Source organism: Mangifera indica, unplaced genomic scaffold (assembly GCF_011075055.1).
Source record: "Mangifera indica cultivar Alphonso unplaced genomic scaffold, CATAS_Mindica_2.1 Un_0001, whole genome shotgun sequence".
Taxonomy (NCBI): Eukaryota; Viridiplantae; Streptophyta; class Magnoliopsida; order Sapindales; family Anacardiaceae; genus Mangifera; species Mangifera indica.
Window position 1 is genome coordinate 1,120,090 of NW_025401093.1, and position 72,089 is coordinate 1,192,178.

A 72,089-nucleotide genomic window follows, 5' to 3' on the forward strand; every position below is an offset into this window, starting at 1 on the left:
AAAATTTTTGCCTAAATTTATAATTTCCCAAAAAATAACACTCAAAATGGCAAATGGGGTTGTGAATATTTCTAAATTCTTCTAAAATTTTTATCTTGCAAATTTTGATATTTATCTATTTTGTAATGTTTAATACATTCTTCGGACATGTTAGTATTTTAATTTATGTTTTTATCATCATCAAAACACTAGGGATTCAACAAAGTCTGATTCTGAGTGAAATTAAAGTTTGCAACTAAAGCTTTATTCTTGAGCAATCTCATGATGACATGGGGACCCCTTAGTGCTTGAACGTGGTTGTATGACGTTATATTAAATTGCTTTTACCATGGTATGTTATTGAATAATATTAAGGGATTAGAGATAATTTTTGTTTAGATTCATGACACTAGGTGATTTGTATGTGTAATGAATGATGAAATATATTTAGAATCCTTAGAGACACTGTTGGTATATCGATATGTGAATGGATTACAAAAAATTGTTCAAAAATCGTTAGGATCAGCAGGTATGTGATATTCAAATTGTGATATACGGTCATGTACAGTATCATACAATCTCGTGCATCCCTTTTTATAAAATAAAAAAATTCCACAATTTTCATACGTTTGTTCTAAGGAAAAGCATACATAGTCATGTGGTATGGGACATACGTCCATGTGTGACTATCCAAAAGTGGACATCATGCTTAAAAGAGGTACACAAGGGTGCACCTTAGACACACACCTATGTGGTAAGTTAAAAGATCATTTCACCCCTAGTTCAAGCACAACAAAAGGGAAGAAGAAGAAAAAAGAAAGAATAAGAGACTTTAATAAAAAAGGCAAACCAGATAGAATTAGAAAAAGTGTCTAACTATGTGAAAAATGATATGAGACCTCGACTGAGTCAAATCAGGGTTCAAAATTAGAAAAGTTAAGGAAAGTGGTTCATATTTAGTTTGCCACCAACTATGTGCGAAAGTGGCAAGATATGTGAAAGTGATAGGGTTGGATAGTCATAAGATGCATCATACACTCGACGCTAAGGCACATAGCCACTTAATTCAGTTTAAGTGTACATGGTAAGGATAAGGGCTTTTCACAGATTTCCTCATGCGATTAGCAGGATGCATTATATATGTACCTATAGTAGGGGTCATCCTAAGATAGTTTAAATAGTAGTTCTAATTAATTTATATGATAAGAAAAGGGATTGCTATTGGATTTTTTTTCGTGTGACCAAGATATCCCAATTGGCTAGCCCAATAGGTCGTATGACATGTGCACAAGACACAGTAGATAATAACATACAAGGTGTCTTATGTTTTCACTAGAGCATCAAATATGTCGATTTCAGTTTAGGCCATAGTAACCTTTGTGGATGGCCTATGTTAAGGCATGACAATGTTGAGTTGTGACAACATTAAGATTCACAAATGCGAGGGAGCCAGTAGTCCAGCGAATAACTATGCGAGGGAGCCAGTAGTCCAGCGAATAACTACGCGAGGGCAAGGGGCATAGTTGTTATTTTCATATTTTCTTTTCATTAATGTATTTTTTATACATTTCAGTTACAATTTATAAGTTATTATGCACATTCATTACTTATATTGAGTTTCAGATAGTAACATTCATGGAATGTTAATAAATGAGGTATTTCAGATTATATTTTAAATGTAGCTTTTTGGTATGCCTTAAAGATTAAGTAATTATTATCATGCTTTCCTTTAATTTTCAAATTTGGAAGTCAAGTCGTGCATGCCTCTTTGGATCATATTTCAAATAAAGATATATATTTGGAGAAGGGTGTTATAAAACTATCACCATCTTTCGATAAAATTGCTCAACACTATGACAACTCTATTATTATTATTTGTGCCTTTTAATCATGGTAAATCAGAGTTATGGATTGTCTTAAGAATAGCTACCTAATATGAACATAGAGTTTTCACGATCAGATGTCGAACACATACCCTTGTAACGGTTCAACTACTCTTAGGACAATTATCTATTTTAGATAAAATAAAAATATTATAAATGTCATATTTATTAATTAAATCTTAAAGATTACACAGATAATAGTTGTGATGATTGGCTCCATAACATTACCTTAACAATCTCCCACTTGCACTATAGTCAATCAGACATATGTCTAATGTCATACAAGGCTATTTGTCTATCATGCTTCTACTGTAGCAGAGACTTTGTCAATGGGTCAACCATATTGTCACTGATATCTACTCTTCTTATCAGTACATCTCCATGCTGAATTTTTTCTCTAATTAGGTGGTATCTCTTAAGTATGTGTTTAGATCGTTGGTGAGACTATGGCTCTTTTGCTTATGTTATTGCATTATTGTTGTTGCAATGGAGTTTTATAAGGTTTGTTATAGATGGAACCACACCAAGTTTGGTAACAAACTTGTTAATCTAGACTACTTCTGTTATCACATCAAAAAAAAACAACGTACTAAAACTTAGTAGTAGAATCAGCTACAATACTTTGCTTAAAGTTTTCTAGCTTATTGTCCCATCATTTAGCAAAATATAAATCTTGAATGGGATTTGAAGTCATCACGATTTGTTTGGAAACAACATCATTGTATCCTTGCACAATGAGCTCAGGTTGTCCTCCATTAACTAAAAATATATCAGATAACTAAGAATGTTACCAAAGTTCTAAGAGGACGTTTGGTTTGGATAATGTTTTATTATTAAAATAAAAAGATTAGCTTGAAGATAGATTACTTTAAAAATTACTAGATATAAATGATTACTATATTTGATAAAATTTGGTAGGTATAAATAATTATTGTGTTTAGTTAAAGGTAATAAAAGATTACTAGTAAATTATTTTACTTAAATTCCCTTGAATATAATTATTTTTAAATATTTTTTATGTTATTTACCATATTAATTAAAAATAAATTTATTTTATCTCAAAAAATTAATAAATAATAATATAATTATAATAAATACCTAAGGTGAAAGTGGTAATCAGATTACCATCTATATTACCTGTCACGTCAGCATTAGTAATAGAAGATTACTGTAATCTTTTATTATTGACAAACCAAATAAGGGAATAAAAAATAGATTACCAAGGTAATCTTTAAAAACTGGAATCAAACGCTCCCTAAAGACGTTCCTTGAATGACTAAGTTAAACCAAGAATTCCATGTCATCTTTAAGAGTCCAAAGGTGTACTCAAGATAACCAAGTTCAGATGGAATAAAAGTTTTACGGGAAGGGATAAGAATTGGACGTGCAGGATTAAGTTCTCCTACTTCTTGTGTAACTTGTCACTGACTCCTTTTCCTTTATATTTTCTAAGTTCAGGTGAGGATGGTGGCTGCAGTATAGAAGAGTCAATGTCGAGTTGGGCATGTGGGCGTTTCAATCATTTCCAATTCATGTTTATTTATGAGTTTATGTATCAGACTATTGTTATGTTTTTACGTATGACATTTATTACACATGTATATTTCATTTGGATATTGAAGACATCTTTTTTTGTTTTTATTGAATGTTATAATTGAGGATGTTTAGTAAGTCGTGTGTGAAGTTGTATTGATGCTAAATAAGTTCAAGTTTTATCAGGCTAATTCAGTCAAGTTTGGTAGTACTTCTCGTTAAGGTTAGTGTCTCTGTGGAGAGTATTAGATTAAATGTGTCAGGACATAGCCAAACTATAATCGGTCCATTGAACCTACAGGTTGGCAAGATCAACCTAGGGATCATGCTCTCATATTGATGGGAATGAGATTAGAAAGACATCGATAGGCAGGTTTTACAGACATTCATACCCAAAAATAAAATTAAAAGAAACATTCATTCATTAGTCAAGGCTCATGTATCGAACACCATGTTTCGTCAAACAAAGCAAGCATATCAACAATGTGCAACAATGCATGTCATATGTTAAACGTATGCACGACAATGCATAACGTTTGTGTTGAACTCGAGTGCGATAATGCAAAGAAATTTGAAACACATAATATTGCTCTGTACAATTCGGTTGATTGGAATAGCATGTTTGGTTCCTTCTATGTCAATAAGTTGAAAAATATCAATTGTAAAAAGTCAGTTTCATCATTTTAATATTAGCATAGGAGTTTTTTTTTTTTTTTTTTTTAAATTTACCCTAAAATGTAATGAAATTTAGGCCAAAGGACTCTTTCCCACCCAACGTACGCAGTTTTCTCAAGTTTTCCCTCATTAACTTTGAAAATACCATTTACCCACCCATGGGCTTTTAAAATTAACGGAACTTTAACACCTAAAAAATTTATCTAATTTTCCCCCCTAAACCCTAAAAACTAACAATTTCCCCCAACCCAAGTTTTAAAAAACAACATTTTCCCCCCTAGGGTTTTCAATTTTTGGGAGTTAGTTTTCCGGCGCCATTTCTTCCTCTCCGGCAACCTCCAGGCGACTCTTCTTCCCCTCCGGTGTGGCCTCCTTCCTGTGGTTGTCCTAGGAGCGGTCGTCTTCGTCAAAGACGAAGACGAGGTCTTCGTCAACGAGGAGTCTTCATCTTCGACGAAGACCTCGTCTTCGTCGATGACCGCGTCCAGGACAACCGTGGAAAGGAGGTCGCATCGGAGAGGAAGAAACGTCGCCTGGAGGTCGCCGAAAAGGAAGAAACGGCGCCAGAAAACTAACTCCAAAAAATTGAAAACCCTAAAGGGGAAAATACTGTTTTTTAAAACTTAGACTAAAGGAAATTATTGGTTTTTAAGGTTTAGGGTGGAAATAAAATTAAATTTAAGTTTATTTTTAATAATACAGACAAAATAACAATTTTACCCTTGAAACTATTAATTTTAACCGGCCACGGGTGGGTAACTAGTATTTTCAAAATTAACGGGAGGAAACTTGAGAAAACAGCATACCTCGGGTGGGAAATAGTCCTTTGGCCTAAAATTTAATAACAGAATCTTAAAGGCGAAAATTTGTCACTGTTTGACTTTAGAAGTGAAAATTTATTGTGTTGGTATAGATTTAATGGGAAAGAACAGTTCTCCCAATATTTAAAACACAAATTATTCTGACATTGAACCTTCCAAAAAATATCAAAATAAAACATTGGGAAAAAATATTAAATAAATCTTTCCATATTTATGAGAGATATTTAACAAATTAAGTGAAAACAAGCAAAATTGTAACAAAAATGTAGGAGTCAAGTGCCAAAAGAATGGCACTTAAGCATCTGAAGGTGATCATTCATGTGAAAGTGAATCACTAACACAAGTAATAATCCTTGCAAGGCATGATACAATATAAAAACAAAATACCGGGAAATTCCAGTATCCTCCCATCTAAGGTTCTCCTAAAATTTTCCAAACATTCTGGCTGAAAAAAGGCTTAAATGGGCACAAGAAAATTAACATTACTATGTACCAGCATTTTCACAAGCATGATTTAAGTTGTAAGAAGAAAAGAATGTAATGAAGGAATGTCTCTAAACAGATTCAGCTTAACACAGAAGAATGGCCTACTATGGGAACTGGAATGAGCCCCCGATTTGGTTAGTACCAGACGGGGGATTGATTGCCACCCAAAGCAGGGAGATGGTGATTGCGATAAGTCCTGACCATACAAATACAATGGTAGGAGTCCTCCCTCTTCTTCCCATAAGTCCTTTCGCAAAAGGATAGAGATGTGCCAAAACCCAGAAACTGAAGAAAACTCCACCTAGTAAACGGCTCCATTGTGGTAAGACACTGTAAATTGTTCTGCTAAATCCAACTGCGATTGCTATTAAGTTAACCATCATGATTGTGATAGGTGGGATCATCAGAGACGTCCATTTGACGATGTAGAGGTCAGCAAACTCATCATCTATATCATCACCTCCTGATTTTGATGTCAAGGTGAAAGAAATTTCAATCCCTGCAATAACTTTTAGAAGCCCCTGAAGCACGGCAGCAAGGTGAGCACTAGTTCCTCCAATCAACCAAAACTGCTCATTTCTCCACCATTCCTCTAATTCAATGCCAGACCATTTAATTTCAAGCACAGCTAGCAAGCATAGAGTGACTGTGATGGTAAGGAGGTAGGCTAGGAAAGTTACATTCAGGGTCTGGACAATGAACTGGCCAGAGAAGAGAGAGAGAGCAGGGAGAAAGCAATAGACAATGAGGAAGATGGAAGTAAAGGGATAGATTCCGACATTGAGGTACGCTATCCTCTGGAGAAGCTTCATTCTAGGGCTGGCAAAAAGGGCATTGTTACGGGAAAAGAAAATCTCAACTGAACCAGTTGCCCACCGTAAGACTTGATGAAGCCTGTCAGTGAGATTGATTGGAGCAGTTCCACGGAAGGCATCACGTTTGGTCACACAATAGACTGATTTCCAGCCTCTGTTATGCATCCTATAGCCAGTGACCACATCTTCAGTAACAGACCCATAAATCCACCCAACACGAGATCCCCACTCAGTCTTGTCTTCATACCAGCAAGAAATGACACTAATAGCCTCTGCAACAGTTGAGGCATCAAGAAGTTCACGCGGGATGGTAAGAGCACCAGGTGGGCGACCATTCTTCACGGCTGGGTGATCGGCAAGGGGACGACCTTGGAACTCTGCAACTGGGATCGAGTCAATGAGGAAAGTTGAGTTACCAAACTTCTTAGGCACCAGAGAGAAGGTCATTTCTTCATCATCTGAATCACCCATTCTCAGGGCCCGATTCTCATCTGGGGTGTTACCAACGGAATGCTTCTTGTGGCGAGAAAAACAGCAGCTGCAGCAACCTGAATGGTGCTCTTTTGACCGTGGTGGATCAAACCCATATAAAGCAATCCTCCTAAAGAGACATCCAGTTCCAACATAAACGGGTCCCATAAGTCCATCTTGGGCTCTCATGTTAACATCAAAGAAGACGGTGTTGTGATTAGCATATCTATCAGAAGGATCAATACCCTCAAATCTCTGAGGGAACTGCACATAACAAATGCGGTCACCTCCTCGATCCATCATGAAGCACATGCCTTCCCTCATTGCCTGTGAGTTGTAGATGTAGTGGTCACAGTCAAGATTGAGAATGAAGGGCCCATTAGACATAATGGCAGAGGCTCGAACCAATGCATTCATGGCTCCTGCCTTCTTGTTGTGATCATAGCCAGGACGCTTCTCACGAGAAACATAAACCAGTAATGGGAGACGGATGTCAATATCAGTCAGATCAATGAGCTTGGCATCATCAGCTGTTCCAAGTAGTGGTTCATCACTGGGAGGTTTCAACATCACCTACGTAATTGTAATGAAAAACAACATCAACATAATATTTTAATATTTCTAGTCCAAATGTCAACATTGATAATAAAACCTATAAGAAGTCTTCATCTACCCTGTATATTCAAATAATCCTTTCCATTAAATAGTTTCAGGCTGATTTAATATTTTAGGAAAAAATGTTACCTGTATTATACCAGCATGGTCACCTTTAGAGTGCTCACTGGAAGGGGTCAACCAAGTTCCCGGCCAATGGGTACCATCAGCCATCCATGTGGCTTTCGGAATCTTCACACTCTCCATGGGTTCATCCTCCCTATTCTGTCTCTGCATCTTCATGGCCTTGATTTCCTCCCTAGCATGATAAGCATCAGAACGGCGACGGATAGAGTCAGGCAAGCCATTGATCCGGACCTTGAACTCATCGTACTCACGCTTAACTCGTCTACGATCCTTGACAAAATCTGACTTCACTTTGTTCTTGTAAGGATCCCGTTTCAAACTGAAGTATGATTCTGGATTTCTGGGCTCGATATCATGCTTCTGACAAAATGGAACCCAAATGTTAGCAAAGCTTGCTGCTTCAGCCATGGCCTCAAAAGTCAGAAGTGCACCACCATCATCAGACACATAACAAGCAAGCTTTTCCACAGGGTAGTCAGCAGCTAAAATTGACAAGATAGTATTTGCAGTGACAAGAGGTGGTTCTTTCTCTGGATCAGCAGTAGATACAAAGACATCTATGCCTGGAAGGTCAGATTTTCCAGTGGGATTGTTGGGGGTAGGAGTTTCAAATTTTTCTTTCAAAACATTAAGATCTGTAGCACGATTAACAGGGCAGAGCTTTGGAAGTTGATCAAGAAGCCATGAAAAACCAAACCAGATTTCACAAACCACAGACATTCCCCACAACCAAATAGCATCATTGTTTGGATGCTTTACCCTCCACATCAAAAACAATGCGAGAACAACAATCCGAATGAAGATTAGAAGCCTGTAAGAAGAAATGCAACAAAGAAGAAAAAATATTCATCAGCTTAAGAATAAGAGAACTATGAATAGGTAAAATGTGTTTCTCCATTATGTCTAAATCAAATTTTAAGTAAATGTCGCAAACAAAGGACAGCAAGCAGAAAAAATTTGCAAAATCTATGGTTGGAAAATCATTAGTGATGGACCAGTTAATTTAAAAAAGAAATAAGGGAAAATATAAAAGTCAATAAATGTGCTTTGACAAGGATCAAATGGAGTAAAGTCATTTAGAGCTTGTAAGAAAATAAAAAATATATAAAGTTAAAACAAAAAGATCTTAAACAAAAAAAATGTACATCCACTTTATATTAACAAATGAATTTTACAGTTCAGTTGACGTGATGTCAATTCCAAAGGGTCACCCTGTTGTAATATAAATGGTTATAACAATAACAATAAAATTGAGAACTGACATTAACCTATTAATCAAATTACACAATGAACAACCGACATGCGGATCTGAAAATGTCAAAGTATTTTCTTTTTAGTAAAAACTTTAAAAAATTATCAAGCCACTTATTCCTTACCATCAGTATATTACATGTGCAACATAACGAAATAAAATAAATAATAATTCTAAAAAAATTCAGATAACGAAAAGGAAACTTGAAAAGCAAATATTCATTTGATTATTTGGATAAATGAATGTTCTGTTTTACTCATTACATCAAATCTGCATATTGGTAAAATGGAAATGAGAATAAATGCTCATATTTCTTAAAATATCATATTTTCATCACAATGCCTAAATTTAGAGGAGAACAATACCATAATGATTAATCAAGAAAAGAGAATTATACCTATAAGGACTGAGAACAGCAGCGGGTATCTTTAATTTTCGTGTAAGTGGCCTCCAGGGTTTGCTCATCAACTCTTGTGGCTCTGCAACTTCATCATCCTTCCCATTCCCAAAATTCCCATCCTTTGGCCATATAGCATTACCATAACCATAAGTTCCTCTAGTCTCAAACAGCCATCGATTGTGATCAAAATCCCCAGTTTGGCTCCTCATCAGCACTGACTTTGTTGACTTCATTAAAGACAACCTTCTCTCCATTTTGGACATTCCAGCTGGTGGAGGAAGTGGAAGTGGCCGTCCATGATCCATGGCCACCTCATCCAAATCTAAACTCTTATATTGCTCCTTACATCCTGGGCAAATTCCACCTCCAGTTTTCACTGCATCAATATAGCAGTCCCTACATATTTTAAAATCACACTCACAAGGGAGAATATCCACTCCACGCTCATCACTCATAACCTTGGCATCACACCCTGGGATTGCACATGAAGACCCTTTTGCACCAGCCATCTGGGGATGGCTTGCTTCAGATTCAATCACCTTATCCATGAGATGTGCTCGTGTAACGCTATTGAAACCTCCCGTAAAGAGTGAATTCGAAACATATTGTTCCTCAACCTTCTGCGAGATAGATGGATCCATGGGTTGGTTATCAGGGGTGGGTGGTATGTGTACTGTGTAGTTCATGAAATCACCACTTCCAAGCTCACTGTCAAGATCATCCCGTGAGTAGCTGATGTAGCGGCCAGAGGAAGTTCTCCGGCCAAATGTCACTGTTGGAGGTATAGCAGGTTTGTGTGCATCATGAGCATCTGAAGATGTTGATAGGTTTGATCGGCTTCCTTTGAATGATTTGGAAGCCATATTTGAACACTATAAAAGAGTCAGCCTTGGTTCCTGAATTTTCAGAATGCAACAATATCAATCTCGATGAAAATATAGATTAAACAACACACACAAATAATTCAGCACCAAGTATGAGCCTAATATTTGATCCTCTGATTAGTTGAATTGTATAAGAAGAAAACATTTAAAAACAGTTAATTCTTATGATTTGCACTCCTTCACAACAGATCAAGAAAATAAAAAAATTTCATACAAATATATCCTATCATCTTAATGTCTCTTAGTCCCCTACATTGGTCAGCGGCCAAATATTAAAAGTCCCAGTCAGAAAACACCTTTTTGAATAGTTCAAATAAGAACATCCGTAGAAATAACAAGAAGCTTTAATTAAAAGGAACAGATCGTTCATATATGGCTTAAATCTTTGTTTGGCTGCCAAGAATATGACTCATATTTCCACTTAAAAACCTTGAATCAACTAAAAGATCAAAAAAACAAAAAACATAGTGTCTCAATTACACTTCCCTACATTAGATTTTCCCACAACATTTTCTCAGCAAGCAAACAGACCCACACAACAACAAACGAATCACACCCCCCCTTCCCTCCAAAAAAAAAAAACCCACTTTTACCTTAAGGCAAAAGAAGATCGACCCATTTCATGAACGAGAGCACAGATCCTAATATAACCATAAAAATCTTACCTTTTCTCAGTATATAAAAACTACGAAGCTTTGAAAACAGACCCTATCCTTTTCATGAAAGCTCTTGACAAAGCCTTAACGAAGAAAAGAACTAAATAGATGGCTGGCTCTAAATCTGAACGATTTAAACACTCTCCAACTGGCTTCACAAAAACTTGGGACAGAGAAAGATAAAAGAGACTTAGTCGTGAGCAAGACTAAAAGCACTACTGCTACATAATGGATTTATAAAGGGGGTTTGAATTATTTAAATAAATGGCATAAAGTTGATAGTGTGAGCAAAGAACAATGAGAAAGAGAAACTTCTTTGTATCGGGGAAGAGAAAGAACATGTAAAAGAGTTCGAGGACTGAGTGGGTTTCGTGGATCGCTGGCTAGTTAAGACCAGACCAGCTCTTCGTGATTTCTTCTGTAAGAGAATAAAAAAAGAAATAAGGGCTTTGTCCTCCTTATCCCCTGATATTTAATCGGATGATAATTCTCTGCTGAACTTTTAGATGTAAGAAAATTTCCCTGTACCGTTAAAGAGTTTATAACATCCTGGGTTAATATTAACATAATTCCTCTTTTAACTTTGGGGCCAAAAGACTTATCTCCACCAAAGGTTTATTGAAAAGTGAAACTAGTACCCGCTAAGTAAAGAAAATTCAAACTTCCACCTATAAATTGTTAAAATTAACAAATTCAATTAATCTTATAGGTAAACTCATCATTTAACTATAATATATTAAAAATAATAGAACATTTTCATTTCTCCTCTCGGTTTAGAAAACTAGTAATTTTTTTTGAATTAAACTTTAAAAAGTTATATTTTCCTCCCTAATACTTCATTTTCACCTAAACTTCTTCGATTTCTAAATCCGATAGCCATCTCTCTTTCTCGACCACCAACAATCAAACTCCAAACGGAATATCTCTCTCTCTGTGACAACATCATAACAAAGACAATCAATATTTGTCAAAGACAAAGATACTATCTTCGTTGTAATGTCACCACAGAGAGAGAGAGATTTTGTCGAGAGTTTGACCGTTAATGATAGAGGAAGAGAGATGCCCATCGGATTTCGGTGCCAAAAAAGTTTGGGTGAAAATGAAACCCTAAGAGAGAAAATATAACTTTTCAAAATTTAATCTAAAAAAAAATTGTTAATTTTATAGGCTATAAGGGAAAAATGAAAAAAAATTATTATTTTTAATATATTATAGTTAAATAGTGATTTTACCTCTACAGTTAATTAAATATATTAATTTTAACAATCCATATATAAGAATTTGGGTTTTTCATACTTAGTGGATACCAGTTAGATTTTCAATAAACCTTGGATGGAAATAAGTCTTTTACCCTTAACTTTAGATATTAAAATAGGGGGATCTCTGCTGTTTTTATAACTATGGGGACTCCTCTGTTTTTTAATCAGACGTGAGGAGAAGTTTGTGAGCGTAAAAAAGGAACAAAATAATCGAAAACTGGGAAAAAAAACAGGAGTGCTTTATTTATTTTATAATTACCAGGAGGAGAAAAAGAGGACGGATGTAATCGAGTAGAGGAGGGGTGTTTTGGGGATTACGATAGGAGTCGGACGGGTCTTGAGCAGGGTGTTTTGGGTATTTTGAAAGAATGTATGAAAAATAGTTGAAAGTTTTGAGTTAGGACAAGCTACTGTTTGACGAGTGAGGAAATTAGATGGAAAAGGTAAGAATAATTCAATTGCCTTCTTTTGATTTTAATTAAGATTGAGATGAGAAAGGGCCACTTATTAAGTGAATTAATAATTAATAATTAAATATATGAAGATTTCAAAGAATTTCATGACAAATTCAAAACAATTTTACCATGATAATTTTATCATCTCAAAGACTTTCTTTAAGACCACTGATAAAATAAATTTCAAAAAATAAAAATTACAATTTTGATTTTCTAACATCAATTTAATTCAATAGTTATTTAATTCTTAAAAATATTGCTTTATAAAAATTCCCCAGTACATTTTTATCACATTAGACTTTATAAAAGTAAAAATGAATTATAAAACTATTTAAATGTGTTTGGTTTGAATAATGTTTAATTACGAAAAATGAAAAATTATCTTAAAAAAAGATTTTTTAAAAAAATTATCGGATATAAATTATCATTATATTTGATAAAATTTAATAAAAATATATAAGTATAAATAATTATTATATTTAATTAGAAGTAATAAAATAATACTGAAATATTATTTTACTTAAATGTCCTTAAGTATAATTATTATAAAACATATTTCATGTTACATGTTATACTAATTAAAAATAAAGTTATTTTTATCCTAACAAATTAATAAACAATAAAAAATTATAATAAAATTAAGATTATATTGTTAATCTTTTAATATCTAAGATGAAAATATTTATATATTATTTATCATATCACTATTGATAATAAAATATTAAATAAATATTTTATTACTTAACAAACCAAACAAAATAATATCAGTAATAAAAAATATATTACTAAAGTAATTTTTTAATACTTGAAGCAAACATCTTCTTTGTATTTATAAATAAATAGTACTAATTTGAATATTAATTATAATGCATCAACAATTATAATATATCCTTATATGATAGAGTGATTTAAAAAAAATTAAATAATAATTTATTATATAATGACACAATATCATTCATATCTAAATTAGTTTTAATTATAAATGCACATAGCAGGCCCCAAGGATTAACAAAACTAGTGAAGGTGAAAGTCTGGATTCGAAGTTTTTGTTATGTTTATAAAATCTTAACTTATTTGATACAGCAATTATAAATTTGGTGTTTTATAAAAGGTAAAAAATGCACATAGCAAGACTCCAAAACACGTTCCATCCATTAAACTAATTTACATCCTCAATTATTCAATGACAGCAACCAATAATTTTGTTTTACTACAATGACAAAGTAATCTTACCATACTCTAATAAAATAAATGGACTTGAAATAATTAGGTGGGTCTAAAAAGTCAAAGTCCAAAGTAACTGTGCTAAATGAAAAATCGTAAAAATAGAGCTGCTGGTGTTTCGCTTTCACATTTACTTGCCACATCTAACGCCTGTATGTTTTATTCAGCTGTTGTTTGCGTGTTGACGTGTCAAAGTGCTAGTTCTTATTGGGTTGTTTCCTTTACCCATGGTAACATTATTCTTTCACAATCACAACTGATTTACTCTAGAAATGTCCTCTTCTATAGAAGGCTAAATGACTATGTTCCAACAAGGTTTAGTATAAATCTAATTTTTTATCTGTTAATTATTAAAAATTTAAATATATATCTTTTTATTAAATTTTATTATTATTATTATTAAGGATAAAATTATTATTTAATAAAAATATTTTTAAAATTAAAAATTTATTATATTTTCATCCCCAAGTTTAAAAACTAATAAAATTTTCTCTATCTAAAATTTGAAAAATTTCATTCTCCCTAAGGTTTTTATAGTAGCTGTTGGAGGTCGGAGATGAGTATCATACAATTTACAGTTTAGGGGTCTTCGACCACCGGTAGTTGCCACAAAAACCCTAAGGAAGAATATAAATTTTTCAAACTTTGAGTGGGAAAATGTAGAGTAAATTATTAGTTTTTAAATCTTTGAGGGGGAATGAATGAATTTATAATATTTTTAAATATTTTTATTAATTAACAGTTTTACCTTTAATAATAACAATAAAATTTAACAAATGAATAAATATTTAGATTTTTAATAGTTAACGATGAAAAGTTGAGTTGGCACCAAATCTTGGGTGGGATATAGTCATTTGGCCTTTATAGAAAATATCAAAACCCATGAAATATTATCCTAAAGATAGGTGATTTAGAATATTATTTGATAGAAAAAATTATAGATATAAATAATTATTATATTTAATTATATTTAACAAAAAATATTAAAATATTATTTTAATTAAATATTTTAAATATTATTCATTATAATTATTTCAAAATATTATTTATATTATTTGTTATATTAATTAAAACTTAAGATATTTTTTTAAAATTAATAAATAATAATAAAATAAAGATTACTTTATTAATTTTGTAATAATACAATGGAGATGGTAATTATTATTATTTTTTTAATGAGAAATCCTATCTAAATCATCAATGGTATTAAATAGATCAAAATATAAATTTAATGTCCAATCTTATAATTACTAAATTAAATAAATAAAAAACCTTACCAACAGCGGCCAAAGCCTGGTTAAAAAGCACAACCTAGAAGGGCACAACTAACTACTGCAACAGTTGTGCCCAGCTCATGGGTCTGCAAGGCTACGTCGCGGGTTTGGCCATACATTTTAGTCATGCCCAAACAATTAAACAAATATAATTTTTTTGGCTCTGCAGGTGCAGAGGCCAGAACGGCTTCTGCACCCACAGGAGTTGTTCTGCGCCGGGTAGTAGCCATTGGCCTAGCAAAAAAATTAATTTTTTTATTGAAAATTTTTCTATGTAAACCCCTCTCCTTCTCTCAAAATTTTATATACACTCTCAGTCTCTCAATCTTTTATTCTTCTTGATCCAGATTCTCTCATCAATCTCTCATTCTTAAACTCTCTGAATTCACAAGTAATATTTTTTTGTATTTATGATTTAGCTTTTGTTTTAACTTTATCTATCAATTATTATTTTTCATAATTTTATTTATCAAATATTGATACAAATAAATCTAGACTCAAATGAATTCAATCTATTTGAATATAATGATGTTGATGATATTATTGATAATCTATGTGAAACAAGAGCACGAGCACTAACAGATGAAAGTAGGACAAACATAGACTTGATAGGAAAAAAAAGAACACAAAAGTCTATGGTGTGGCACTTCAATCAAATGAAGAGTAATTTATCAAGTAGTGTCAAAACACTACGACTTATGTTTAACATGTGACAGTTTGGGTGGTATAGGAGATCTTCATCGACATATTATAAATTATTGTAAAAAAAAATTCACACAAGATGATTTTGGGTGGCACAGGCACAATAAATTCCCTTCGTCAGATTGCGATCCGTTGGTTTTAGTGTTAGTGTAGTAGGAGGCCTGAACAATTTTGACCTCATGGGAAAAATGTCCACTTTCACGTACAATTAAATAAAAATGTGAAACTACATGATCATATATGTTGTCGCTTCTGATCAACATTTTTCGTACATTGAAAATGAAATATTAGAATGGATGATATAGAAAGTGTTTAACTCGTATTTAAAAGAATTTTTAGGTTTACTCTTAAGTCAGACATACTTAGACTTATAGATTGCAACAAATCAAGATATAGGGTATCAATGTGCAACTATCCATTACATTGATTTTGATTGACAATTATACAAAAAAGTAATTGTATTTTGAAATTTAGAATATCCACATAATAGTCTGACAATTTATCGAGTATTAGCTAATATATTTTATAAATATAAAATTCATAATTCTATTTTTACAATTACTTTTGATAATACAAAAAATAATGATAGAGTTATTCAATTAATATTGATTCATATATCTATTCATTTAATGAAAAATTATTTTACACTAGATGTACATATCATATTATTAATTTAATAACTCACAATAGTTTAAGCAGAGCTAAATATCAAATATCAACAATTAGACATTTTATCGCATACATTTCATGGTCTTCATCATGGATTCAAACATATTATGAATTATGTAAGTCAATAAAATTAAGATTAAAAGAATTTAAAAACAGATATTAAAACTAGGTGAAATTCAATATATCTTATGTTGAAAGCATGCAAATAATATGAAGTACCTATAACACTGTTTTTCAATATCCAACTAAAAGATTCGAAAAATTCTTTTTTTGACAAATTATAATTGGGAAATTGTCATGACTCTAATGAACATATTAGAGTCATTTAAAACAACCACAAACCAATGTTCAAGTGTGTATTATCCAACTACTTATTTAATTTTATATAGTATGTTATAAATTAGTGACCTTTTTAAAGGGTATAAGTATTACAATACTTTCTAAAATATATATAGACAAATGGAACAAAAATTTTAAAAATATTAAAATAAAATTCTTTTACTTTATATCGTTGTCATCGTCTTAGATCATATGGCAAAAATATTAGGAGTACAAAATTTATTAGATGTTATTAATGATAATATATTAGTTATCAACATTAATTGCATAGACGATGTTCAAAATTTTTTAAAATGTATTGTATTTATGAAAAAAATAAATATGGAAGGAGGACACAAAGTTCAGAACTCGAGATAAGTTTTGGTAGAAGAAAGTCACGCATATGGGTGCTCTTTTACAACGGTAAGCAACCTGTGGGTCAGAACTTAAATTATGACTAATTTTATAATTATATCAATATTGATCATTATCCAAAAATAATTAAATCATATAGTGATGAGAAATTAGATGTTTTGGTATGATAAAAAACAAATCATGAAAGTTTTCCTATGTTTGTTCCCATGACCCTAGATCTACTAATGTTTTTGGTGTTTATTGTAGCATTGAAATCTACTTTTAGTGCTGGTAGATTTATGTTAGATAATAGATGATCCAATTTACACCCATACATAGTCAAGACTATCATGTATATAAAGAATTGGTGAAAACTGACTTCAAATTACAAAATTAGATCGCAGAAGATATCTTCAAAGAATTCAGAAATCTTGACATTGAGGATGAGTAGATGATGATCAATAAAATAAATAGATATTATGTAAAGAACTGATTTGTAGTATGTTAGAATATTTTTTATCATATAATTATGGTATTCCTATATTATAAGTAAGAGATTATCAATAAAATGTTTGAAATACTGTTATCGGTTTTTCATAATTGAGAAAATGACTTTTATTTACTTTTTTAATTAAAAGAATAAAAAATATTTTTAACGGGTCGACCTGTTTAAGACTTGGTACGATATGACTCTATATATATAGGATCGCGGCATAGACCAATGCTATTTTACAGGTCGACGTCTGACATAGCCTACAGACTTGGAAAGCCATGCTAAAGTTGGTCTAACACAACTCACAGACTCAATGGGTCGTGTCAAAACTGACTCAACCTGACACATTACCGTGTCTAATTATGTCCAAGGCCTCTTGGCATTGGAATGGACCATCACATGGTATTAATTTAGTAAATTGCATAATATTTGATTGTACTACATATCAATATACAAAATATTACATGATATTTGATAAAATATAAAATTGTATTATTTTTACACCTTGTAATGTTTAGTGTATAAATTGTACCGTATCAATAGACTAATGCAAGTCAAAAAAATTGGTGAATTGTTTACCTCAAAATATTGTTTTTAAAATTTGAAAATAAAAATAAATTTAACATATTTATATGACATTATAACTTAAAAATTAAAGATTATAATTTAAAATTATCTTTGGCAACAAAATATTGTGAAAATGGATATTCATTTATTATATATTTGTCGATGAAATTCCTCCACTAAATAAAGTACACAATTTGAAACCTTAGGAAACTATGTCATCTGATAGGACATAGTTGTGTAAAATCACTACATAAAGTACACTTGTGTGAAATCACACAACTGGCCTCTTTGGTGAACTTTTTAGCCCAAAAACAAGGGGTGGGTTTGAGTTGGATCGAGCTCGAACTCGTCTGAATTTAAATTTGATTTGATTTACGTAAAATTAAGTTTGAATTCAAACTTAACCCATTTCAAAAGAATTAAGCTTGAATTGAGTTTTTAATTAGTTTATTATTAAAATGACGTCGTTTTAATATATATTAGTCAAAATAATATTTTTTTATATTAAAAATTTTAATTTATCAGTTTGACAAATTTAAACACTCCAAAATTTGAGTTTAAATTTAAAAATATTAAATTTTCAAACTCAGACTTAAGTTTGAACTCATTTAAATTTAATTTATTTTAAATTTATTTAAATCAAACTTACGCTTAAATTTAAACAAATTTGATTCGAATTTTTTACCCAAAACAAAACAATCATTATTATTTCCAATATATAATTAAATTATTATTTCCTTTTCAGAAACATTGAAGACAACGTTCCTTTATCTTAACATGTGCTTCTTCACGAATAAACCAAACACGACGCCACGTTGGTTCCTGCTTTTCCTAAAACGCTTCATTTCCTAAACTGCCCTTGGAGTAAAAATAGCTGGAATGCCCAACAACCCTTGCGCATCCGTTGAAATTGCGCACTTCTCCTTTGAAATCATAACGCGGGATGGGCGGAATGATTGGCAATGCGTGTCGGTCTTTTATGTGGCTTTTCGTCTATTCGTAATCCATTTCCTTTACCTTTCCCATGTCTTTTCAGGAGCGTGTACTCCACGATCTAATCACAGTGGAGAAATGAGCATCTGCTCGACATGTGCGCCTGGAAGTTGAAGTTACATGCCACAGATTGACGTGAATCCCAGCCGTAAATTCAGGGGATATTTTCACGCGCTTGCGTCTTTGAATTAATCATTGTGCGTTTGATAAAATATTTGAGAAATTTTACGTAGAGCGAGGTCCACCCCAGTTTTGACCTGGAAACCTTTTTCACGTTTTTTAATATATAAATTACACTTTTTATCCTAAATTTAATTCTTTTAAAAAAACTAATTAATAAAGGGAAAACAAATAATTTTTTCATCTAAAAATTAAAAAAAAAAAACCTTTTTACATGATAATTGGACAATATTACATATTGGAAATATGCAAGTAAATCTCTATATTTTTAGAAACTTTAGGTGTCACCATGAATAACTACAACTCATTGTCATTGTTTCTTGAGTATTGCAAACAATTTATCAACCACAACCACACATAAAGAAAGAACCTGTTGAGAAACCCCGAAATCGACAAAATAACTAGAGTAGGTCATGAAGACACATAGTGAAGACACAAGTGAAGAAGGTAAATACAATGAGTTAAGGAATTGGGTTGCTTAAAGTGAAGACCGTGAATAAATTGTTAGTGTTTTGGTGAGAACGAAGGCTCGAAGGCCCATGAGAGCCACAACAATTCAATGACAACAATAATGGTGGTGGGGGCTGACTAAGTGTGTGATTGAGAGGTAAGAGATGGTGGGTGTAGGAGAAAGGGTGGCTGTCAGAGTTAGAAATGTGTTGTGGGTTGGTAAGGTAAATAGGGTGGCAACTTAGTGGCATAGTAGTGGTGGTGAAGAAATGAAAGGGGTTGATATAAATTTGATATTTAAATGGGTGATATAATAATTTTGTTAATTTAGGGTGATATAGTAATTTTGAAAAGTAAAATAATTAGAGATAATATAATAATATAATTTTTTGACACTATGTTAGGGTTCTTTTTTATGAACAGAGTTTGGGTTTAGTTTAAAAAAAAATATGATTTATGCATTCAAGGGGTAAACATAAATGTGTGCATAATTAAGTTTAAACTGTAAACTTATACCAAATTCTTAAAAAATTATGATTTGGTTTGATTTATAAAATAGTTTGGTTTAAATTAATAAATTCTATAAAAAAGATTTACGGTATAGATGGTTTTTAAACCAAATTAAATCGTAAATCGTATTTTTTAAAATATATATAAAGGTCAAATGACTATTTCTCACTCAAGTTTTAATGAAATAATAAATTCTCACCGTTTAAAGTTTGAAAAAACCACTTTTTTTATATGTTAAATTTTTTAATAAATTTATGAAAAAGACAAAAAAGTTTTTAAACTAAATAACATTTTTTTCTCAAAATTTAATTAAATAATTTTTTTATCCTTTATTGATATTAATTTTAATTAAAAATAATAAAAATTACTAATATAAATATAAATAAACGTGTCAATGACATAAAATTATATGTTTAAGATGAACTGCATTTTTCGAAAAAAGTTAGGATTGTTAATAAATAATTTCAAGTGTTTTTAAAAATTGAAAAAAAGTTTAAAGGTGTTTTGAAATTTACCAAATTTCAATATGCTTATGTTAGTTAAAAAAATAAAATTATACCAAACAAAAATGCACATGACACAAAATTTAATGTATTTTTGGTTTATTATATTTTTAAGCACTAATAGTGCTTATATAAAAGAAATGTGGAACTGTAAAATAATTAACATTAATGATGTATTCTTATTTACAATAGTTATTAAAATTATAAATAATGATGATTTTGAATTATGTACTATAGATAAATACAAACAAAAACATGATTAACCTAAATACGAAGAAATAATTCATGCAGAATTAACTTTCCTAACAAAACATCAAGTATTTGGCCTTGTAGTATAAATACCTAAGGACATACAATCTATTTGATATAAATAAGTATTTGTAAGAAAAAGAAATGAAAAAAATAAGATTGTTAGATATAAAATAAGACTTGTGGCTCAAGGTTTTTCCTAAATGCTAGGTACTGACTTCGATAAAACATATGCACTTGTGATAAATAGAATCACACTCGGATATTTGATCAGTTTAATAGTCATTAATATGTGTTTAATAGATGTAGTTATTACTTATTTGTATGAAAACTTTGATATTAAAATTTATATGAAACTTCCTAAAGGATTTAAAGTGTCTGAAGCAAAAATGGTAAATCTAAGAGACATATACTCAATCAAGTTACATAGATCATTATATGGGTTGAAATAATCTGGAAGAATATGATACAATCACCTTAATGAATACTTAAAAAAAGAAAGTTATGTGAATGATCTATATGTCAATGTGTCTTTATAAAAAGGTCAGAGTCGAAATTTGCTATTGTCATAGTTTATATTGATGATATGAATTTAATTAAAATTCTTGAAGAGCTTTTAGAAACTGCTGAATACCTGAAAAAAGAATTTAAGATGAAGAATTTGGGAAAAACAAAATATTATTTTGACCTGCAGATCGAGCATAATTCAAATAAAATACTTATTCATCAATCAACATATATCGATAAATTGCTAAAACGTTTTAATATGGATAAGACTTATCCTTTGAGCACTTAAATAATTGTTCAGTCTCTTGATTTGAAAAAAGACCCATTTCATCCTAAAGAAAAAAAATAAAAAGATACATAGTCTCATATGGCCTAATGCATTAGACTAGATATATTCTTTGCAATGAATTTATTTGTCCGATTTAACTTTACACCAAGTTGTTGCCATTGCAATGAAATTAAACATATACTTCGTTACCTATGTGAAATTAGAAATTTTATATTATTCCATTTTGTCAAATCTCTTTAAAATTTTAGTTTGGTTAGATATGCAGATACTAGTTATCTTTCTACCCCTCATATGACCCATTTACAGATAAGATATGTTTTTACTTATAATGACACAACAATATTATGACACTTCATCAAACAAACCTCGATTACAATATTTTCAAATCATTTAAAGATTTCAACTCTCTAAAAAAAGAGTCGAAAATACATATTATGGTTTATTATCCATCACATTTAGAATATATGCAATCTTCTTTTCACAACAGACAATCCTTCTATATTATATGAGGACACTACAAACTATATTGCTCAAATGAGAGGAGGAGACATTAAGGTAGATATAACCAAACATTTCTCATTGAAATTCTTTTATACTCATGAACTCTAATAGAGCCAAAAAATTAAAGTCAAACAGATACGATCTAATAACAATCTTGTAGATTTATTCACCAAGATACTACTAACATTAATGTTTGAAAAATTAATGTATAACATTAGTATATAATAACTCAATAATCAATCAAATTAATCCCATTATAAAGAGAGAGAGCCTTTATCAAAGAAGCAAAATTTTGAAATGTGTCATATATTAGATAAAATATACATTGTATTTTTTTTCACTAGATTTTATCCCATTGAATTTTCTTAGTAATGTTTTTTAATGAAATAGTTGAAATACATCCCATCCCACTTTATAACATATTAAATAATCAAGTTTCTCTATTTTGATTTTCATCCTATTAGATTTTTTTATAAAAATGTTAATGTAATTAATTATAAGTAGTAAAAATCTAATGTTAATGTAATTAATTATAAGGAGTAAAAATATAAGAGAGGGTGATATGTAATAGATGATTTTCCACCAAGTGAAATCAACAAATGTGTAGGAGACGCATGAGAGTAGAAAATAGGTGAGCATTTTATGTTTGTACAGCCATTTATGACCGTCGAGGCAAGACATTAATTATTTTGGGTGACTACTCTCGCATAGGCAGGAGAAAACACCATTATAAATTCGCCCATCCATTTTGTAAAATGTGCAATCATCTCTTTCTTATTTTTGTTCAAATAAACACACCTCATTTACCTTTTCTCAAAATTAAGCTAAGCAGACTCATCTTTTTTTCATCTTTTCTGTTTCTAATTATTTACATTTATAATTTACAACATTATATATGGGCTATACTTAATTAATTAAAATTTTTTATTAATATATTAATAATTATTTACTGAGAAGAGTCTAGATTTTTGCGCGTGGACACCTTCACCATCGTCCCCCAAAAGACTTTTCAACTGGCCTCAACCTTGTAAAGTTGTAATATTCCCACTAATCCCCATTGGGTGTTGGCCATTTTTTCGAAATAACTCCATCAAAGTAAAGGTGAATTCAATTGATCAATTTTCTATAAAAAGAGTAAAAATCAAAATTACATTATAAATTCAAAAGTTGAATCTTTAATAGACAGAAACTATAATATGAAGGAACAATTCGATATAGGATTCTCAAGATCTTGTTTTATTTTTTATTTTTTTAATCTTCCATTCGATCAAATTTAGATCTATTGAACAGATATAAAGAGTTAAAAAAATAGCTATTTCTTTAAAAATAATTAATAGAATAGAATATTTTAGTAGTGAAAAGAGTAATTAAAGAAATGAAAAAGGCCACAGAGAGCTCAAATATTTTTTTGTTATAATGTCAATACTTCAATATATACTTCATAAAGCAATTATGTAGCCAATCCAACTGTGAAATAATTACACGAAATGAGGAAACAAGGGAAGTAATACTTCAAAAGAGAAGCCTATGTTCGTTTTCACCAAGGTTATAAGGTTTTTTTGAAATCAAACATAATTGTCTTCAACAATTAAATAGCCTCTTGTACATCAGTGGTAGAATGCGAGGCCTCCTGTCCTAAGATATGAAAATTTGTATGATTACCAACCCAGCTCAGAAGCTGATGAGATCGTCTTTCGGATTTTGCTGCTTCTTTGAATCATGTCCACCTTCGGATGTACCCCCGCTGCCTTTCTTACCAAAAATCATTTCGTCAAGATCATCCAACATGTCGTCATTGCTTGCTCCATGGGATCCACCTTGGGAACCAGATGACTTTCTAATAAGAGCATCTTCTTTTGTATGACGAGGAGACTCATCAGCCTCGACAGCTACGGGAATCATAGCAGGTTCTGGTTCAGCAGGAGCCACTAATGGCTTCTTCAAATCCTCATACTTGGATAGAGCTTTCTGGATCTCATCATTCACATTCAATGCTTCAAAGAGCAAGGGCTCGTTATCTCCTGCAGTTTCAATGATTCTCTGGACAGTGAACTGAGATTGATGGCACTGTTGTACGAGGGTGGTGGTCAAGTCATCCTGCCAAGTGGAAAAAAAACACTTGCATATAAGATCTCTGATCAATATCCAGCACTCAAAAAGATACATAGGCAGTTGTGTAATCAAGAAGATTTTGACAAATAATATTTAATAAAACATCTAATCCAACAGTAAGACCAATCAACTGTTGAAAATGTAGAGTGCTTAAATAAAATAATCATTAACCAACTTAATCTAATATTTGAAGTATCTAACAATGTAAATGGATGGTTAAAACCGTCTTGGAGCCATCTACTTGATAATATGACCCAAGTTTCATGACTAGAAAGGCTGTAGGGTCGAAAACTAATCACCAATTAGAAATCAGGTAAATATGCCCACGGTGTATAAAACACACACACACAATAGATACACAATAATATAGGTGAGGACAATGGAGGCATTACTAACCGATCTTCAAATATCTCTATTAAAATAATATGAATTTTTAATAATGAAAAAAGAGGATATGAGCCAGGATAAGATGTCCACTTAATAAGAACAAAAAGAAAACACAAAACCTTGACAATGATATCACAAACTAAATAAAATTGGCACAGAGATCAAACTATTTGTACACTTTTGCAACCAAGAAAAAAAAAAAGACCTTGCAGCCAGAACTGCCCTATAGGAAACTAACTCAGAAAGCTTCCCAACTAAGATGAACAGATGAGAATAATATGTCCTGAAATTATTTTGCCAGTATTGTTTAGACATTCTTAGGATGTTACTTTGCACTAAACAGAAAAGAAATGGCCCACTGTAAAATAATGTCGTAACAAGGTTTTTATGTTGTATGTGATCTTTCAAAAAAGGGCTGAAATAATAATTAATTTCTCTTTAGATACAACCAACTAAATGCATTACAGGATCATAGGATAGACTGCAACAAATAACTCAAGATAAACAAAACCAGAATCTACTGTGGTCTATCTAGTGGCATATTGTTAGAAACCTAGCTCAATTTTTATTAATATTGAAAAAACCAACAAGAGGTACCAACTCCTCCCAAAAGCAAAAATAGAGGTGTCTTTCCCCTTCCAATTAGCCAAAGGCTGCCCAAATTACCCAATCATCAATATCCTCCTCCTCCTCAATCCAACCACTCATATTTATATGACCAATATTTTAAATTTCAAATCCAAATGTTATTAGTCTTACAACTAAAAATGCCTAAGAATTTTTAGTCAAACACCCTCCGGTAAGAAATTATTTAGATAATGCCACCAAGTCAGCTAACTGCTATTTGGATAAAAAGAAAATATTTCGGTTCAATAGGAAAAGATCTCCCAGCAATGAATATGATTCAAATACAAACAAATGAGATTAAAAGCAGTCACATTCATATCCAGAGAAAAATATAAATCAAATATGAAAATTACACAATACCCTAGTTGATATATAATTACCCCTAATTGCAAAACTTAAGGAATAATAATACAAATTAAAAAAAATTCTTCTTTGACTGAGACTTCGCTCTTCTTTGTTCCTTACCTTTAATCAGCTCATTGAACACCCAAATCTCAGATTTAGTTATTATTTGTTTGTTTTTCATTCAACACAAAAACAAAGACTTCCTAGTTATATTTGTAACAGCTGCAATTGGCATCACAAAATATCAGTCTCACTGAAATGTTGCTTGACTACGCCTTTGATGACTTTTGATAAGAGATTACACCTTTTAGTTTGTCACATAATTCAGCTGATATTTAGCTACAGGAGGTTTCAGCTCCATTAGTTGAAGCATAAATTCTATTCCTACGTATCTACTAGTAGACCAAATATCAGACTGGAATAACAATCTACATAATTGACTTTGATAATCATTGTCCTCAGAACGTTTCTTGACAACAACATGAGACTTCAGAAAAGTCAAATTAACAAAATAAAAAAAATTTAGAAATACTAGATAAGAGAACTCATGCATGAAGGACTGAATTTCAATCGGATCAGAAGTATGCATATAATGGTATAGAAGAGCTGATACAATGTCAGATAAATACCTGCAAAACATCTTGTTGGGGTGAAGAGGATAAAACTGTTGTAAGAAGCTCAATACTGTTTCGTGCCACATCAAATGCTTCCTTTGTTTGTTCGGCAGAAAAACTTTGTACCTGAATATCATGCCGCATTTGCCGTGCAAGAGAAGCATCCACTTCTGGTGCTGAAGGTGGAGGAGTAAAAATAGGTGCCAAACTCTCATTGTCACGTCCTGGAAATCGAATGCCTCTGGATCTTAAACTCTAAAATAGAAAGCCATAAGAAGAAAAACTCAAAGACATGAATCTGAAATTGCTTAAGAAAAATACAATTTTTTTCAGCCTAAAACAAAACCACAAATTTTGCTTGAACAAGTTTATTAGAAATATATTTAAACATATATGTAAAAATAACAAGAACGATATAATGTCTAGATTGATCTTAGAGCAGAATGTGTTTAAATATTTAATAAAACTCAAATTAATTTTAGATATTAGATGATTAATCCCTTTGTGTTAAAAGGCATAATCATTAACTGAAAGTCTGAAACTACTATCATTCAAAACAAATAATAAGACAAGGACACAAAAGGAAAAGGTAAAATGATACTTCACGGTTAAATCAGTAAATCAATTTAATTGGACATAAATCTCAAAATAACTGAGCCTCATGTAATCACTGTATACATCATCCTTTAGAATATCTAATGCAATGTTTAATGACCTTTGGCATCTTTCATTTTCCTTTCCCAGTTTGAGGAAATCAACAAATAATTTAGAAGACTCTATAAGTACCTTGTATGTTTCTTCATAAACAGGCAAGTAGCGGAGTTCCCCTGTTGACTCACCCCAAGATTCAATTAGCATCAAAGCCTTGTTCCTATTATTAACAATAGTTTGAGGATCATCAATCAGCTTGACCATTTCATCAAGAACCCTCTCTGCTGCCACCTCTGAGAAAGCCTTTTCACAGTTCTTAACACATGTTTCAAGCAACACCAAAGCCAAGTATTGAATTCTGGGGTTCTTCAGCATGATCCTCTTCTTTATGCCACGGATCAATTCAACACTGTTAATTTTCTCAGTATTCATCATGTCACAAAGATCAAGATTCATGGCCCAGTCAGGCTCCTCTAAGGTCTCTGATGTGGCATCCTCAACAAGCTTATCAACTTGGTTTGGGCCTTGCAAAAGCTCCTTCATTTTAAAGCTCATTTGGCTCATGCCTTCACTCATTTTGCGGCTCACCTCAGCCCCTCCAATCTTAAGGCGTTCGCCAAAGGCGCTAACTTTCTCCATCAAATTGTCACTCATCTTCACAAAGCCTTAAAACCCTAAAACCAAATTCTAAAAAATGTTACGCTTATTGAGATAAAAGAAACACATGCTGAAGAACCAAAAGAAATATAATAAGTAGTAGCTCAATAGACATCTGCATAAAAGAGTTCTCTCAGTAAAGCAATCCGCATTCATCAATAAAAAATTTTGCAATTGCTATCCTTTCAGATTAAAATCCTAACGACATTATAGAATAGCATCTTTTAATAACATATAACACCACATTTGGTTACCTGTTCATGCTAAATTTTAGTAATATGACGTTGAATTTCACATATACATGAACAAGATATATCAATAAAAATCACATGACCCAAAAAGAAAACAATTTATAAGTCAAACTTGAAAGATATGGTGTTGGGAAAGTCAAGGCCATTGCACAAGAAAAAAGGAATTCAAAACCAATAATCCCAAGTCTCCCAGAATAATACGTTCCTAAATCTTAGAAATTTAATCAGAAAACTTAAATCAATTAGATCAACCTATTAATTTCAAATCCCCTAAGTAATAAAAGAAGATATCATCATAACACAAACTCAAAATCATCTTCAACTAAAAAATTATTAAAACCCATGAAAACCCTAATCCCAAAATCTTCAAAACCCATTCCTATGAAGCCGGTAAAAATTGTTATGATCTATTCAAACATTAAATGTGAGCTTCACATAAGTCATAGTTCAGGTAGAATTTTCACAAATATCAAAATTAAAACCAGTTCTTTGTATTTTCTTCAGCTTTCTCAGGAACCAACCAGGCGGAAGTAAAAACCTTTTTTATATTAAAAAATATAAAAACGAAGTGGATTGATCAGATCAAATAACGAATTTGGAAATTTCGAGATTATCTCAACAAAATTAAGAGAAAATTTGTACCTTTCGAAGGACAGAATAGAGCTGGTGAGTTGAACTGAATTGAATCGAGTTTAGTTGAGATGACAACGGGTAACGTCTCAGTGAAGTTAATGAACTTCCTGTTTCCAGTCTTCCATACGCGTTAGCCAGAATTGTTTCCCACAACCCCCCAAGTTTTAGGACAGTAAAACAAACCCACGACATTTTAAACACCCAAATACCCACCCATAAACTGTGAGTTATAAGGAGAAAAATAATTATTTTATTAATAATCTTAAAATTAATAAAATTAATCTTATTTTTCCCTCTTACTTTGAAAAACTAACAGTTTTCTTTTATGATTAAGTTTTGAAATATTCATTTTCCCCCTTGGGTTTGGAAAATAAATTCGCCCAACTATCCAACGGATAACAGCCTCCCTTTTCGGTGTTTTTCTCCCGACGACATTTCTCTCCCTCTCCAGTATCCTCCTTTGTCGTCCAGACAATGAAGACATCGTCCTTCGTCATTTGGACAACACCTTCATTGTCTAGATGATGAAGGATGATGCTTTGTCATCCAGATTTGAATGACAAACATCATCCATCGTGATGGTGAGTGGTTATCCTTTGTTGTTGGATCTGGAAAATATGTGAAAAATGTATGTCATCAGCTAGAATGGTGGAGGCTGAAGAAGGGAATGAAACCTTAAAAGTAAAATGTAATTTTTTAAACTTTGAATGAGGGGTGAATTATTAGTTTTTAAAATTTGAGGGAAAAATAATATTAATTTTTAGGGTTTTAAGTTTAATAATAAAATAATGATTTTACCTATACTTATAATTGAAAATTCTAACAAAAATTAGCCCATAAGTGAGTGTTTGAGTTTTTGAGAGTGGGCCAAAACTTAGGTGGGAAATGGTCTTTTTGCTTTTTTTAATAATAAAAACAATGAATTTTGTATTTGTCTATTGGCAAAAGTTCACTTTACATCCCAATAATCTTATATTTGATCTCACAATATTTGAAACTTTCCACTCAAATCTCTCTTGTTATTTTTTGAGTAAAATAATGTATGAATGATTGTGATTGTTAAATGATACATTGAAAGGTTTGAATCAGTATACCCTTTTTATTATATGTGTTGAGACTAAGCTTAAAACAATGCATTTCTATTAAAACTTAAAATGCACAATTTCACTTTATTTTACAAAGGAAAAGGAAGCTTCTCATTGTTTCCTCATTTAATGAAGATCGGGTTCTAGGGTTGGTTTCCTTCTCTGTCGTGTGTTATTAACCATCATCTGTCTTGAAACTGTAACTAATTTTCGATCATTAGACAACTAAGATGAGTTTTTCTTCTTCTTTATTTTATGTGAGTGATAAATGGTTGTGATGAATCTTGTTAGTTAGTCTATAGTTATAATCCATAGTAACATAAATGTCTTGTACTTGTAAAGTTGAGATTAATGAAATGAGTTGAGTAATTTCCAGTAATTTTCTTGTGATTTCTTTCTATTTCATTACTAAAGTTTGAGAATTTTCATGATATTAAAGCCATTTGACTAACTTATAATGGCTAGTTCTTTCAATAATGCCTTTGTTGGCATCTCAAGGACTCTTGAGAGGCTTATGACGATGGGATTTGGTTAGTAGTCGAGTTGATCTGGTTAAAAATCGAGTCAACTTCTTGTTTTGACATTTCAAATAGTAACTCCGAAACTGATTGACGATAACTATTGTTACTGGCGTGCTTAAGCTTTGCTACTAGTAGGAACACACAATCTAGAAGAACACTTAACAGGTTTAGTTCTTTGTCCAAAGCCCTTTTTATTAGTGAAGTTTGATTATGATGTGAGTGAGGTTAAAATTACTAATAGCCAATATTCTGTATGGAAGAGGTTTGATAAGTTGCTTATGGGATCAATCTTCTATTAGGATGTAGCTCAATTGGTGAAATATGAGAGTCATTAGAAAACTATTTCATTTCTAGGTCTAAGGTCGGGATTATAAACCTTAGGAACACTCTACAAACCTTTAAGAAAGGCATTTTGACATTGCAAGAATATATGTGTAAGATGAAGGACATGTTTGACACCATGGTGTCAAGTGGTTAGTCCCTTATTGAATAAGAACTCATAAACTTCATCCTAGATGGGTTAGGTGTTGAATTTAAACCCATGGTAGTTTACATAATTGCTAGGATAAAATTCTCAACAGAGAAACTTACTTTAGCAAAGGCGAAATCTATTCTGTAGAAATATGAACAAAGACTCAATAGAACTTTAGGCTTTCCTTTTAAGTTCAATGGTGGTAACGTTAATTTGGCTAAACAAACTAGTAGGTTTGGGTTTGAATATGGAAATGCAAGACCTGGAGTGTTGGGAAAGAACAATAATACTTTTTATGTCAATGCAAACCAAGATCAGTCAGTCATAAACCTAACAGTTCATGTCATTGGATCGTATTCGGATCGTGTCAGAGACCTTTAACTCTAATCCGATTCAAATTAAAATCGTGTTTATCAATAAAACTATTCATACACAGTTTTAATATATAGATAATGTGATATCATATGATTGATTCTAAATTAAAGAGAAATTAAAACCCAATTAAATGTTGACACATCATTTGTGAACTCAAATTGTGTACCAAAAGTGTGTACACATAGTACTACTTATAATTTATCTCTAACAAATTTTTTAAAGTAACATTTTTTCAAAACATTCGAGTCAATTCATATCGTATCGGATTATTTTTGTGTGAACCTTAACACTATCTAATTTAATTTCGAATCGTGTTAAGTTGATTTAAAATAAATTTTGTATCAGAAAAATTTAACCCTTACCCTATTTTTTCACTTCATGTCGAGTCGGGTTAATGTGTCGTATAGAAAATTGCCAGCTTTAGTCAGCCATGAGTGAAAATGTAGTGTAAAAGCAATTTAAACCTTACTCACATGAGTTTAGTGGAGATTTCCAAGGCAGAGGTTGAGGTAGTTTTTCTAACAAATCACTAGTTGTTTGCCAGCTTTGTGGTAAAACAAGTTATGTTGTAATATAGTGTTATCATAGGTTTGACATTCGTTACATTGGCTCTACTCAGAATATCATTGCACCAACTCCATATACATAACCACCACCAACATTTTCATCACCATTTGACCTAAATTCTTACACGCATTAACCTTAAACATAACAACCAAACACTACTTACTACTCTTCAATATTTCTATCACCACAATACAACTGCTTGTCACAGTCATACTATAACCCCAACAAAACCTTATACACTACCCAACCACCTATTGCACATCCTTATTATTCATCAGTACTTGGTTTCAGAATAAATCTTCCATAAATAACTTAATTGCTGCTTAACTCTACTTTTTCTATTGTTGTAAGTCACAAAGGTGCACAAACTATTCAAAAGTCTAATCCTAAGACAATAGAGAATATTAGTTGGTATATGGACTCAAGAGCAATAGACCATGTCACAACTAGGGTTGATCAACTCATTGTGAAGGAAAGATTATGCAAGGAGTTAACAACCACAAGTAGGCAATGGTAAATGCCTAGGAATTTCTCATATTGGCTTTACTTTTATCCTTTATTTTTGTTTAAACAAATACCTTTAACTTAAAAACATCCTTTGTGTTCTTAGAATTATAAACAAATTGCTTAGCATTTCCAAATTTACCAAAGATAATAATGTCATAGTTGAATTCATGAGTGATTATTGTTTTGTTAAGGACAATGATACAAAAGTTATGTTACTTCAAGGGACTTTTAAAGATGGACTTTACCAACTTCAAACTCCTTTTGATTTTATGAAATCAACTGAAAAACCATAAATTTTGATCTGTTAGAACTGCCACAATAAAATTTGTAGTTGCATGAACAATTGTTTTCTTGATAGTTTTGCTTCTAACACAAATAATGAGTCAATTATAAATCCTTTAGTTTGCTCTACTTGTAATGCCTTTTACATCAATAAAATAAACATTTCAATTTGACATAAACATTTAGGTCATCCGTGTGATAAAACTCTAAAAAGTATTTTTCAAAAATTGCATTATATTGTTGATTCTAAGCATTCCCTTTCTGCAAGAACTGTCAATATGGAAAACATTATCAATATCACTTTCCTTCATTTGATTCTAGGGCTACACAACCTTTAGAGTTAATTCATAGCGATTTGTGGGGTCTAACTCCTATTGTCTTTAAGTCTAGTTTTAGATATTATGTTTAATTCTTGGATGATTTCACCAAGTTTACTTGGATTTTCCCACTGAAGACAAAATCAGAATTACTCATCTTATTTCAAAATTGGAGGATATGTACGAATAGTCATGTCATCAGCAAAATAACCATAAGGTATAGATTTTGTATTCGTAGACTTGATGATTTGCTCGACCAAATGCATGGTGCCAAGGTGTTTTCAAAGATAGATTTGAAGAGTAGGTATCAGTAAATTAGAGTTTGACCATGGGATGAATGGACAACCACATTAAAAATGAAGGATGGTTGATATGAATGGTTAGTCATGCCATTTGGACTTTCAGATGCGCCAAGTACATTTGATAAATTAGGTATTAAGACCATTCTTATCTAGCTTTGTTGTGGTTTATTTTGATGACATTTTAATTTATGGTAAGAATGATGAGAAACACCTAAATTACCTAAAGAAAGTGTTTATGGTTTTGAAGGAGAATAAACTATATGTGAATTCAAAGAAATGCATGTTATTGACAAGAAAGCTATTGTTCTTAGGCTTCATAATAAATGATGAGGGGATACATATGGATGAGGACAAGATTAAAGTGATAAGAGAATGGAAGATACCAAAAACTACAAGTGAGGTGAGGAGTTTTCATGGGTTGGCTACATACTATAGAAGTTTCATTCGTAATTTCAGTGGGATCCTAACAGCTATCACAAATTGTTTGAAGAAAGGTAAATTTCAATGGAGAGAAGATGCAGACCAAAGTTTTGAATTGATTAAGGAAAAGTTAACAGCAACTTTCGTTTTATCGTTGCTCGATTTTAATAAAGTTTTTGAGTTGGAGTGTGATACTAGTAGAATGGGGATTGGTGAAGTACTTTCACAAGAGAGAAGAACTGATCTTTCTTTAGTGAGAAGTTAAATGAAACTAGATAGAAATGATCCACCTACTAATAAGAATTATATGCAATGTTTAGATGCTTGAAGATATAAGAGCTTTATTTGTTCTAAAGGGAGTTTATCATCTATTTGGACCACCAAACCATTCAACACTTCACGACCAAAAGCATATAAACTGAATGTTAGCAAGATGGGCTCCATACCTTAAGAGATTTAGTTATGTGATTGTCTATAAATTGAGTACAACCAATAGAATGGCAAATGCATTGAGTAGAAGAGCAATGTTGTTAATCACAATTGCCCTTGAAATTTTCGAATTTGAACAACTTAAAGAGCTATATGAAAAGGATGAAGATTTATGCAAGGTGTGGATCAATTATTTACTTAATCTTCCTTTGGGTGATTTCTTTGTTTAAGATGGGTATTTGTTTAAAGGAAGTCAATTATGTATTCTAAGGAGCTTATTGAGAGACAAGTTAATTAGAGAGTTACATTCAAGTGATTTGAGTGGACATAAAGGGTAGAGATAAAACTATAATTGGATTGGAATAGAGGTACTATTAGCCTCAATTGAAGTGAGATGTGGTAAAGTTTGTCCAAAGATGTCCTATCTGCAAACTAGTAAGGGACAATAGTAAAACACAGGATTATACATGCCTACAACTTAGGATGATGTTTCCATGGATTTTGTGTTGGGATTGCCAAAAACTCAAAGGGGATATAACTTGGTGTTTATTGTAGTGGATAGATTTTCCAAAATATTCCACTTTATTCTTTGTTGGAAGACAACCGATACTCACCATGTGGCCAAGTTACTTTTTAAAAAAGGTTGTTTGTTTACATAGAGTTCCATCGCCAATTGTTTTGGATAGAGATATCAAGTTTTTGACGACATTTTTGCTTGCTTTGTAGAAAAGATTTGTCATTGAATTGAAGTTTAGTAGTACTGCATAACCACAAATCGATGGACAAATGGAAGTAGTAAACCGTTCCTTGAGAAATTTAATTCGATGTATTTGTGGGATGAAGAAAGACCAATAGAACTTTGCTTAGCACAAGTTGAATTAAAAAAATATATATAGTAAAATTATTATTTAGCCCTTGTGTTGTTAGTTTTTTTTTCACAAAGTTTGATTTTAGGTAGGAAAATGTTATTTATGTCAACTAAAGGTGAAAAAATGATTTTAAGGAAGGTGAGAAAATATTGTTTACTCTAAAAAATTATATTTGGGATATTGTATTATGACAATTAGGTGTAAATTAACCAATATAATGCAATTAGCCTTATTTGATTAAAAAATCTTGATGAGCCTTTGGATCACTACAAAGCTAGCCTAGTTGTTCTACTGGCCAAAATGATAACTATTTTACCCATTGTAATCAGAGGCAGATGGAAGCGGAAAAAAACCCACAAGTTTAGATGATATTTCTATTATACCGTATATATACGTGTGTGTGTGTGTATGTTTTAAGAGTAATGTTATATACATCAATAGAATGCACCGAAATTTGCATTGATGTGATATTACATTGAGATGGTTGATAAAAAGACAATTAATATATAAATGATAGCTTAGTGGGTGCAAATTTAGATGCATTTCATTGGTACCCATAACATTACTCATGTTTTAATTGTTAATATAACTTGTCCTTCTTTAGATTTTAATATAAACAAGTGTTTTACTCTCACTCTTTGCATTCAAAACGAAAGTTGTTGTCAACCACTCCTCTCTTCTCCGTTTCTACTAGTGCTGAGTGTTAAAAATTTCAACACACCTTTGTTAAAGATTCTAGTAGCACCTCTTACAGTACGCCCTAAAGATGAAATCACATCGAGGCTATTTTAGAAAAAGAAAGAAAAAAAGGTTAATGAAACCATGTCGTGATATTCCAACAATACACTAATCAATATTTGAATATGTTGTTTTTGTGGTTTAATGAATTTGATAAATGTTGCATTATAGTTTAGTTGTTTATAGGGGTGGATACGAACCGAACTAATCTTGAACACCCCCCTTAGCTTGAGTTTGGCTTAAATAAATAATGTCTGACTCAAGTTTGGCTCAAGTTTGTCAAACAAAAATTAAGTGTGACTTAAGTTCGATTCGAATAAAAAATAATTTGGTTTAACTTGAATTCATGACTCATATCAGTAATTCAAATTTGTGGTTCGAGTTCATGACTTATTTACAAAACGATATCGCTTTGCCTATTATTTCAGTAAACTGACATTAATTCGTCAATGAGCTATAAATTTGAATCACAAATCAACTATTAACTTAAGCCATGAATTTAAGCAAAGCTTGAGCCACAAATCCAAACTACAGATTTGAGTTACGAATTTAAGTCAAACTCAAATTGAACATCTCTAGTCGGAGTTTGGCTTGATTTTGAATTTGGCTTGAGTTCGAACTAAATGAATTAGAGCTAAGTTGACTTCTGAGACCAAGCCAGCTTGGTTCAAATCCAAACCTAGTTATTTATATAGAAAATGATGTATTTGATATAACTGATAATGAAGTCATTCTATAATACTTGCAAATATACGAAATCATGTTAAAGACAATTATAAATATGTTAGTTAATGAATGTTTTATTAATACAATTATTTATGTTTAGTTTGATTTAAAATTTATTTGTGTTATTCTAATCTTGACCCTTTAAGTGTCATTTTTGTATTCGCCACTAATCGCAGTTTACAAGCATGGTTCCTTTTTATCAATGAAAAAAAAAAAAACCTTCTTGCATAAAGATATTCAAGAAGAGGTTTAGATGAAACTTCCTTCTAAAATAAATCAAATTAAGAAACTGATGTATCTCATCTCATCTTTGAATTTCTTTTTTTAAAGATTTAAACAACTGAATTGAATAGTTTAAGAAATAGGTCAAATATTGTACAAATTGGGTCTTCATATAAGTCTAATTGATTCAACACACTTTTTCGTTAATGTATAATGTACTATTGATATTATTACAATTTTTGGGTAAACAACATCAATAGGTCATCAATTTGAACCCGGTTGAGCCTTTTAAACTATTTTACCAGGCCTAAGCGACTTTTGTGAGGTGAAGTATTGGAGACAATATTTTGTTTTGTCAAGATCTCCTTCTTAATTTCCACAAGGAAGATAAGAATAGGAAAATAAGTGCCATTAAAGTAGATCTCATGAAAGCTTATGATAAGGTGGATTGGGATTTTATCATTGCTATCCTTAATATTGTGGAGTTGCTTACTGTCTTTATGGGATGGATAAAGCAATGTATACCCACCCTAACTTTCTCGATCAACCTAATCAGAGAATTAGTTGGTTTTTTTCAAAAACTCAAGAGGATTGAGGCAAGGGGATCCCATCCCCCAATATCTCTTTTTTGTAGCTATGGAGGTGCTTTCATGCCTCCTTGAAAATTTATCCTCAAGGGAGGAATTTGCCTATCATTGGAGGTGCAAGAAAAGCAAAATCACATACCTTTGCTTTGTAGATGACCTCATTCTTTTTTGTAAGGTAGAGACAAAAGTAGTGAAGCTTGTTAAAGAGGTGTTGGATACTTTTCATAATTGGTCCAGTCTTAATGCCAATAATGCCAAAAGTAATATCTTATAGGAGTTATAAATTTTGCAGAAGGGAAACTCCCTTTTAAATACCTTGAAATTCCTATGATGTCATCAAAGCTTAATAAAGATGATTGCAAGCCTTTGTTGGAAAAAATTCTTGGGAGAATAACATTTTTGAGAAGTAAATCCCTCTCTTATGCAACTAGACTAACCCTCATATAAACCATCTCGTTTGGTATACAAGTATATTGGTTTTTACTCTTCATCCTCCTATCCAAAATCCTTCGCGAGATTGATGCAACATTAAGAGCTCTCTTTTGGGTGGATGTGGATATGAATAAACATAAGGTCAAAATCGCTTAGGATTGATTTGTTTGCCTCAAGAGGAAGGAGGCCTGGTCTTAATGGCTAGTAAAGAATGGAATAAGACAGTTATAGCAAAACATTTGTAAAACCTCTTGCAACTGCAAAGTAAGTTCACATGGGTGAATTGGGTTAAAAAGAACCAACTCAAAAGAAAGAATATTTGGGAAGGGAAGATGGGAGGGGAAAACCCTTAGCTATGGAAAAAGTTGATGAACCTCAAAAGTTAGATGGAAAGCAAAATCAAAATCATCATTGGAAATGGGACCCATACCTTTCTATGGTTTGATAATTGACATTCTAAAGGCCTTCTTTATAAGAAATATGGAGATAAGATAATTCATAATTCAAGGATTGGAAAGCATGCTAAAGTTAGTGATATTACTGAAAATGGGCAATGGAAATGACCAGTCACTAATTTTAGAGAACTTATGGAAGTCAAAGAGAATGTGGGTATAAAACCTCTTGGGGGAATTGATTGAGTGAAGTGGCTGCCTCAACCTAATGGCAAGTTCTCCATTCGATTGGTGTGGGAGCAATTTCATACAAGGAAAAACATAATGAACTGGCATGGGCCTTTGTGGCACAAGAAGTACATCCTAAGACATTAATTCTATGGCTTGTTGCAAGGGTAAAACTTAACACCAAAGATAAGTTGGTGAGATATGAAGTCATCTTTAATGCTACGTGTAACCTTTGCAACACTTGTGATGAAAATATAGACCACATTTTCTTCCAACGCGATTTTAGCACTTTTGTTTGGAGGAATGTGATTGGCCCTAACAATGTGAGCTATAGCCCACAAGATTGGGGAGACTATTCGAGGCAGATTGCTGGAGAATGGAAAGGGGACGATCTTGGCCGTGTGATTAATAAAATGTGCTTAGGAGCAAGTGTGTATGCTATTTGGAAAGAAAGAAATGACAGAAGCTTCTCAAGTAACATGAATACAAAAGAAAGAATTGTGCAAAATATTAAAAGAGTGGGTAGGGACAAAAGTGCTACGTCCAGAAATATCAAGCTCACCAATGAAAATGCCAGGATTGCACACAACTGGAGTCTGCCCCATCGTATTTTTAAATAAGAGCAGTTGGAACCTGGAGGTGATGAGGAATGGAGCTGTTGTTTTTGCTAACATGTGTGCTGTTTTGAAGGTGAACATTAGGAGTAAAGCCAACCATAGTATTCCTTTTTTTTCATAAATTGAAGGTGTGTTGTCAGAGGGCTCTAAGAACACAAGCTGTTGGATGTCAAGAATTATGCCTGATGTCAGCTTGGTGCAAAAATTTATGCCTTGTGTAAAACCTCTGCCCCCTTGAAATCTTATGCTTCTATGCTGCATTATGGAGCCTGGGAATTTTCTGCCCAGAAACTACTACATGTTGGTGGGTGGAAATGAGCTGCAGTGTCTGATCCAACTGCTGTTGCTCCAAACTGACAGGCTGATGATTTCTGGGTTCTGGAGTTGTTGCCGCTTCCCGACTCTTTGGTTAAAGTTGTGTTGCCCAGCTTGGACTAAATGCAAGCCCTGCCCAAAAAATCCTGCTCACGAGTACTATGGAATTTTTGTGTCAGCTTACTGCAAAACTGAGTTTTCGGGCTGCAATAATAGTCTGAAGCTGATCTGCCAGGTCTCGTCTGTGCAAGTAACACCCTTGCTGCTCCTCGATGGAGATGGAACTACATCTTTTCCTAGGTACTACCCGCTGCATCCTGAAAACTGGCTGGCCTCTGTCTTTAAGCTGTTGCGTCCTGGAGCTGCTGCTGCTTCATGCGGCAAAATAGACTGCTGGATTATTGAAATGCCCTGCTACCTTGAATTGTGGTTGCTGCTGTTCTGCCCAACCTGGAATCATGCTTCTTATCAGGCCCAGAAAAGTCATGCTCTTTTGTGGAATCATGCTCTCTGTAGTCCCCTGCTGGAATAGATTGTCATTGCCCTGTGTGATGCAGTTTCTCCAGCCCAAGCTCTATCAGAAGCAACCTTTCCGCTGCTGTTTGAAGCTGGTTTTTACCAAAGCTTGTCTGCTGAGAGTCTGCGCCTTTTAGCTGTTTGCTAGCTGCTACATTGGTTGTTTTAGAGGCAGTGCAGGATTAAGGAGCTGGGGGGTTTTTGCTTCTTGTCTGTTGTCCTTGTGTGTTTGTTTCTTGCATTACTCTTGGATGGCGTTTAGTATTTTTGTGTGCTATTGGGTATACCTAAGGGTTTCCTGTGTAGCTTTGTATATAGAGTTGATGCTGCTATCTTGCCCTCGATCTTGCAGTTGTAGAAATAGTAGGACAAGATATGCGTAGGGTGTTTTCTTGCCCGTTTTGGTCTTTCATTTTTAATATACATTTACTTAAAAAAAAAAAATCGACGTTATTAGCAGATTTGCCAAGGACGGGTTATTTGCAATAAACAATAATATATGTGTATATATTTTTATATATAATTTAAGTATATAAATAATAATTATTATATGATTAAATGATAATACATAATTTATATATATAATTTGTGTATAAAAAATATATACATATAATTTTATTATATTTGCAAACATCGTTAGATCCTTATCATTTGAATCCGTAATTTAAGTATATAAATAATATAATATTATATAATTAAATATTATTTTTAAAATTAAATTCATCTGATTATGCAATAATATAACATATCGGTTTATAAAACATTCACATAGAGATGGTTCAAAAGGTTTTACACTGTATCCCAAATTTTACCAGGTGGGCATGGCCTGTAACATACGGCCATGGCCATGCCATATTTGGTCCGAAATGACTCATGTCATCTATCACTTTACACTTGTCACGGATCACAACATAGCAAATCGACTATTTCTCTGCTATATAAAACACCGTAAGTCTCTCCTCATTCCACACATTTATTATTCATAGAGAAGATAAAGAAAGGCAAGAGTGACTATGAAGATCCCAAAGAGACTGTCGCCGTGGCCATTTCATTTTCATCAAGATGATGCTTGCTCACCGTTTCATTTTCATCAAGACTCAAACCTAAATATTTACCATAAAAATTCTAATGCTTCACCAATTTTGTTAATATTTGAGGTCCACATTTTCTATTTTGTATTTCTTGTCATCCAACTATTTAAATGATAAAGCAAAAATAATATGAAAAAAATTGTTAAGACAATTCGTTCATATGATCTTTAAAACTGTTAAGCATCGTTGACAAACAGGATTTATTATAGTCGATGGATTCCATTCCCATCTAAAAATAAATAAAATAAAATAAATGCATATATTAAATAAAAATAAAAATTATCAAGAAAGTATCAGTTAAAAAAATATTACTCGTTCACTATCCAAGATACCAGATCTAACGGTCACCATTGGTCCATAACTTCATGTATCGTATTATCACCTTAGGGTGTGGAGAATGTACTCGGCATAAAGATCCATAGAGTGCTGAACAGCTTCAACCGCTGTTTTTGAAGGCAAAAAGTCGTTCACTGCCACCTCCTTGTTCTCATTCTTCTTGTAATCTTCGAAGAACCGACGAATCTCCATTAGACGATGGGGAGGAAGCTCTTTGATATCAGTGTAATGCTTGTACTCAGGATCATCAGCACACACTGCAATGATCTTATCATCTTTTTCTCCCTGATCAATCATGGGCATAAGCCCTAGCGCCCTCGCTCGCAGAAAACACCCTGGAAGCACCGGCTCTTGCATCAGTACAAGAACATCAAGAGGATCGTTATCTTCGCATAACGTTCGAGGGATGAAGCCGTAGTTGTGAGGATAAACAACGGAGGAGTATAAGATTCTATCCACTTTAATCAATCCTGTTTTCTTGTCGAGCTCGTACTTGACTTTGCTTCCCTTTGTAATCTCCACCACAACGTTGAAGATTTGGGGGGCTCCAGGGCCGAGTTCCAGGTCGTGCCAGGGATGCGCGGCCACTGATCTTCTTGATAGAGAGGAGAGAATTCTCTCGTTGAGACGCGGTGGCTGCTTCCGCGGTGCTTCGGCTGCTGCTTTTTCAATGGCTTTGTCAGTTGAACTCATGATGTTTGAATCTTGAAGTAGTCTCGATTATTGCAACTGAAGAGACAGAGGAATGTATGTATAAATACAAGGGAAGGGAGATCCTAACTCTGCGGTTGATTTACGGTAAACTGATTCATCATAAAGGCAATGCTTCGTGTTTGATGATGAGAGGAGGTAGCTAAGTCTGAAAGCCTCCTCGATTAATTTTCTGAATTAGTCATATTCATGAATTAATTGCCGAATTACTCTCTCTCTCTCTCTCTCTCTTTCACAGACACGCAAAGACACAAACAATTAGAGTTGGATCGAATCATTTAAAAGTGGATGAATTTAATATATTCAAATTTTAACCCAAATCAAACTAAAATATATTTTTTCAATTCGGTTTAAAAATTTTTGAAATCATTTTTTTATTTGATTTGAAAAAACTCTTAAACTTTATCAAACTCGATCGTGCATACCTTTAAAAATAACTTTAATGTGATTTCATTTTTATAATGTATTGTAAAAGTTATTCTTTTAGAATTTTTTATAGAAGTATATTGAAATTTTTAACACTTTTATTTTGAACAAAGAGAGTGAGAGTAGAGCACTTTTTTTCCAAATGGAAAGAGGACACGTTATATTATACAATTGAAAATTGAAACTAATATAAAAGGTAAATTTTAACTTTTTTAAACTTGAAACTAATACAGTTGTAACTAATATTACACAATGAAAATATTGGACACATTTTTGAATTTTTTTTAAAAAGTCAAAAGTGGTCAAGTGACCCCTTGAACTCCCTCATCTGCCAATGCGCATACACATATATAAAATTCTTTTATTATCACTTAAATTACTCACACTACTAGTATCACTAAAAATACTGAGTTCACTAGCCCTCATGTATAACGGAGTTTTCAAGCCCATGGCATTCATCTCATCACCGCACAAGTCACAACTACAAATGTTAATTCTTTCAAAATTTAAGAGTGAGAGTGTTATATGGTAAGCTCCAATATGCAAACTAGCTTTTCGAGAAGCAACTCATACATAAGCAACAATTTGCAAATAGATATTTCTCGCTAAAAGAACAATCTACCAAGTTGGTATTCTTTCTGTATAATATACCTATAAAAAAAAAACAGAGAAAAAAAAGCTAAGTTACAAATTGGATAAACAATTCTATATAGTTAATATTGACACTTATCATGTTAGTGTTATTCTAAGATAGATAGAAGACTCTCATTGAAATCAAACTATTGTCATTAGGACTTTTATCCAAAATCAAAACTATCTTGAGACATCTCTTTTATAATATTTAATTCACACTCTATCCAAGCATTTTCATATAGTTAATAATAAATCAATAGTGCATTAAGCTCTTGAACAACGGATCAAACCACAAATCTTATTTATGTCTCATTATGGTGGATATTAGGATTGATTACCAGATTTTCATTACTATTACCATAACCTATTTTGAACAAATCTCTAGAGTATAGTATGACACTAGAAGGAGGGCACTTGCTAAATATGTTAGAGGATGTATTCTAAAGTCAATCATCAAGTCAATGTATTTGTAATCCAAGTATGCTTATATAAATAAAACTGGCTTTTTTTTTTTTCATCAAATGATTTTTTACTTTATTTGATTAGATGAATGTCCTCACTGCAACATTATGTACATCTAGTCATGCCATTAATAATTGCTAAAAGTACCAATTTGTGTAGCTAAATATTGCAACTAGAGTTAGATTTGAGCCAAGTCCATTCGAGTTCGAGTTCGAGTTTGAGTTCTACTCGAACTAGCACAAAACAAGCTAACCCTATATAGGCTCAGTCAAGCTTTAGTTTGAGTTACTCGTCAAAATTTTTAATTAAAAATTTTGATACAAAATGATGTCGTTTTAACTAATATATATTAAAACGACGTCGTTTTGATAACGACTATAATTAAAAACTCGAGCTCAAAACAAGTCGAGCCAAATTTGAGTTAGACTTCCACGAGTTTAAGCTCTGCTATATACAAAATCCAACCCTAATTGCAACTACAATTACAATTTTTTAAAGCTTATCATAGCTTGAAATGTCACTTTCCACTTTTGCTTTATCTGATACTTCACCTGAATTTCTCAAACTAGGGCATTATCTATGATTATATTTGAGAATGGCAAGTCTGACTTCGCTCTCATTTGTTCTTACAATGTTCTCTTACAGTGTTTACACTTAGTTATTTCCTTTCCATTTGAGTCTATATAAATGAATTCATCTTAATCATTTAACCTTTTTTTTGGTTTAAATTATGATGAAATCTCTAAATTTGTATCAAACACTATCTCAAATAGTCAAAATGATTAACTTCGTTTTATCTCAAATTTATTTTGACATGAACGAAACAAATATAATAATTAAAAAAATATTGAAAAAAATTGAAACGAATCCATTTGTATTGATTGAAAAAAAAAATTAAACCCATGTAAGCTTGGGTCCATTTGTATTGAATGAAAAAAAAAATTAACAAAATTGTAAAAATAAATGAAAACAAAGTTGTTAGACAAAATTATAAATTGATTGAGAGAGTTGAAGATGGTTTACAGAGTGTAAGGTAGTAAAAAATGTGTGGAGGGAGAGGGGTTTATATTGAAAATGTTTAAGAAAAAAAAGAATGGTTAGTGCCAGCCCAACAACTATTTGGAAAGTTATTCTGAACCCTAATTTTAAATTTTTTGACCCGTTATAATATTGAGTTATGTCAAATCGATTTGTGAGTCTGGTTTTTAGACCTTAATATAACCTATTATAGTAGCCAGACGGGTTATCCCCCCTGCCACCTTTAAGAATAAGTACCAAGTTATAAATGTTCATGATCCCAGCAATTTAAAGTGGTAGTAAAATTATCTTGGAAATTAATAACAACTGTGTACGGAGGTGGCATAGGGCAGGGTTGCGATTTAAGGTGGCACTAAAATTATGGGCTATACTTTCTCATAAATTAATAACAAGCATGCGTAGAGGTGGTAGAAGGGTTGGCTCGGCCTTGCCTAGGCCCTTCGTTTTTGGCTCAGCCCGTGGGGGAATGACTCACTACTTTAGTAGCTCGTGCCAAGCCCATAGGCTTTCCAAGCCATGCTCAGGCCTGGAAATCAGGCTTGTGACTGACCCAACATAGCTCACTTATATAAAGGGCTATGGAAAATTAAAAAAATAATAAAAAATAAAAAACAGGGGTGAGGGCAAAGCAACAATCGCAAATATGGTTGGATTTGAACTGGCCAGCTCGAGCTTGATTCGATCGAGTCTAAAACGAGCTGGCTCTAGTTGAGCTCAGTCGAGTTTGAGCTACTCATAAGATTTTTTAATTAAAAATTTTGATACAAAACGAAGTCGTTTTGACTAATATATATTAAAACGACGTTGTTTTAATAACGAAAAATGGGTCGAACCGAATTCAAATTGAGTTTTAGCTTGACTTTCACGAGCTCGACGAGTTCAAGCTCGAACTCAAACTCAACTATATGTAAACCGAGCTCGAGCTTGGCTCTGTTCAAATCCAACCTTAATTGCCAATAATTGTTGGCCAAAAAATTTTAAAATTTTTTATTTTTTCTCTCCATAATTTAAAAAAAAAAACTAGATTATGATTTATTAGCAATTCCAATACAGAAGGTTTTTTGAGTGATTTAGGGGCTACTGAATAAATGACAAATGTCACATATAATCAACAAAAGATGTGTAATTATATGATCAGGTATATTGTTACTTCTTACTAACTTTTTACATATACTGAGATGATATTTTAAAATAGATAATGTAAAATAATATTCAACCAGCATTTAAAAGAATTTATAAGTTTACCCTTAAGTCTAACATCTTTGAAAATTATGAACTCATAAAATTAAAAGTTATTGAAAAATGAAATAATTTTAATTGTGTTATTTCAATCACTTCTAAATTATGGATTGCATCTAATTAGAACATATAATACCTTTATGCAATTGCTTAATTACATTAATTTTAATTGGAAGTTGCGTAAAAATATTATTGCATTTAGAACACTCAAATATCTTCATTCTAGTGTTACTATTTATCAAACATTTGTAAATATTTTTTTTATAAATATAAAATTAATAACTCTATTTTTTTAATTACATTAGATAATACAAAAAATAATAATAAAGTAGTTGAATTAATGTCACATAATTTAATGGTACGGTTTGCTAAGAATTTATTTTATATTAAATGTGTATATCATATAATAAATTTAATAGTTCATGATAGCTTGAATTTAGTAAAAGATCAAATAAGGAGAATTGACTTGTTATCGCTTACATTTTATCATTCCCATCACGTATACAAACATATCATCAAATGTGTGAAAAAAAAATTAAAAATTGATGTTAAACCTAAGTGAAATTCAACATATTTTATATTGAAAACATGTGAAGAATATAAGCTATGACATAATTTTCAATACACAATCAAAAAAGGCTAAAACTTGTATTTTTTTAACTGAATATGATTGGGACATTGTCAATACTCTAATGAACATATTAGAGCTCTGAAATGTCTATTATCCTATCACATGTTTAATTTTATATTCTACGATATAAATTAATGAAATTTTTAAGAATATAAATATCAATGTATCATGGTGTTTTTCGGGATACATCAAGACAAATAGAGGAAAATTTAAAAAAAAATTAGAAAGAAACACCTTTACTTTTTGTTGTAGCTATCGTTTTAGATTTTATAGTCAAATTATTAAAGGTATAAAATTGTTTCGATGTTATAAGTGAAAATTTGTTAGAATTTTCAAAAAATTTTACTTAAAAAGTATAATATTTATAAAAATAAATATGGAAGGATGTCATATACTCTTGAACTAGAGATAAATTCAAGTGGTTCATTTAGATGTAAGTTATGTATATGGTCTATCTTGTGCAAAGGTGAGCAATAAATAAGTCAAAGTTTAAATTAAAGTGGGTATTATAATTATAGTAATATTGATCATTTTTCAAAAATTATAAACTGAGAAGATGATGCATTCGATATTTTAGCATAGTGGAAAACACATCAAGTCAATTATCTTAGGCTTTTTGTCATGGCAAGTGATCTATTAAGTGTCTATCGTACATTAGAATCAGCTTTTAGTGCAGATGAATGCATATTGAAAGACAAAATATCTAACTTACATCTTAACATGGTTGAGATATTTATATATATAAAAGACTGAATAACAACTAAATTTAAATTACAGAATTAGATAATAGAGAATATATTAGAAGAATTCAAGAATTTGAATGTTAAAAATAATTAGAAATTATATAGTTCAAATTTATATATATACATTATATAAATGAATTAATTTATATTTTTTTAAGTATGTAACTGGGATATCCAATAAAATTAATTTATAAAATTATTTAAAAAATATTTGATTTTTTAATTAATGACCACCTCAGCGAAAGCTCGGGGCCTCCACTTTGCAGTGGGCTGCCCTGGCCTGCATTTTAGCGGCCTTTGCCCAACAAGACCGGCAAGTAGCCATCTTTAGGCGTGTACATAGAAAGCATGCCATGGCCCGCTGTGCTTATTAGGCCGGGCCACCCCATTCAACGCACGAATTTTCTGATCTCTCTTTCATTTTCACAAATAGCTTTACTTTTTCCGGCAATATCAAACAAAGCACGTGGCAATGGCGTCGCTTGTGTTCAAAACCGTTATCAGATCGTCGAATTCGCCATCAACGACTAGAAATCTGAGCTCAGTAAGCACTCTCATCAGCAATCATACCGCCAAATGGATGCAGGTAATTTTCTCACTACCCGTTTATTGAGTTTTTTTTTTTTCTTATGATTTTAACCAATTTTCTTTCTAGAAAAAATATGAAGCGATAATTGTGATTTTTGTTTTATGTTAATTCAGCGAAATTTTCATAAGAACTTGGTACTTGGTGCTTATAGATGGTATTGGGAAATTGTTAGTACTAGGTTCAGTTAGAGATTTTCAGCGAATCAGTTTTAGGCTTCTTTTGGGGGTCTTGTTGTAGAGAGGGCTTTGAGTTCTTTTGGGTAAAAGAAATTTTTTGCAAAAGCGGGTTGTACAGAAGAACTTGTAAATTGTTTATTCAAAAGCTATTTCAGGTGCTTATCTGAAATGTGTTCTGGAAAAGCACTTTCTAGAAATGCAGTGCATCCCAATGAAGAACTTATTAATTGTTTGTACAAAAGTGAGGGTGTTTAGATCAATGATTGAATAAGAAGGAAATGAATCACCAGAACAATGGAGCATCTAGGTACCTTTCAAATTGATCATCATAATCCTATTAGTAGCTTAGATACCTTATAAAATCTCTCTGTCAAGTTCATGACTAGAATTCTCTTATGCTAAAGGAGGAAGTTGTTGCCGTAGGTTTTGGCATATGTTCATGTCTTATCAAGTCTTTCAATTTCTCATTGTCTGAAACTTAATAAGAATCTGTAGTTGAGAAGTTATTCTGCATGTTCCAGAAGTATAACTTTAATTCCATCTGATGAGAATTTTTTTCCCCTCATGTACAAGTGTGAGGGTCCATCAAAATGAGAGATAGCTTCTTTCTTCAATGCTTGAATATGTCATTTTGTATTATATCGCCCAAACATGGTTGATGTTATCAATTTATTTTTATTATATGTGGATTAAATAATGTCACTGCTATCTGTTTTCCCATGAAGATGATAGTTTTTCATCAACTCAGTGTCAAGAAGAGAATAACATACCTTAACACTTTCTAGCTTTAAATAGCAATTCATGAAGCATACTAAATTCAGGAGCTTCTTATCTTTCATCAGCCTATTGGTGTATTAATCTAATTATTCTCTTTGAATTTAGAGAAAATCCTAGTGCTATGTTAACTTTCTTCTCACCTAATAATTTTAAGCATTAACAGCCTCTCATTTCTGAAAATCCTTGCCATGTTCATTTTTTCTGATCCCCAACATTATAATTATAGTAATAACTTGTCATTTCGGTGCTTTCTTGATTAGGATGTTAGCAAGAAATCACCAATGGAGTTGATCAATGAAGTTCCACCAATTAAGGTTGAAGGCAGGATTGTTGCATGTGAAGGAGGTTTGTTTTGATGTTTTCTGTAATTGCTTAAATGGGTGATCTAACTTCATTTCTCTGACAAGTAATGCACATCCTTTCTGGTTGTAGATACGAACCCGGCTCTTGGGCACCCAATTGAATTTATATGCCTTGACCTAAAGGAGCCGGCTGTTTGCAAATATTGTGGTCTACGCTATGTTCAGGATCATCATCACTAGGAGTTCCACAATTTCTAGGGAGCCATTTTCATGCTTACTGTATTCATTCATCTTCTAAACTTCCATCATGGTAAATCCTATGGGAATTCTGGGGAAGAAAAATGTTATCAAGCAATAACCGTATCTGTGATTTTCAACTTAGTCACTCTTTTACCGATTGTAGTTGTGTTTACTATTTGGCGTTATATGGACTTAATATGCTTAATTACCGTTGGCACAAGATAGATTTCTGAAAATTTATTTCATTAATCAAAATTTTTTCTCCTGTAGTTGCCAAGTTAACCATTTTTCTGTTTATTATTATCAATAGATGGCATTATAGCAATTTAGGATTACTGCCAGAATCCGGTTGAAGGTCACATCTGATTCATTCAAACATTTCCAGTCCCATCCGCATCCAATTCACGGCCATTACACAAATATAAGATGGAAATACCGAGCTAACATTGGTTAAAGTATCTATTTCCTATGAAAAAGACAACACTTCCATTAACAAAGCATTAAGCAAGAAGAATAAGAGGGAAAAAATTACCAAAACGATGGTTGCAACAAATAGTAATGATGTTTCTTTTTAATAATTTTTAAATTTATCCTCCATTTGTCGTGCAACTCTTTAAAAAGCATGATGAAACCAATATTCTTCAAAAATAAAATTAATTTCCACTATAGAATATAACATTAAACAAGTGGTCTAATGATAAACACTTGGACATTAATTAGTAGCCATTGGACTCTAATATGTTCATTAAAGCATTGATCATATCTCAGTTATACTCAATCAAAAAAACTGGATCTTTTATATTTTTTGGTTGTGTATTAAAATTTTTTGTTATAGTTGTTTCATATCTTTCATATAATTTCAATATGAGATATGTTAAATTTTAGTTAGTTTTAATATCATTTTTTTATTTTTGACGTCTTAAGCCCTTTTATCTACACATTTGATGGTATGTTTGTAAATGTGCTAAAGATGATAAAATATAAGTGATGACATGTTTAGTTATTCTTATATAATCTTATGTTAAACTCAGGCTATTTTGTGCTTTTAAATTCATAATGTAACATGCATGCCTCTACTTACATGGTGGATTTGAATGTCCATTGAACCACTAAAAAAATATTATTAATAAAAACATATCTTCACTTAATTATAGTTCTAGTTAGTAAATACTTGTATTATTTGTATTCTCATATTAATGATAAATTAAACACGTTTAAAAAAATTTTTGAATCCAAAATACATTAAACGTGTATTTTACATCCTTCCTATATTAAACACAAATTATATGCCGCATTTTATGTTTATTATATTTTTGCCATATTTTTGAATTTTCGGCTAAACTTAAAGTACAAAATTGTCCCTTCTATTTTTAATTATTTATGAAAATACCACTATCATTTATAAAAAATCCAATAAATTTTTTTTTTAATTCCTATCCCTAATTTTGTGTTTTACTCCCCTCCGGCCTATACAAAGATTCACTTTGATCTAAAGTTTGAAGCCCAAACTGATTAATTTGTTTGTTTTTCTCAACTGACTGATATATTATTTATTATATAAAGAATTTTGATTATGTATTATATTATATTAGGTTTAATAGTTAGTTAAATACTTTACATTTGAATTGTTATATTGATTTTCAATAAGAGTTAGTAAAAAACACTAAAATTATTATAATATTGTTATATTTTTAGAAATATATTATTGACAATGTGCTATATTAAAACCGCATATACACATTCCATACTTTTTTCATACGCAAATTTTAGGGACTTTTTTTACAAACATATTTTTCATTATTCACAGTATTACACCTATATAATTTACGTATCATTTTTTTCCTTTCCCCGTATTTACAAATTAGGATTATAATATAAGTTTGTGATCCAAAGTTTATAAAAAGATAAAAATCTCAAACAAAATTTAACCAAATATGAGATATAATTAGAATCATACAAGCTTATAAAAACTCATACACCGGAAGAATCCTTTTACTAGAAAGAATAGTGTTATATGTATAATTTTATATACAAATAATGATATATTATTATATGATTAAATAATTATAAATTAAAGATAAAATAATATTTAATTATATAATATCATATCATTGTTTGTTCACAATAATATGCCATAATTTTATTTTTACTAGAAAATAAAATCATAATAAAGGAACCATACATCCACCATAAAAGTTAGAATAAAGTTCTCCTTCACCAAATTTAGACAAAAGCAAAGGGAATGATAGACTTCAGTGAGTTCTCATTATTAATAGACTTCAATGGGTCCTCATCATTACATGGAATTTTTTCAATTACCCATAAAATTACATAGCAAGACAGCGAGAAAAAGAAGAACAATGATAGACAGTGAGTACAATAACTACATGAAAATAAAAGAAAATCTAAGAAGGAGGTGGTTTGGCCAACCTGGCACTTAGATCTTTTCTCAAAATCTTTCCAGAAAGAGACTTTGGAATTGCCTGAACAAAGTAGACCTTGTGCAATCTCTTATAAAACACTACCTGTAATTTGTCACACATATTTTTATTATAAGCTTTTAATTCTACCACAATTGCTAGTCCACTGTCTTTTCCCTGTTTCCCTTTTTTTTTTTCAAGAAATTAATAAGCTCGAAAATTAAAAAAAATAATTAAAATTTATTAATAATGTATACCTGTTTTGCTATGTATTCTTTTACTGCTTCTTCAGTGAGTTCAAGGCCTTCTGTTCTAACCACAAATGCTACCGGAACTTCTCCTGCTACTTCATCTTTTTGCCTGTTATCAATGCTTTTTTCCCTCAGTCTTGTACGTAAAATATAAATGATTCTTACGCTTAATATCAAGTTGAGTTTCAGCTTATACTTACGGGACAACAGCGGCATCTGCAATACATGGATGATTTAGAAGGAGTGCCTCGAGCTCAGCTGGTGGAACCTGCACAGATTATTCTGGTTTATTGAATATTGTTTTGTATTTTCAAAATTCGGAATATTTAGTCGTTTGAAATTATTTTTAGAGAGGAAAACAGGAACAACAAGTCTCAGGAGTTTTTAAAGAACCTGGAAGCCTTTGAATTTGATAATTTCTTTGACTCGATCAATGACGAAGACTTCATCGTCATCGTCAACATAACCGATATCACCGGTGTGGAGCCAACCCTCAACGTCTAATATTGCAGCCGTCGCCTCGGGATCATTCAAATATCCTGTATTTTTTTTAAGATAATAATGAGCACAAAATGTTAAAAAAATCCAAACTACATTATTAACAAAATAAAAACTTGGCTAGATTTTTTGGGTTGAAAATGTAAATCCAACAAATAAAAGGACTAATGTATTTGGTTTTCTAATATGACAAATTTAACCTTACTTATAACCAATGTTTTTAAAACTAGGTAGTGATCGAATCGATTATTTTACTGCTTTATGATTCAACCGGTTTGACTGGTTTAATTTATTATCAAATTATAACGAATAAATTTTACTTAAAAATTTGTAAAAAATAAAATATACCCACACATATGAAGACTAGAACATATCTTTTTTAGTGAGTAATTATTATTAATTTGATTTCAATAAAACAATTAAACTAAAAAAGTTTCGATCTCATGATACAGAAAAAAACATAATTCTATAAATTATTGCTTATAGAAGACATTTTAATGGATATTAAATATTTTTTTCTTATTTTTTAATTTTATTTTTGAACTTATATTTTTTTACAAACCTTTAGAAATTCATCCATTACTCAAAAATAATTAAAATTTTACAAAATACTTTAAATTTTAGTCAAACCAAATCAAATCTAGTTTTAACTAGTTCAACTCGGTTTTGACCGAGTTTGACTGGTTCGATAAACCAACCGTCTTTTTATGTTAATCGATCGAATTTGGAGTTGGTTTTTGATTTAACCGGTTGAATCGACCGATCCGGTTTGATTTTAAAATCATTACTTATAACTCTTAGTCGTTCATGATTTTAAATTTAATCTTATTGATGTGTGTTATCAAGTGATTGGTGATTTTAAATTAAAACTTGTTTTGAATATAGTTGGAGGTAAAGATCCTACAAAATTATTTAAAAATGAACCTCCATTGAAATTCTTATATTAAAATAAGAAAAAACAGAAGGGTGTATGGTTACCTTTCATAATTTGAGAACCTCGGATGCAAACTTCACCCGGTTGATTGCGGGGAAGAGAAGAGCCAGTCTCAGGGTTAACAAACTTGAGCTCTGCATTTCTAACCACAGTCCCACAGGATCCCGATTTGGTTGGAAATGGTTCTTTTGCAAACGCCAGGCACATCGTTATCACCGGTCCTGCCTCCGTCATTCCATAGCCCTGTTTCCAATGACCACAAATTCAAACTTAATTATTAGAAAATAGTGTTTTTGTTTTAATTAAATTTAATAATATTATTTAATTCTAAAATATGACAAGGTGGGTCTCCTTCATTTATGAAATAGATGGGGCCAGTGATAAGTACTGTGTTTGTCGTACATTACACATCCTCTACAATTAAGTGGCCGTTTTTTAACTTCAAATCGCCTAAATATCCTTTATTTTTACAACCATAGCAGACACCCCCGGAAACTGTTATTTCTGTTTCATCACTCTCTTATTGCATGAACTTCAGTTAAAAACTCCCAAAACAAATGCTAAAACTAAACAAACCTGTCCCAAAACTGCATGCGGAACTCTCTTCCGGACCGCCTCTTCCAGCTCCTTCCCCAGCGGCGCCGCCCCCGACAGCATCGCCCTTATCGAGGTCAGATCATAGTCCGCCACAATCGGATTCTTCGCCAACGCCAGCACAAGCGGCGGCACCACCGCTGCCACCGACACCTTGTGCTTTTGTATCAACTCCAACAACGTTCTTATCTCGAACTTTTGGATCAACAACATCGCAGAGCCGGCTCTCAGTGAGCACAAAAGCACACTGTTTAGTGAATAAATATGGAACAATGGCAACACGCACAGCACCACGTCGCTGTCTTTGAAGTATAAGTTCGGGTTCTCGCCGTCCACCTGTTGCGCGACGCTTGTAATCAAACTCTTGTGCGTTAAAATGACGCCTTTGGGAAGTCCCGTTGTGCCGGAAGAAAATGGTAAAGCTACAGCATCATCAGGGTCGATTGAAACTTGCGGGATTTGATTCTCATTCGCTTCTGATAATGCACTGAAATGTATGCAATTTTCCGGGGGTTCATCCACTGTTATCACTTTAAAATCTTCCCCAATTTTCGGCACCTTTTCGTTGGAGTCTCTCAATTTGTCGACGTGTTGCGATTCTGTGATGATTAGTTTAGCTTGAGAAATCTTCATTTGCTTAAAGATTTCGGCAGAAGTGAAAAAAGGGTTCGCCGTGGTGTTGACAGCGCCGATCATAGAAGCTCCAATGAACGAGAACACGAATTCAACGCAGTTTTGTAGAAGAATCATGATGACATCGCCTTTTTTGATGCCTAAAGCTGCTAAACCAGCAGCAGTTCTTCGACATATAAGGTGAGTTTCAGCGAACGAATAGGATTTACCGGTGGAACCGACGATTAAACAGGGGTTATCAGCGAAAGCTGAGAGGTTTTCGAAGCAGTAAGTGTGGAGAGGGAGATGGTTATTGATGGTAATATCGGGAAGTTTAGACCTGAAAACATGAGTTTTCTCATGATTGGAATCAGAAGAAGGAGAAAGCTCGGGTTTTTGAACTTGCTCAAGAGAATTAACCACGGAGATCATATTGTAAGCCCCTCAAATTCAAATTAGGCTTCTGGTGTGACGGAAAACAAGAGATTGATGAATCAAAAATTGAAGTTGAGAGGAAGAGAGTGACGACAATTTATAAAGGAGAGGGGAGATGGGTGGTAGGTATAGCTAATGGGTGAGAGGTACGTGAGGTAGATTTTATAAGAGAAGCTGAGCAAAAACATGCTCCATCTCACGTTCAAATTTGGAACTTCTAGCAAAAGCACGTACTACATCTACCAAAACGCACTTATTCGTAAAAGCTTTTGAGCTACCTAACACTCTTCATCTCTGTTTCTTAGGGATTAAAACAACAAAATTAACCATATATAAATTGAATCAATAAAAAGAGGAATGTTACAATTATTGAGCGGTGATGGTTAAAAAAGCTATTGCCACTTATTCATGTAATAATTTATCTTTTATTACTTACATTATTATTATTTTTTTGTAAATAATAAAATATTTCGATAATCTTCTATTACCAATATTGATGTCAAAGGTAATATAAAAAGTAATCTTATTACCAACTCTACCTTAAACATTAAAAAATTATTAAGGTATTATATGTACACACTTTTAATATATAATTTGAATACATAAATTATGTGTCATCATATGATTACACGATTTTAAATTAAAGATAAAATAATATTCAATCACATGATAACAAATTATTTGTGTACTCAAATTATGTATGAAAAGTATGTACATATATCATTACTCTTTTGTTATATATTTATATTTATTTATTAATTTTTAGGATAAAAATACCCTTATTTTCGATTAATTAACAAGTCATATAAATAATATGTTAGAATAACTATACGCAAATATATTAAAGTAAAATAATATCTTAGTAATATTTTATTACCTCTAACCAAACACAATAATTATTTATATATATTAATTTTTTTATTAAATATAGTAATATTTTATACCCAATAATTTTTGAGATAATTTATCTTTGTAAAAATATTTCATTTTTGATGATAAAATATTACCAAAACCAAACACACCCTAATTGGTTAGCTAGTTTCTTTCCCTTTCTCTCATTCTTAGGGTGTCTTTCTTCATATATTTTGTTTGGTTTTCTTTATATATAATTAATTAATTTTAGCCCTTCCTTCAATCAAGTTTAACTTCACTCTCTTCGGATGCCAATTAATACGGGGATGACAAGTACTTTATGAGGAAGCTTGATATATTTTTATCTGCCATCAGAAACTAATAAATGCATGTTAGATTATTAGTGTATTTCATAATTATCATTCAAAAATTGATTGAGAGAAAAATTTTATGTCACAATTCTATAATTGACAATATAAATGATATGATATAGTGATGCTCTTTTAAATTGTTTCGATATTATATATAATTATACAATATCCAATTACTATTAATTGCAAGTCTATTTGCATTACTTATATGAGTGTTGAATCTGCAAATCGCGCTTACAAGAATTGCACTGAATTACACATGTAATTCGATGTAAGATGATTTTAAGGTTTTAAGCTGCTTCGGTATATTATTTGGAAGCTTATGTCTACCCTTGTGTTATTAGTATATGTGATTATAATTTGATAGTGTAACATTACATATGTTAAAAGTGATGTCCATTTTATCTCTAACAATTTTGAATTTATAGGACAAAGTGGTCATTGTTACACATATAATTTATATAGTTGGATGTTGGAATCCTATTGTTATTAATAGTAGAGGATCGTGAGCTCCTAATTTGGTATAAGTTGATTGCTTTCCAATCGTGATTGTAAGCATTATAAAAAGTGATGATACATAGTTTTCAACCTACAAATAGGTACACAACCTTCCAAAACAACAAAACACATTAATAATTATATTGTAGAAAAATAAATAATATCACAAAAAACTTATAAGCCTAAATCTTATGTTACATGCATCAAACACAAATCTCTACAATCCCAAATATAGCACCAGATGTACCTAAATATATTGTCAAAATTTGAGAGTCATCCCACGGTAGTCAAAAGAGAAAAAAATGTTTTTCTAAGAGCTGTCTAAACTAAATTACAACATACAACTATTCACGTTTTAACATTAATAACAACTTACTTGAGAGACAAAACTTGATCTTCAGAATAAAAAAAATAAGTCTTTTACCAACAATCCAAAAATTAGAGCGATCAAACAGTGAAATTGAGAGAAAATAAAAACCCCCTATGGACGTGCACTGAAAAACTAAGAGAGTGTTTTTGTCTCCTTTTCTCCCTTTTGTATTCTGATTTTGTGTGTTATTTATTTGTTGTTTTGCTATGTTGAACCTTACTTTTTCCTATTCATGAATATAGTGGGTCAAATATGTTACATAAAATAAATTTGGGCTTTACCACATATGAAGGAACCAAAAAATCCAACAATCTTTCCTCTCCTAACTAAGTTGAGGAAGACGCCAATCTGACAATCACACAACAACTCTCAAACTTCCTTTTTGGTAATGGCTTCATCAACATGTCAAAATCATTATCATTAGTGTAAATCTTCTCAAGTTCAATCAACTCTTATTAAGGACACTATGTATCCTATGATACCTTACATCTATATGTTTCAACTTTGCATGAAAAGTTGAATTCTTACCAAGATGAATAGCACTAAGGCTATCACAAAGCAACACATATCTTTCCTGCATGAAGCTAAGCTCTTACAAGCATATCCACATCCATAACGTCTTCTATATGCATCTATTATAATAATGAACTCTGACTTGATAGTAGACAAACCAACACATTTATGCAATCTTGATTGCTAAGATACTATTCCACCTAGAAAGTCATCAAATAACCTAAAGTAGACTTCCTAGAATCAATATCTCTTACAATATTTGAATTTGTATATCCAATAAGAATAGACTTCTCACTTCCTAAGTAAAACTTCACATCGGAAATGCCTCAGAGGTATCTCATAATCCATTTCACTACATTTGAATGTTCCTTATCATTTTATATATATGTTCATTTTCTTTCTTTGTAGAAGGACTCTGACTAGTATTTAACTTAAAATGAGTAGCAAAAACAATGTTTATTGGCTTTGACTTGTCCATGTTGAACCTCAAAAGTATTTATCAACATACTTCTCTTGTGATGACCACAACTTTTTTCTATTCATACACTACAAGAAATTTTGCTTATTGTGAGAAAAACTTTTTTGACAATATATTTTGTTATTATAAGACAAGCTATTGTGACAAAGATTGAATGTTTGTCACTACATTTAATAATTACATTTGTTATAATAGTGACAAAAATTGTTTGTTCACAATTTTTTCGTCCATAGTTTTTTGTGGGCAAATTTAGTGCCAAAAGTTTTTTTGATGTGATAACATTTTCATCATGAAAAATTTATTATGACCAATTAAACAATGACAATTGTAGATTTGTCACTATAAGATAGTCTTTTTATGACAATAATTGAATATTTGTCACTACATATATTGTGCAATGTGATTATTTAGATTATAATAAGTTGTGACGTATGTTTGTCATTATATGTTGTCATAATTGTATAATAGTGACAAACATTATTTGTCACAATGATTTCGTCAATAATCTTTTTGTGGGAAATTTTGGCACAAAATTTTTTTTGATAATGTGATTAAATTTTTGTATTGATGAGAATTGTAAATTTGTCATCATAATAATGTTTACTATGACAACAACTTAGATAATTACAATATGTTAGACTTTGACTAAACCGTATAGATTGAAACATATTGTAACAAAATAATTTGTCATATTAAGACGTGACAAAATAGTTAAAATAATGAAATTGATGTTGTCATAATAGGACATGTTTATATGAAAAATGGGGAAAATTTGGCACCAAAGTAAAGTTATTAATGTGATAAAACTTATAGTCAACATACAATTATTATGACAAATATATTAATGGTATTGTAAACCCGTTATTATAATAATATTTATTGTAACTATAGCTTTACATGGTCCCAATATATTATAAATGAACAATTTAGATGGAAATATATTGTGACAAGAAGATTTTTCATATTAAAACTTGACAATAAAATTAAAGTGATAAAATTGAAATTGTTACAATAAGACATATTTATTTTTAAATGAGAGAAATTTTAGCGGAAAAAGAATAGTGATCTGACAAATTTTTTGGTCATTATAATGTTATTGTGACACATTAATTAATGATAATTAAAAACTTGTCACTATAATAATATTTATTGTGACAACAATTTAGGTATCTCACAAAAAAAAATTGGATAGTCATAGTATGTTAGACAAAAAATAAATTGTTTAAGTTGAAACATGTTGTGAAAAAATTTTGTCATACTAGTCATGAAAATATGGTTAAAATAAAAAAATTGATATTATCATGATAAGATATGTATATGCAAAGGAGGGAAATTTTGGTGTCAAAATAAGATGTATAATGTACCAAAACAAATAGTCAATGTTTATTAGAAGATTTTTTGAAGAAACATTTGCTTATTGTGAGAAAAACTTTTTTGACAAAATATATTTTGTTGTCATAAGATAGGTTATTATGATAAATATTGAATGTTTGTCATTACATTTATTAAGCAATTTGAGTATTTTCATTGTGATAAGTTGTGATGAATATTTGTAATTACATTTGTTATAAAAATTATTTATCACAATTATTTCATCTACAATTTTGGTGGGAAATTTTGTTGTAAAAAAATATTTGATAATGTGATAAAATTTTCATTACCATATAGTTATTACGACCATTTAAACTATAACAATTGTAAATTTATCACCATAATAATTATTTATTGTGACAATAACTTAAGTAATTACAATATGTTAGACATTGACTAAATCAATTAGGTGGAAACATATTGAGACACATCCGATATGATCCATGATCTTAGTTCGAGTCATATTGCGGATATTGTAACAAAAATTAAAATGGAGTCAAAATTCTACGTATGTACGTCAAATGATTTTTTACTATTTTAATGAGAAATCAAATTTAATTGTTGTTTGTCTACCTATGCTGTGCTTACTTCCCCATCAACATTGCTTATATTAATTGGTAAGCAAAATCAATCAATCTAATCATGGTCAAATAAATTGGTTTTGAAAGGCAAATGGTATTTGTGTCAATTTGTAGTTTTGTAAATTTGCATGAAAGTTGGAGGTGTCTTGGGGGTAATCCTGATGTGATTCATGTTGAAAAAATGACATGAGAAAATGTAGGCATATGGTTTGGACTAAAACATATTAATTTAACATGTTTTGGTTGTTATTAAAACTTAGTGATAATTTATGACTTTAATTATTCACTAACCATTATAAGACTTTATTAATAAACTGAAATATATTAGGATTTGATAAAGCCAAAAGAAAAGAGATAAGCATGTCCTTAGTTGACTTTCTCGTTATAATACATATAACATTCTTTTACAATATTTTCTTTAATTTTCCCAACTTTGATGATGAAGTTTTAAATTACTATTTATTAAAAAAAACCTGACTTTAGTATTATCATTAAAAAGTCTAAAGGTCTTGGTAATTATTTGGGAAAAATGTCACATTTTAAGGAAAAAATCATTAAATGGATAATTTATGATATATTAATGTTGTATATTCCCGAAATCAGCAAACTGATAATTTAAGAAAACACAAATGGATAAAAAACCCTTTGCATGCACATATTTAGTCTAAACTCAAACTCTCTCAAGTCAAAGGTTCATACTGTGCAATGTTTCAATTTTAAATGTTGTAACTATTTTTTCTAATTGGTCATGTTGGTTTATTTGTGAGTGTACTGAAAAACTGATGATCCATCTTTATGTTATTTTCCTTTTACCACATTTGAATGTTCTTTTGTCCTCATGGTTTTGTCTTTACTATTTTAATTCTGAAGATGATCCAATTATAATCTCACATGATTTATTTTGTTTCAAACATTGTCTAACATTAACAATTCCGAAATCTTGGAAAAACAAACTATATATTCGTATCTCTCATAAGGTAACCACTGTATTTATTTCTTTTCTTTTCTTGATTTAATTTCAATTCAGAATTTATTGAGATTTTTGGACACTCTAGAGTTTTAGTATAAGTGCAAAAATGTTTATAGGTTTCAAAATGGAATATCCAATTTTCAGTGGTTATAAAGATCAAATAATAGGTTAATGACTTGAATATATATGATTACAAAGATCAAATAATAGACTCAATAGGTAAGATCGGTGTCCATGTAAAAATTGTAACAATTGCATCTACAAGATGACTTCACTTGTTAATCAAGATCTAATTAGATATGGAATGAATACGGATTACACTCGATGGATAAATCATGGTGAGCCCTTTGAATTGAATAATTTTAGTGTGGGGTGGAGCTTTATAATGATGATGTTTTTGGTGATAGAATTGACGATTGATATGATGATGTTGTAAGTTTATTAGAAGACTTGTAGAGAGGGACTTACATGGAATCAAACATAGCAGAACAATCAGGCTCCAAATAAGGAATTTGATAAATTTTTTAATTTATTGAATGAAGCATAAAAACAACTCTATCCAGGTCGTCAGAATTATTCTAAGTTGTTTTTAGTAAAAATGATGCACAACAAGATAATGGCCAATTCTAGTATTAAAGCTTTTAACATGAATTTGGAGTTGTTTAAGGATGCCCGCCTATGGGGGAAACACTTCCAAATTCTTATTATAAGGTCAGAAAGTTACTGCATGATTTGGACCTTAGCTATGTGAATATAGATACATGTCCAAATGATTGTACTTTGTTTTAGAAGGAGAATGAAAGTTATGACCATTGTTTGAATCCTAACTGTCCAGTCCTCTGGTGGAAATTTGGTTTAGGTAAACGCATTAAGATGTCATAGAAAGTAGCACGATATTTTCCTATTTGTAGCACTTACATGTAAGCCCAAAGGCCTTTAAGTCTTTTTCTAGTTTTTAAATTTGATGATTAATGATTTTCAAGGATACACGCCCATGTATAGAGACATACACGTTCATGTATGGTTAGTAGAAAGTCAATTAATGGATCATATTATGATTGCGATGAAATTGGAAGTTGTCTTAGTTGTGCAACTAGACACACAACCATGTATGGTCCATACACGCCAGTGTATGTGTCTTGAAGATAAAATAAAAATGCGATAACTCTAACTCTTTTTTATTATCTTTCATAGCCATCAAAAGCAAAGAGTGTGAGAAGGAGAATAGGGCATTTTTGTTGCTTGTGGAGTTGCTAACGATCATCAAAATCACTGTAACCATATAAAGGAGACTTTGTCGTCGGAATCTAAGTAAGTGGAATAGCTTCCCTTGTTTGATCATGAACTTTACAAAGTTTTTTCTGTTATACATACAATCTAAGATGAATTTGACATGATTTTGATGGTCTAATTGATGAAATGGATTTCATATGTGAATAAGAAAAATTACATGCATGTCTAGTTTCTTTATTGTGTGAAGGTTATATGTTTTGGCTTGAATGTTCATTGTTCTTATATTTAATGCCCTGAGATTTTGTATATGTGCATTATGGTTAAAAAGATAGTGAAAATATTATGTCTAGGATGCTTAGAGATTACTATTTGTACTATAGTTGTGCAAGTATCACCAGAATCGTGGTTAAAGAACTATAGAAACCCTAAAATGTGATTTTCAGATTGTGACACACGACCATGTGTGGTCCTATACACATCTATGTGTCATTCCCAAAATTTTGAAAGTTCAAAGATCTTACTCTTGTTCTAAGGGGAGAAATGCACGATCATATGGTATGAAATACACACTCGTGTATGATTTTCTAAAAGTGGATGACATGCACCAGAGGACATGTGACTCATACACATGGATCCCAGTGCATGGGAGTTTGCCCAAGTCAACTCCCCATATGTATCTACTCTATACATGACTGTGTGCTAAGTGTCACACATCCGTGTATATGGTTCAATATGCACACGGGGTTGAGAAGCACACAACCGTGTACCTCTCAACAAAGACAAAAGATGATTATACCCTTAGACTACGTGCATAAGAGGGAAAAGTTATGTAAGAATAACAATAAGCTAATAGAGAACAAAAAATTCCAAAAAGACATAGATGAGGTACCCAACTGTGTGGACGATGACACAAACTCATATTTGAGTTGAAAGTCAACAACCTTAAAGCTTGTGTCACATAACTAGATAGTCACCAGTTATATGTGTAAGTGATGGTAATTGTGAAAGCAATAATGCTAGATACCCATGACATATATCATGCACTCGACGTCAAGGCACATAGCCACCTAGTTCAGTTTAGGTGTGATGGTAAGGATGTGGCTTCTAGATATTTCTCATGTGATTATCAGGATACACCACATATGTACCCGAGATAAGGGTCATCTCTAGATGGTTAGTCAATAGTTTCGATCAACTTATGTAATAAGGGAATGAGTTACTATCAAAGAATTCCTATGTGATCAGGGTGTCTTAGTTGAATAGCCTGATAGGTTATTTGACATGTGAATAATGCACAATAGTAGTTTTCAGCAAAGCATCAGATATGCCAAGTTTAGCTAGGGGTCATCACCATTTCCGTGGATAATCCATGTCAAGGTACCAAAATGTCATAGTGTGACCATATTTAGCTTACGAATAAAATGCAACTTTTACTATCAGTTATATATTATAGTTTTGGGTGTCAAAAGGTCACCATTTACTAAGTTTTACTCACACGTTTTCTTTTGTATGTTTACAGGTAGAGGTGAGTGGTAGGGTAGATGAAGGATTCAACGGTCTAACTAACAGTTGCACGAGAAATGAAGCTTTTATTATTTAGTTTTATCAGAGACATAGTTTTATCATTACTATTATTGCTTTTATTATTGTCATTGTTTCTAGTAATTTTAGATACTTTGGATTGTATGAGTATTGATTAATAAAGTGTTTTTATTGCATCACCTTTTTGCATGTTTTATAATTATGGTTTTGCATGAAAGTTTTCAAATAGTTCAGTTGTGCACCTCTCTTTTGGTATATTCTTATCAAGGGTATATATCTGAAAAAGGGTGTTACACTATTAAACCTTGGCTTCAAAGGTTATTTATGTCAAAAGATTGCTCAAGATATGAGCTGGCATAAAGAGAAACATATTGATGATGGTGTGATCAGGCATCCAACTGATGCTAAGAAATGGAAAGAGTTTGACAAAAAGCATAGTTGGTTTGCCACTAATCCTCACAATGTTAGATTAGGTCTTACTAGTGATGGGTTTAATCCCTTTGGCAATATGAGTACCACATACAGTATGTTATCAGTTATTTTGGTTATATATAATCTTTCACCATGGAAATGTGCGAAGGAACTGTTTTTTATTCTTGCAATGCTCATACCTGGTAAGGTTTCTTCTGGAAATGATATATTTGGCTATATTAATTGACGAATTAAAAGAATTATGGGTAAATGGCATTGAGAAATATGATGCATATAGTGGAAAAAATTTTAAAATGCATGCTACTTTGTTGTGAACTATAAATGATTTTCTAGCTTATGGAATGTTGTTTGGGTGGAGCACAAAAAGGAAACTAGCTTGTCTTGTATGTAATAACGAGACTTGTTCTCTTAGTTTGAAAAATGGGGAAAAGGAATGTTATATGAGTCATCGTCGGTTCTTAGATGCAAAACATGTATGGTGGAGGAGTAAGAAGTTTGATGGTAGAACAAAGTATCAACCAACGTAGAAAGAATTATCTGGTGATGATATTTTAACACAATTGTGTTTGCTTTCAAGAGATTTCACATATGGGAAGCCTTCAAACAAGAAAAAGCGAAAACGTACGAAGATTGAATTGGACTAAAAGAAGTTTTTTTTTTTTTGAATTTCCATATTGGAGCACCATGATGTTATGACACAATTTAGATGTCATGCATATAGAAAAAAATATGTGAGAATGTGTTAGGAACATTAATGAATATAGAAGGTAAGAAAAAAGACAATGTAAAACGTCGATTGGATTTGGAAGTACTTGGAATTAGAAAAGAGCTACAAAAACAACAAGATAGTGATAAATTCTATGTGCCTCCTGCTTGTTGCACATTAGCCTTACCAGAAAGAAAGGCATAATGTGAATAGTTGAAAGAAGTTAAATTACTTGTGGGTATGCTTCAAATATAACTTGTTGCATCAATGTTGGAGAGGATAAAATACCCGGTATGAAAAGTCATGATTATCATGTCTTTTTGCAACATCTACTTCCAGTTGTAGCACATGACTTCTTCAGAAAAGAATATATACTGCATTCTCAGAGTGAAGTTGTTTCTTTAACGAGTTATGTTCCAAAACGTTGAACGGAAGTGTGTTGGAGAAATTACATAAGGACATTGCCCTTATTTTATGTATGCTTGAAATGATATATCCACTGTCTTCTTTTGTAATCATGGTTTGAGCAAAATGCAAGGCCAATAGGAGCTGCAACATATAGCTCATTGTCATAATCTGAGTTGGAAAAGATTCAACGGTCTGTCTTGCATAATTGCAGTGAAATAGATGAATACTCATGGTAAAAGTTATATTCAATAATTTTTTACTTGTATATATACTAGAATGGTGTAGCAAGATATTGACCAAAACGTGTAACTAAATTAGTTTTCACAAGGAAGAATTGCGACAACAAATGCTAGTGAATGTAGAGAAAAGGCATCAAGATGAGTTTGTTTCATTTAGAAAAGGCATCAACAAATGATTGGTGGGATGTTGATGATAAAGGAAATGGACTTAAAAAGGATGGGTGCTTAAGCAATGTTCAATTTTACACTTTTAAACCTCTATATATATATATGAAACCCAATTTGCAGCAACAACCTCGATCATGTTAAAGTCTAAATAATGTCATTCAATACACTCGAAAAGAAGGATGGATACAATTTGAATTGAATTCAGATAAGGGTATGCTTGAGTTTGTCTAGATTCGAATAGTCAATTGTTTGAATTCGATTTGAGATCTATAAGTTATGTTTTTTTGCTTAAGGTAGGCTTACAAGTTATCCATTTTGGATTTTCTTTTAGTATAAATTATGCACTATCAATAATTTTAACTAACAAATTCATATTTGAAAATAAATTAAACATTAGAACAAATTCAAATATGCATATTGTCATTAAAAAAAAAAAAATTAAAGAACAAAATAAACTTTCCTAACCCTAAACCTCAATTGCGCACTTTGAACAATTGATTGATTCTCACCATTCAAGAACAGTAAAATCTAATGGCTTAGTTCCCTTGTCAATATCGGAGAAACTTTATTCAAGGCAAACATCTGGCTCTGAATTTACATTTGGTTTAGATTCAACCCCCTTAATGTGCTTACTTAATTTCTACCAACCTTCATTTGCCAAAGATTTACTAAGAAAAAGAGCACCTCGATGTATTGTCTACAAAGTTAACATCAAAATAATCCACTATATTCCAAAATATAATTAGTTTAACCAAGACTTTTAAAACTCGGGTTAGGAGATGTTTGACTCAAGTTTAACTTGAATTCAAGACTCAAACTGATTTTTTGGTTTAGCTCGAATCCATTGTTCTAATTGGTGGTTCAAATCCGTGGTTCAGTTTGGCTTAAATTTATAACTCAAATTGATGGTTTTACTTATTATTTGGATAAAACAATACTATTTCATCAATGAATTATGAATTTAAATCACTTATTTGAGTCATTAATTCAAATCGAATTTGAATTAGATTGAGTTGAATCATTTTTTATTTAAATCAAACTCAAGTCATCATTAATATTGGTTCAAAAAACTCAAATCGAATTTAAAATAAATTATCTTTTATTTAAGTCAAACTTAAGTCGAACAATATGTGAACACGATTTAGTTCATATCCACCCCCACATGAAGCCCCCCATTCAATAAAAATTTTGGGTCCAGTTAATGATTACGTTTTCCCACTTTTCCACTCTTAAAACAACAAGTACATAAATTTTATCTCTCTTTTGGCAGCTAGGAAACGCATATTTAAACCTTGAAGCGACACAAAGCATCTTATATGTACCATTCCAGCTAGTGGGACAATTTAAGATTAGTTTTTCCATTTTTTTAATTCCTAACTATTGCACAATCTCACAAAAGATTTTCTGCCTTGCATCACTATGTTTAAGGTGTTTTACTCTCCTCCTCACATTTTCTGTGACTTAATTTTCTAAACCCTATCTTGGATTAACATACTAACATAATGCACGGTGCACCTAATTCTATAGCACAACAATCCCTTTTGAACTTGAAATCCCCTAGAACCACAAGACAAGAATCATTAATGTTTGCATTGTCCACTATAAAAATATGCACAAGAGAAAATAGAGAGTCGTTAATATACGCATATAATAATTAATTGAATGATGGCTAGAAATTTGAAATTAATGCAACAAAATGTACTTTTATTTTTATTTTTTTTTTCAATTCCCCTGTCATTGAAACAATTAAACGTTGCACATGCAATGTGTACTGCTCTTCTTTGGGAGGAAGGTGGACAAAATTGATTACTCTTTTTCTGCACGGACCAATTCTCTTCCACCCAATGTGTTGTGGTTATCATGTACTGAAATATTTTGGGCGTTTGATTTCCAAAGGTGAATGGTCACTATGATCCACAGGACATCTTCAAAAACTTTCTTTAATTTAATTTAATTTTTTCTTTTTTTGCCTAAAAGACTTATTCTCACCTAAGATTTAATTCATTGATAAAGTCTCGTTTGTTAATTTTAAAAAATTCAAATACTCATCCATCAACTAATATTATTAATGAAATTCATTAGTATTAAAGATATAATTATTATTATTATACTAAGTAATAATAATAAAAAAAAATTATCATCTTTCTTCACTTAGTTTGAAAACTAACCTTTTTTGTAAATTAATTTTGAAAACTAAATTTTTTCCCTGGTTACACCTACCCCCTTATCTTTTAGAAAATTATAATTACACTTTTACAACTACATTCTTTTTTTAATGATTGTTGTTCCCGATGATTCAATCTTTGGTGATATTTTTGATGTCTCTGCTATATTTTTTTTTTTACCTAAAATAAGCGAGAGGTTTATCCCTCTTGTTCATTTTTTTCAACATCATCGACACCCTCCTTCAATGGTTGACGACACCACAATGAAGGAGGAAGGAAAGGGCCGGACCCTCTCCTTGTAACAAAATAAGATTGAATTGAACAGAAAACATGCAATAGATCAGGACCAATTGTAAATAGGTAGAAAGAAAAAGGACAAAGATGCCTTGCTTGTTCATGAGTCGTGACGGAAAAAGATCGAAGCAAGCATGTGCATTTGTGTTTCGTGAGTAAAATGAGATTGAGAGAGAGATCTCGAGAAGAAATGAAGTTTTAATATAATTAAAATAAAAGTAGTAATAATAATGATGATACCTAGAGACATCTTCCTAGAGAGGACCTTTAATGGTGGCATCACAGAAAGTTGCATCCATATCAAACTTAATCGTGTTAAACATATTTCTATTTGATCTGATTCTGATCAAATTTTATTCTTATTTGATATAATTCTAATTGATTCTGATTATTATTTTTTTATTTTCTTTTTTCATAGAATTAAGATTTCAGTTTAGTTATTTATTATTTTCTTATTTTATAATATTAGAATTCAAGTTTAGTCATTTATTATTTTTCCTATTTCATATTATTAGAATTCTAGTGTAGACTACATTATAATATTAGATATTATATGATATTTCATTAATAATATTAATTTGGTTCATAACCCAATTTATAATTTTATATGATACCAAAATAGTTAATATCCTCTTGTACTTTTTAGTTTTGAGAATTGTTTTTTTCCCTAGCCCTTACTCTTGTCTCTATCACGATCGAACCCTTACTCTCGTCTCTCTCATAATTGAGCCTTTGCTCTCGTCTCTCTCATGATTGAGCCTTTGCTTTCGTCTCTCTAACAATTGAACTCATGCTCTTGTCTTTCTCACAATTGAACCCCTACTCATCTCTTAAACAATTGAACACATGTTCTTATCTCTTATACAATTGAACATCTATTCTCATCTCCCTTACCGATGGTCTTTTCTCTTGTATCGATGATATCCTAGCCTTTATTCATTCTTGGACTTGACTAAGTTTTTTTGTTCACTATTAGTCTTTTTTTTTTCTTTTGATGGTTGATTTGAAGCTTTTTTCAATCACTATTAGTTTAACTGCTATGGTTTATTTTCTCATTATCCCCACAACCTTCAACAGTTTATGATTTTTTTTCTAGCAACATCCTTCCTTTGTCTCTAGTCACCTAAGACCAAGCCAATTTCAATCTAGCATTTCTCTTCAACACGGTCTCTTTCTTTGATGCAATTGACTTCTCAACTTTTGTCTCCAATTGCTGCTTCTAGAGCTCTCATTGCAATTGCATAAGAGTGTTAAACATATTCTTGTTTGATCCGATTTTAATCAAATCTTATTCTTATTTAATATGATTCTAATTGGATCTAATTTTGATTTATTATTTTCTCATTTCATAAATTTAGCAATCCAATTTAATTATTTATTATTTTTCTATTTTATAAGATTAAGATTCCAATTTAATCATTTATTATTTTTCTTATTTTATACGATTATGATTCTAATTTAAACTACATTATAATATTATATATTGTAATTATTAAATTATTGGATTTGATTTTACGATATAAATCAAATTATGCACACCCTTAATTTTATTTAAGTTATCTGAAAGTTTTGGGCTTTTTCTTCATTTTTATTTAACATTATCCTTCAATTGATGATAACTCTTTCTTAAAGAAGTTAAGATACTTGTTTCTCCATAAAATGATTGGTGATTTCACATTTATTTATATATAATTATTCTAAAATATTTTTTATATTTTTTATTATATTAATAAAAAATGAATATATTTTAATTCTAAAAGATTAATAAAAATAAAATTGTAACAAAATCAAAATTATCTTGATAATTTTTTAATATCTAATATAGATATTATTTATCACATCACTATTGTTACAAATCAAGATATAAGGTTCATAAATCATGAGCCTAACCCATAGACCATAAATCTTAATTCTTTCATTATATTTTCAATCTCATTAATTCTTTTTCAGAAATTATTTAAATTCGTAAACAATAATTTTTTATATTTATAATTTCGCTTTCATTTCAATATTATTATTACAAATAGATCCAATATCAAATGAATTCATTCTATTTGAATATTATCATGTTGATGTTGATGATATTATTAGAAATGCACAAAGTGGAACAGGTGGAGCACCAACAAGTGAAAATGGTACACTAAGAGCTTTGCATTAGATAGAAAGAAAGAAAGCAAACATCAATTGTGTGACAACACTTTAATAAAATAGAAGAAACGATCAAAGGAAAATTAATTCCTCATGCAATATACAAACATTGTGGTTTTTATTTGACATGTGCAAGTATGAGTTGCATAAGACATCTTTGCTGACACATTACTAATTATTATAAAAAAATTTTAAAAAGGTTCAGAGGGTAAAAACAAATTGCATTCATCCAATCACAATTTATTGGTCTCAACGCTAATTCAACAAGAAATCTGAGTGGTTTTGTACATATAGGAGAAATGTTAACTTTCACGTACGATCAAATAAAGATGCAAGAGTACATAAACATGTATATAGTTGTTTCTGATCAACATTTTAGTTATAAAGAAGATAAAATTTTAGAATGGATGATACAAAATAATATTCAATCGATATTTAGAAGAATTTCTAGGTTGAAGATCATGAGAAATTATGAATTAATGAAATTAAAAGTTATTGAAAAATTAAGTAATTTTAATGATGTTATTTCAATAACCTCATATTTAAAAAGGAAATTAAAATTTTTACCCTTTTTTTACCATGTATACATATATACTACTCATTCTAAAGTTTAACCAAAACTACCATAATAATATAACATTTTCTTAAAATACCCTTATTGATGTAACACATGTAGAAAGAAAGAATATTATCTATCTTTTTTTCTTCAACCTTCCAATGAGGAAGAAATCTTTGCAGTATAAAAAAAAAATTCTTCAACAGAAAAAACATGTGATTGAACAATAAAACTTATATGTTATGTGTTTTCTTTATGAACAATTAAAAATCAAATAACGTATAATAGATTTATATTCATAAGCTCATGTGAAATTTAATTTTGTTGTGATTTTATATTGTTAGATTATTTAATACTGTTATTTCATATTGTTTTTATTGTTTAAAGTTATTATAATATTATTTTAATAGTTATAAAATACAAAATTTTAAATCTGAAAAGTTTTCAGACGAAGAACAAATTGGCACGCCAACCCTTGGCGGGACGCCAACACCCACTGGCTTATGTTTTTTTAAAATTCAGTTCACTGCATGAAAGATTCAGTTCACGTTAACATCCATGCAGTGGGCTCCACTGAATTTGAAGATTTTTGGATTCTCTTTCATATAATGGGACCCATTATATTTGAAAATTTTTTAATTCTTTCATGAAAATAATATTTTAACTTCTATGAGCCCACCACATGAAAGAAAATCCAAAAATTCATAACAGTCAAATAAAATGGTTTGTTTTTTAGTTTTACAAAAGGTTAACGTTTACACCAACCCTTTTATTTTATAAAAAGGTTAGGATTGGCGTAAACGCTAACCCTTCATAAAACTAAAAAACCAACCCTTTTATTTTATAGAAGGGTTGGGCCATGCCAACTTTTTTATAAAATATGCCAACCTTTTTATAAAATATGCCAACCCTCTTTTAATTCAACGTTAACTTTTTTCTAGCCTTTATTTTTAATTTGTAAGTAACTGTTTTTTATTTAGTTAAATGTTAACTTTTCATTTTTTTCAATTAAATCTTATCAAATGATTTTTTTTACTCATCACAGTACAGTTCTAAAGTTGTAGATAAAAAGAAAAAAAGATCTTTTTGCATAACTCTTCACTTAAAAGCTAAGGAAAAAGAGAATAAATTTCCAAAAAAAAAAATAGAATCTCTGTATTAGTAATTTAAATAAGGGTATTTTGAAAAAGTAGATTATTTTTGTGATATATTTGTTTAAGTTTTAAAATGAGTGACATATATATATACACAGATTAAAATAATGCTAAAAATTTCAATTTTCCTATTTATAAATACTTACAAATCAAGATATATGGTCTATAATCAAAAGCAACTACGTTTTGATTTGTAGTTGTCTATAAATAAAAAATTATTGAAATAACATCATTAAAATTACTTAATTTTTCAATAACTTTTAATTTCATTAATTCATAATTTCTCATAATGTCTGACTTAATTCTTATAAATATCAATTGAACACTATTTTGCATCATCTATTCTAAAGTTTCATCTTCTGCAAAACTAAAAGGTTAATCAAAAACAACTACATACCTTGTCATTTGTTCCCGCATCTTCATTTGGTTGTGCGTGAAAATTGATATTTTTTCCATGTGTTCGAAACCACTTAGATCTCTTGCTAAACTAATGATGGTATCAACAGATTATAATTGGATGAATGCAATTTGTTTTTGCCTTTTCAACTCATAAATTTTTTTTATAATAATCAGTAATATGTTGACAAAGATGTCTCATGCCACTCATATTTGC

General features: G+C 31.2%; 5 protein-coding genes across 6 annotated transcripts; 1 reads left to right on the forward strand and 4 right to left on the reverse strand.

Annotated features, from left to right (window-relative positions):
* Positions 1 to 5,143: 5,143 nt before the first annotated feature.
* Positions 5,144 to 11,025, reverse strand: LOC123205032 (cellulose synthase-like protein D3). 2 transcript variants are annotated; one of them, XM_044621825.1, is made up of 4 exons: positions 10,606 to 11,025; positions 9,054 to 9,952; positions 7,408 to 8,215; positions 5,144 to 7,236 (listed from the first exon to the last, which is right to left on the reverse strand). In XM_044621825.1, exons 2-4 carry the CDS (start codon positions 9,917 to 9,919, stop codon positions 5,482 to 5,484), a joined length of 3,429 nt encoding a protein of 1,142 aa, XP_044477760.1. In that variant the 5' UTR covers positions 9,920 to 9,952; positions 10,606 to 11,025; the 3' UTR covers positions 5,144 to 5,481. The 2 variants fall into 2 exon arrangements, with proteins under 2 accessions (XP_044477760.1, XP_044477761.1); XM_044621826.1 differs by lacking the exon at positions 10,606 to 11,025 and adding an exon at positions 10,534 to 10,555.
* A 12,460-nt stretch (positions 11,026 to 23,485) lies between these two features.
* LOC123205073 (TOM1-like protein 1) lies at positions 23,486 to 28,515 on the reverse strand. The gene is made up of 4 exons (XM_044621888.1): positions 28,380 to 28,515; positions 26,965 to 27,503; positions 26,194 to 26,433; positions 23,486 to 24,190 (listed from the first exon to the last, which is right to left on the reverse strand). Exons 2-4 carry the CDS (start codon positions 27,481 to 27,483, stop codon positions 23,765 to 23,767), a joined length of 1,185 nt encoding a protein of 394 aa, XP_044477823.1. The 5' UTR covers positions 27,484 to 27,503; positions 28,380 to 28,515; the 3' UTR covers positions 23,486 to 23,764.
* A 12,133-nt stretch (positions 28,516 to 40,648) lies between these two features.
* Positions 40,649 to 41,437, reverse strand: LOC123205017 (soluble inorganic pyrophosphatase 1-like). The gene has a single exon (XM_044621806.1). It carries the CDS (start codon positions 41,407 to 41,409, stop codon positions 40,759 to 40,761), a length of 651 nt encoding a protein of 216 aa, XP_044477741.1. The 5' UTR covers positions 41,410 to 41,437; the 3' UTR covers positions 40,649 to 40,758.
* Positions 41,438 to 46,958: 5,521 nt separating this feature from the next.
* Positions 46,959 to 48,952, forward strand: LOC123205018 (NADH dehydrogenase [ubiquinone] iron-sulfur protein 6, mitochondrial-like). The gene is made up of 3 exons (XM_044621807.1): positions 46,959 to 47,185; positions 48,402 to 48,486; positions 48,574 to 48,952. The coding sequence occupies exons 1-3, from the start codon at positions 47,072 to 47,074 to the stop codon at positions 48,681 to 48,683; spliced, it is 309 nt and encodes a 102-aa protein (XP_044477742.1). The 5' UTR covers positions 46,959 to 47,071; the 3' UTR covers positions 48,684 to 48,952.
* Positions 48,953 to 50,918: 1,966 nt separating this feature from the next.
* Positions 50,919 to 54,555, reverse strand: LOC123205016 (4-coumarate--CoA ligase 2-like). The gene is made up of 6 exons (XM_044621805.1): positions 53,363 to 54,555; positions 52,831 to 53,029; positions 51,748 to 51,893; positions 51,555 to 51,622; positions 51,361 to 51,463; positions 50,919 to 51,208 (listed from the first exon to the last, which is right to left on the reverse strand). Exons 1-6 carry the CDS (start codon positions 54,422 to 54,424, stop codon positions 51,089 to 51,091), a joined length of 1,698 nt encoding a protein of 565 aa, XP_044477740.1. The 5' UTR covers positions 54,425 to 54,555; the 3' UTR covers positions 50,919 to 51,088.
* Positions 54,556 to 72,089: the final 17,534 nt, after the last annotated feature.

What these genes read in the sequence shown, in the direction of transcription:
- LOC123205016 (XM_044621805.1), bottom strand. Translation starts at nt 54,424, where the DNA reads ATGATCTCCGTGGTTAATTCTCTTGAGCAAGTTCAAAAACCCGAGCTT. An exon ending in CGCATGCAGTTTTGGGACAG is followed by an intron (nt 53,030 to 53,362) that starts GTTTGTTTAGTT and finishes CATTGGAAACAG; the next exon opens with GGCTATGGAATGACGGAGGC. An exon ending in AGGTTCTCAAATTATGAAAG is followed by an intron (nt 51,894 to 52,830) that starts GTAACCATACAC and finishes AAAAAAATACAG; the next exon opens with GATATTTGAATGATCCCGAG.
- LOC123205073 (XM_044621888.1), bottom strand. Translation starts at nt 27,483, where the DNA reads ATGAGTGACAATTTGATGGAGAAAGTTAGCGCCTTTGGCGAACGCCTT. An exon ending in TTTATGAAGAAACATACAAG is followed by an intron (nt 26,434 to 26,964) that starts GTACTTATAGAG and finishes TTTCTATTTTAG; the next exon opens with AGTTTAAGATCCAGAGGCAT. An exon ending in CCCAACAAGATGTTTTGCAG is followed by an intron (nt 24,191 to 26,193) that starts GTATTTATCTGA and finishes TCCACTTGGCAG; the next exon opens with GATGACTTGACCACCACCCT.
- LOC123205017 (XM_044621806.1), bottom strand. Translation starts at nt 41,409, where the DNA reads ATGAGTTCAACTGACAAAGCCATTGAAAAAGCAGCAGCCGAAGCACCG.
- LOC123205018 (XM_044621807.1), top strand. Translation starts at nt 47,072, where the DNA reads ATGGCGTCGCTTGTGTTCAAAACCGTTATCAGATCGTCGAATTCGCCA. An exon ending in ATACCGCCAAATGGATGCAG is followed by an intron (nt 47,186 to 48,401) that starts GTAATTTTCTCA and finishes TTTCTTGATTAG; the next exon opens with GATGTTAGCAAGAAATCACC. An exon ending in GATTGTTGCATGTGAAGGAG is followed by an intron (nt 48,487 to 48,573) that starts GTTTGTTTTGAT and finishes TTCTGGTTGTAG; the next exon opens with ATACGAACCCGGCTCTTGGG.
- LOC123205032 (XM_044621825.1), bottom strand. Translation starts at nt 9,919, where the DNA reads ATGGCTTCCAAATCATTCAAAGGAAGCCGATCAAACCTATCAACATCT. An exon ending in GCTGTTCTCAGTCCTTATAG is followed by an intron (nt 8,216 to 9,053) that starts GTATAATTCTCT and finishes TTCTTCTTACAG; the next exon opens with GCTTCTAATCTTCATTCGGA. An exon ending in ACCATGCTGGTATAATACAG is followed by an intron (nt 7,237 to 7,407) that starts GTAACATTTTTT and finishes ACAATTACGTAG; the next exon opens with GTGATGTTGAAACCTCCCAG.